Here is a 72,089-nt window from a genome sequence, read left to right on the forward strand (position 1 = left end):
ACAGAAAGGGTGGAGAGTGGTGGGGAAGGGGTGCATGAATTGTTCACAAAGAGGTGGCAGCAGCTGCGATTTTTCGAGTGGTGAATGGAGTCTTGGTGTGTACAAAATAGATTGGGGATTCAGAGGGAGGCGTGGATCCCAGTATGTGTAATTTCACAGTGAAAAAAAAAAAGTGGCATTGATAGGGGAAAATACATTTTGCTAGTGTGTGGAGGTATGTACGGAGCGGGTGTATAGTCAATCACAATGAAGAGCACTTTACTGGCATGAAAAGGCAGATGTGCAGTGCTAAAGTAAACACACTACCTAATATAAACTACAGTTCATACTATTAGTGTGTTTTTACTCGCTGTTTGTAGGCAGTATTGTTTTGATGCTGCCTTCATTTTGTCTCTTTTAATCTGGTGGTCCTCTGGTCTGTTTTGGTGCCTGTGGCTGATGTTGACTGTGAGCAGCACCCCCCTTACAAGTTGTTTCTTGGCATCTCCTATTTAGGTTGTAATTAAATAGCACAGGACAGAACTACTATACGGAGAAAACGAGTAGCTGGCGGGTGATCTTGACTCCTCTGGTCGCCGGACAAGCAGGAGAGCGTATGGGCAGGAACGGCTTAGCCCCGACCCCACCCAGCAGGATGAAGAGAGCAGCAGCCCGGCACAGATACTGCAAGAGTGGTAATCCAGGCGTGAAATCTTTGGTATCATTGCAGCCCCTGCACTTCATGAGGACCGCGCTGTTACACAACCGTTTTCTCCTCTATGAACATCCTCTGTCAATCCCGGCCCGCCAGCTTCTGTCATGTCCCATGGACTGAGTCATTCAGGTGGGTCACTGAATGCCCTTGGCATGGACATGAGATAAACAGACCTCTCAATGTACTCCACGGAAAGTGTCCTGGCAACCCCCAAGACCTTTGGATTGACTACTTTTGTTCCCAGTCTATTTCATTCTGAATCTGCTCTTCCGCTGCTCATTTAGGAGCGATGCACGATCCTGTCCGGACGGAACTGGGTGACCCATGGACTATTGTACCAGGCTGTTCCTCGCTGTGATCTGACCCCCCGAGGTTAGTCGGGACGAGTCCTCCACACATCCGGACCTTGGCTGGCGCGGCCCCTCCAGCAACTGCCGCCCCGATCTACTCTGGGCTGACTCTCTCTTCCAGTATTCCCTCTCTAATTTAGACATTCCTCGCCCTCTCAAGCGTTGTTGTTTTTATACTGATCTGCTCTTATTTTCTGATTCTTCATCTATCTGATCGCAATCTTTTCTGCTGATATATTGATCTGCTCCATTTGTGCCGATTATAATTCCTCGTCTGTCTACCCTATTCCTTGTCTGTCCCCCTTATTTCTACCTCCCACTCTCCCAGTGCCCCCCCCTGGTTTCCAATCCTCCTCTCCTGCTCTACCCTCTATTTCCTGAACTTCCCTCTCTCCACTCTCTCTCCCTCCCACATATACCCAACATGCCCCCTCACAGCCTTGACCACCACCCCCAGGACCCTACTCTCTCCAAACATGGCCCCAACTCATGGACAATTCTCTACCCCCCCCCCCAATCTCTCCAAACATGCTAAAAAAAAACTTCAAACATAAACTCCTTATCCGTAACCCTGAAACACTCATTGTTGATAACTTCCTCAGCCTCACCTCCCCCATTATAACCAACTACAACTTTTACTCCAAACGTCCTTCCAAATGGAAAAGCATCTTCCTACAACACCTCCCAATCTTTAAATCAACTAAAATCTCCATCTTCACAACAGGCAACATCCTCATACAAGCCACGGTATCCCACCTTTCTATCTTCGAACACCACTTCAGCATTATGCCTCTCCTCCTTGACCACTCTACGCCTAACACCCCTTCTCCCCAACAGAATAACGCCCCTCCAACCTCTCCCTCCCCCTTTCCCCTTGCTCCACCTCCACTCTCAACCATGCAGCTAACTGCATCCTCCAATCAAAGATTTCACCATCACCCTCTCTACAGCAAACGACATCCCCCAACCACTGTTACCTATTTCTCATCCCCCTCTAATTTCCCTCTCTCCTCCTTAATTCCGGAACTCACACTCCTCGAACTCCTCCACTAAAAATGGTAGCCTCCAATCCCTGCCATCTACTTATCACTCCCCTCCCATGACCCCCCCTCTTCCTGAACCCCCAACCTCTCTCCGGCCCTCCCAAACATTCATGTACGCCACCGTCCTTTCCCTTCAATCCCCTAACACAACTCCTTACCCCTCTTCCCTTCCCCATCCCGAACACCCTCTTCTCCTCCCCATCCCCCATCCTGCCCCATCAGGCCCTCCCAACTCCGCCTCCAAATCCTTTATCCCAACCCCGATAAATTCACAACCCCCACACCCCAATATATCCTCTCTCCACTCACTCTATGCCCTTCTATCCTCTCTGACCACATCTCTGAAGTTCTTAACCTCCTGTCCAACCTAGCCCAACCCCTCACACCTAACAGCCCCTTCACCCCTCACTCCACACCCACTACCCAATCTCCCCCCTCACACATCAGTCCACCCTCCGTAACTAACCCAGACCATTCCCTACCCCAGACCATTCCCTTCCCCTCGCCCACTCCCCTTCAGTACCTCCCTTTACCCTAATTGCCCCGAGCCTACACAATATTGAACTCGACCAATCTAATTTGATTTCTCAACCCCTCTAACCTAACAGACCCGTCTCCCCTCACTCCACTCCCAATACCTTATCTCCCCCTCACACATCAGTCCACCCTCTGCAACAATCCCAGACCATTCCCTACCCCTCTCCCATGCCCCTTCAGTACCTCCCATCACCCCTAGTGCCCGAAGCCTACACAACACTGAACCTGACCTATCCAATTTGATTACCAAACCCCTCACACCAAACAGCCCCGTCACCCCTCACCCCACACTCTCTACCCTTTCTCTCCCCTCACACATCAGTCCACCCTCTGCAACTAACCCAGACCACGCCCCCTCAGTACCTCCCTTCACCATAATGGCTCAGTGCCTACACAACATTGAACTTGACCTATCTAATTTGATTACTATACTTTCTCAATTCAGGAAAAATTTTTATATTCCTCAGCTCCAGAACCCCTCTCACCATAAAATCACCTCCCACCCCTCTAAAATCCCCTAACTCCAATCAAAATCCTTGGAGATTGACTCCTCTCCGCTGCCGTATACATAGACCTCGCCACACCTCGAACAATCTCTCCCCGTCCGACCTCTCTGACCTATGCAACTCTTACCTTCTCAGTTTACCAACCGCCAACCCTCCACTCCCCTACTCCCACATCATTGTTATCCTAGGGACTAATAGAATCCCCTCCTCCCCCGCCTCCCCCAGACCACGCCCCAACTCACATCGATCCACTCTTGCCCACTCTCCATATGCAACCCCACACCACTTACATGTATGCTTGTCAACTGTCGCTCCGCAGTCCAGCATGCATGGTTCTCTCGGAAACTATCCTGAGTGAATCCATTGACATTGCATTCGTCACATAAACCTGGCTCAATGACCACTCAACGAGCATACTAGACCTACTAATGAATTTCAGCTATCCCTTGTCTATAATTCTGGCTACTCCTCCTGCGAATACCTGGAAGCTGAACTGACAACTCAAAACTCCCACCCAATTCGTCTACACAACATCTATCGCCCCCCCTGAAGCCCCCCAGTCCTTCATCGAGGACTTATCTGAGCTCCTGACACAATCCTCATTATCCAACTCAAAAAACCTTTTTCTTGGAGATCTTAACCTCCATTGGAACGACTCCGATGATCCTTCCTCAATAATCTACTTGAGTTCAATGTACTCAAACAACTATGCCTATCTCCCTACCTCCAAAATTAACAGACCTAAGAAATTGACCAGGAATCTAAAATGTATCCCCCCTGGTGTCCTTGAGTCTAAACTCCAAGCTCAACTTCTTCTCATTCCCCCCTCACAAAATGCCAATGAGCTCACTGACCACTTTAACAATACTGTCACTGGTATCCTTGACCAATTGGCCCCGCCTAAACTCAAAAACCAAAGAAACACTCCCTCTAACTCTTGGTTTACTACCGAGCTTAATAACGAAAGACGGTCTCTCAGACTGTCGGAAAGAACCTGGAGACACCATCCCTCTGCCCCCCATCTTGCACTCCTCTGACGTGCTAGATCCACATACAAAAAACACATCTTCAAGGAAAAGGCATCCTTCTTCCGCAATCAACTTGATCGTGCCAAAAACAGACCTAGGGAACTCTTCAAAATCATTCGAAACCAAACTTACACCGCACCCCTAAATCTGATCGCCTCCTCCGCCGGATGTGAAGAAATTTCCCACTTCTTCTAGGAAAAAATAGCTAAAATTGATCAATCCTTCCTTCCTTCCCACACAGCTCCCATCCAACTCCCAATGCAAACCTGTCTTCACCGCTAATTCCTACGCCACATCCCCTCCACCTGTTGACCCCTTCTCTCTTCCACCCGCTACCCTACCTCTCCCCAGTGACTCTCCTCACCTTCCTACTTTCCCAACCCCCTAACCACTCCTCACACCTATCTCCTACCACATCTCCAGAATCCAACTCCCCTAACTCACAATTAAAGAATAATGCCTCATTGCTCAACTTCCTCCCCATGACTGAGCTAGAAGTCCTTAAAATAAGTGGTAATCTTAAATCGTCCTCCCACACAAAAGACCCCTTACCCTCTAACCTTATCCCTGCCCTTAAGCACATCATTACCCCATACTGGACCACAATCATCAACACCTCTCTCTCCACTGGCTGTGTCCCCAACTCCCTTCAACTTGGACATATTTCTTCCATAATCAAGAACCCCAATGCTGACCCTAATGACCTAAATAATCTCCGGCCCATCACTAACCTCCCAATTCTCTCAAAAGTCCTTGAAAAATGTGTACTACTACAACTAGACAAACACATCGAAAACGTCAACCTACTCAACCCCTTTCAATCAGGCTTCAGGAAAGGCTGCAGCACCGAAATGGCAATGCTCAATGTTATCGATGACATCCACCACTCATTCGGTAATGGCGAGACTTGCCTTCTTATACTCCTTGATCTGTCCGCAGCGTTCGATACAGTTAACCATTCAGCCCTCCTTAACGTGCTTAGGACCCGTTTCGGCCTTAATGGTACTGCCTACGAATGGTTCATCTCCTACCTACAACTCAGCAAATCAAAATTCAAAACTGTCTTGCTAACCCCACTCCTGTCTCTCTTGGAGTCCCCCAAGGATCCATTCTCTCTCCCTCCCTCTTTAACCTCTTCATGGAACCCCTCACCCTCATTCTTAATCAAGCAGGCATCAACTACCACCTCTACGCCGATGACACCCAAATCTATTACAAGATTAAAACTCATGATGACATCCTACACCTGAACAACAAACTCACCAAGATCCAAACCTGGTTCCATTCTAATCATTTCAAACATAACCCTAATAGAACAAAATAATTTTGTCTCCTCTAAAAATAACCCTCTTAAAAAGTTTTAAACATAAAAATAACCCTCTGCCCATTCAATCCTGGATCTCTGACCTTAACGCACTCAACTGCTCACTCACCTTGTCCAACTCCATCAAATCTCTTGGTATTTCTATCGACAACACCCTAACCCTCAACATCCACATCAAAAACTCCGCTAAAGGAGTCCTCTTCACTCTCTGTCACGTCAAGAAAATCAAGCCCTTTATACCTACCGATGATTTTAAACTTGTTGTTCAGTCACTTGTTCTTTCATGTATTGATTATGGTAACGTCATCCTCAACGGAATCCCAAAGGTCCACCTTGCTCCAATCAAACCTGTGCTCAACCTGGCAGCCAGGCTCATCACAGACTGCAAACATTTCAATCATATCTCCCCAGCTCTCAAATCTCTTAAATGGCTCCCTATTGAAGGCAGATCCGCCTACAAAACTGCCTTCATTACTCATAAAGTCATCCACCAAAACACTCCGCAGTACCTCTCCAAGAAACTCCTCATTGCAGGCACCACACGAACTCTGAAAAGCACCAATACCCTCCTCCTAATCCCACCACTTCATAAAAAGGAATCCACACAATCACGCTCCTTCCGTGGTAATGCCCCTATCATCTGGAATGCCCTGCCAAAAAACCTGCGCTGTAACCTCTCCTATTCCTGCTTCAAAAAAGAACTAAAAATCCACCTCCTCCTCAATTATTATTGGGGATCCTAACCTGTGATCTGCACTTGCTCTCCAATCACCATGTTATATTTGGCCAGTAAAACGTGTCCATTTCCTGAACATCATCTACCTAATTACCTGAAATGTATAGCTTTTGCCCCTGTTTATCTATTTGATTTGTATATCCCGCATATTGTCTTCATTATTCCTTATCTACTCGTATGCCATGTTGGCCCAATTATTATTGGGGGTCCTAACCTGTGACCTGCACTTGATCCCCAATCACCATGTTATATTTGTCCAATTACTTGTCCATTTCCTTAACATCACCTACCTAATTACTTGAAGTGTTTACCTCTTGCACCTATTTATCTATTTTGATTTGTATACTTCGCGTGTTGTTTCATGATCTTTTATCTACTTGTATGCCATGTTTATATTATCTTACTCATGTAAAGCGCTCTGATACCTCTGGGTCTAGCCAGCGCTATATAAAGCTTTTAAAATAAAATAAAAATAAATAAATAAAAATACTATATAATCTTGCAATTACTTTGCTCTGGAGTTCTGCTTGCGTTTGTGAGCTGTATCCTGGTTTTTGTGTTAGCGGGAATTCATGTTGTTTTTGAGCTTCAGGTGACTCTGATGTGAGTAGGGTGGGGAAGAAGGAGGGTGTGGATGATATGAACATGTTTGCCATAAGGAGACTTAAGGGTATTACCATTTCTGACATGGCCCAGGTGTATTTTTTGGAGTAACTGCGGTGGAGGGTGTGTGCATCTGAGAGACAGAGGTTACGTGTAAAAACAAGGGGGAGCTACGTGTGATTTCATCTTGTATATTTGTGAGAGGGCTGTTAGTGTGTTTGTTATGACACTTGGCAGGTGTGTTTGTGACAGTGCTGGTTTGAGTGAGTGAGGAAACCTCACCCTTAGTGTGCTTGTGATGAGGAAGAACATGTACCTGTGCTTCTTTTACATGTGTGGCTGTTTTGTGTTAATAGAGTGGAGGTCTAATTTCATTTGTAGGGATGCATCGTAATCACATGTAGATTGCACCCGCATATAATCCTTTACTGTATTAATGTGAAGTGTTAGAATCCTGAAGTGTATTAACATAAAAACGTGATGTATTTTAGGCTATTGAAAAGTAACATGGAGAATCAAAGTAGAGAATGAATGTAACACGCAGAAAACGCAAACACGAAGAACCTGTGTTGCGCAACTGACAATCATCCAAGTATTAAATGTGTTTATTAATCATACTATTTCATACGTAGGTCAATGTATTCGTTGAAATTGCATAATTGTTATTTGAATTCAAAAAGTTATATGATGCATTCTTATGTTAGCTGAAATTCATAAGCCTGACGTGCAAGTCCGTGAAAATTCTCACGTTACAATTAACAGTTTGAATTTCATGTGTACTGTGGAATCTGTTCTTTCTCACGTTTTGTGTTAAAGGTGACGAAACACTCTCGTAAGATAGAATAATGTTTTTTTTTTACTCGCTAGGAAAGTGGCTCGCGTTGATAAAGGAAGGTCGTTATGTTTCACACAGAAGGCCTGAGAACCAAGGACAAATTGTAGCGAGGAAGGTACACCGTCAACATCATGGAAAAATACCTTCAGGACTGCACTGAGAGCGAATGGCGTGATTCGAAGTGCACCATGGGAGTGCTACCTGTGGATAACTGGTTGTTGGAATTCGTGATAGTGCCCCTCTTCTTTCATGCCTTCAGAGAGAGAGCATCTTAGAACAAGCTCTGTCTTGGTAGCTCAATGCTACTTGACCCATTGAACGTGGAGAGACTTCTTAGGAAGACTCCACATGCTGACACCTTTTATTCTTTCTGCAAATGCTTAAGTAGAGATGTCACCTTAGTGTTAAAATGGGGATAGATTTAATGATTTTCATTCACCAACCGTCAATGCAGGGAAATTTAAACTCATGCTTCCTGATTTTCCTTATTCTACTTCTTAAATTAATCGTGTTGTTTATACTGCACCAACTAAATTGGATGCACAGATCTGACTTCATGCTAATTCCTTTATATTTCTACACTCTCTTGTTGACATGTCTCTATGTTCAGTTATTTTTGACTTTGTAATAAATCTAACTAACCTTAAGTAGTTGTCCGTGTGTTATTATGTATCCAAGAGAATTATTGGCTAATTGATTGGTTTCCTAACGACTTTTCTCCCCTTTACACTTTCATACTGCGATAAAGAACCATCAGATTGTGACTCTAGAACAGGTCTAGAACTTATGGGCCTGGCCCTTTCAGTGTCCTGTCTGTTTTTAATGTGTGCATAGGGAGGTTTTATGTTTAACAGGTCTGTGGTTAGTGTGCTTTAGGGAGTTTGTGTGCGGTTATGTTGATTTGTGTAATGTGTCCGTGTCCCCTAAGCTACAACCCCCTATCCCTGCCCTCCAGACTCACCACTTTGAAACTACTCCAGCCCGTACTACAATAAAGAGTAAACGGGCGGACACACATACACTTTGGAGGCAATAAGTTCATAGATGAGACAACTGGGTGTATAGAGAAAGCTCATTGATGATGAGGGGTTATTGCACCATGCAAGGCATGGTTTGCTGAAGCATAATGACTTATGTCAGGAGCATCCACAGTCTCTATCAATCTGACTGCTTGCAGACGCTATCTGTAAATCTTCAGATTAGTGAAGGCGCGATGCGTTTGAAAATATTCACGGATCGGTATTAAGCATTTGGCGCATCTGAATTATAATCGTGTCCCAAACGCTATCTGTAAATCTGTATAATGCGGAGAAATAAGGACACGCACCGTTTCTCGTCAATATGGAACTAAAAGTCTTTTAGTTCCATATTGACGAGAAACGGTGCGTGTGAAGATTTACAGATAGCGTCTAGGATATGCTTAAAATTTAGACGCGTCTAATGCAAAGTGCCGATTCGTGAATATTTCCTAACGCATCGCGCCTTCACTAAATCTGAAGACATTTTTTTAACTGAATGGTGCATCAATCCAATTGCTCTGGCTCCTTAAAAGAAATTACATAAGGAGATCGCTTGGTTCTATAATCAACCCTACGTCCTGAAGAAGGTCTGACAGTCTTACTGCCAACAGAGACCGAAACGTCGACTGCAACATCTATTTCTTGGTTCATTGATTGTTTTGAAGGAATCTTTTCTGTTGTTTCAGATTGTTTCCTATTCCAATTCACAGAATAGATGTATACATAGTTTTATTGTAGGCAAATTTACATTACCTCAAGAACTATGTTTGGTTGATTTCTTTTTTCAATTTCCCTGGTTTTCATGTGTTAATATATTAAATATATGTTGTTTTTGAAGTAAAGACTGCCCCGTGTGTTACATTGCATGATTTTGTGACAGATGTCTGCTCAGTTAAGTTATCCTTTCATTGTTTGATTTGTTATCATTGGTTCACCATTAATTAGGGCTGAACAACAACAAATTATTATTGAGACAAGATCTCTGAAATTTATTCACAAACAAAATCCCTTGCAGGCAACCCTTTACTTATTTTAAGCTTTATCGCCCAAGCCTCCAAGGGTATATTGGGTCTCCCACTATATTGGGTCTCCCACTCTCTCTTTTTTACAATAACTGTACACTGGCCATAATAATTATCTCTTTGTTTTTTAAAACATCTTTATTACGTTTTAATGCATTAATTTGTGTTTTCATACAACTCATGTTATCATCCCTTTACTGTGTCCTCTGCTTACATTCGAGTCAGTAAATAAATGTATTTGGTTAGGACATATATCCAAAATCATTCTCAATGTGTGTAGACTGTATAATCTACCCAACAGTTATAACTTGTGGTGTTCACGTATAGCTCTATACATTATCCATCACAGGGGGTGTAAGGGGTGGTGAACATTACTTTCAATGATGTGTCAATCATCAGTACATGAGTGCAGATCCATACCCAAACATCCAGATAAGTGTTTCCATATTCCCATACCATTACACAGTATCTAGTTTCCCCTTCCCAGGCCTTATTATAGCTTATTCCCCATTCTTATTCTGCTTTTATTAAACCTCCCCTTAATTTATTTTGAACTATCAAGATTTTTGGTAACCACAATAAGAGAGGGATTGTGCGACTTAAAGCTATAAAGAACAGAGACCTTTAGAGGTAGAACTCTGAAATAATTGAAATGTTATAGTTTTAAACTTTTGTACTAACTATTTTACGAGCTAGGCTACTCTGATGTTTATGTTGCTTTTCTGAGCAGAATTGTTTGAAATAAGCAATTTTCTGACTGACTGGACAAAGGAATAAGATCTGCTTTCCGCTGTCCCTATTTATATGCGCCACCATGCTAAGAAAATAGGGGCATATCAGCAACGAGGCGATATAAAATTATCGCCGCTTTTGCGTCCATTTTCGGGCGAAAAGCGGCGATAATTTTATCGCCTAATTAGCAAGGTCAAGCTATCGCATGAAACCTTGCATTAGCGCCCGTATTCTTAACGCCTAGCTTTGCATCTCTAATGAGATGCAAAGTGGGCATTCCTGACCTGACATGACAGGAGAAATGTCGCTAAGCGACATTTCTCCTATCATCAAGCCCCACGCTATGAAGCATAGCGGCAGGAAAAGTAGCGATAACCCCTGTTATCGCTACTTTCCTTAGACCTGCTTCAGGACTGACTTAGCCATGATATCCTATGGAAGGTGGATATCATGGCTAAGTATGTGAGGCCCTATCATCAAGCTAACGCCAAACTTTGTGAGATTATCGCTGGATTTCCAGTGATAATCTCACGTTTGGCAGTTAGCACTAGGATTTTTATCGCTTTTGAGAAAAGCATTGCTAATAGCACTCTATCTCAGCGATAAAAATCCATGTTAGCCGGCGATAATTATCCTAGCGCTAAGTGCGCTTAGCGATAATTATCGCCGGTTGATATGCCCCATAATTAGCTGCAGGAAAGAGTATCATGGTGAGACAAGGGATCTCATTGGTTGTAATCTATATTCCACCTGAACATATCATGTTCACCAAATATGGAAAATATCTCACGAGAATGACATAATCCCTGTGAAATGTGGGTTTTTATATTACTGTGTTTTGGGCAATGAAAACAACCAAGCATGTTATATATAAAATATACACTATACTGCTATCAAGGGTTTCTCGTGACATCATACACCACTTTGCATAAAAGTGTTTACTGTTTCAGAAATTTTAATGATATATAAAGGCATTGTATGGGATGAACTAACCCTTCGATATCTGGCAACGACAAAGTTAGATATTTCTCGGCTGGGTCCTTCAGCTTTTTAAAGATTGAACGTTTTATTATTTGTTTAAACACAAATACGGTACCTGGTAGAATTTTATGGCCGTATTATAAGCTCACAGTTTCAATACTAATATATAAATATTTGGGTGTGCAGGGTGTGCAAATGTTTGAGTAAATGGCAGTGCCAAACACAACAATTACCCTCCTAACTACTTTCTCTCGAGTATCCGGGTGATGCTATCCAACCACTTTCTTTGCTCCAGTCCCTTAAGGATGCGGCAGGTTCACAAAAGAGCTGCCAGGTTGCAAGCCTGACTAGCACACATTCGAGGGTGCTCCGTAAAACTGAAAGAAATCTGCAATAATTCCCAAATTATGTCAAACGCGTGTATTTTTCTCCTTTCTGCTACTGCAAATAGTTAATTCTGCAAATGCCTCATGCCATTCTTCTCTACGTCAAATCTCTATGTAAAGAGCTCCAACATCGCCCTGGATTAAATAAAAAGTCAATTTTATTTATTTATTTATTCATGGTATATATAAAGCAGTGAACTGTCACCAAAACTGGTATCCTGGTACTAGCATACAAGGAACTTATCTTGCTAAGAGTGTACATACTAATTTCCGAATGCTGAGTGGAATTTACTTTGGGAAGAGCCAGGTCTTCAAGGCCTTTCTGAAGTGCAACAGCTCCGAAGTACGTAAGCTCATTCCATAGTTGAGCTGCAATGGTAACTGCTCCATCTCGCGCCTCTTTTCACTCTTGCTTTGACCCCTCTGAGCCTCTTTTCACTTTTTTCACTCTTGCCTTTCGTTTGCTTTTTCGCCCTTCTACATCTCCGCTTTCACCAGTTGTTGTGCCGGTTTCTGTGCCTTCCTAGCTATCTGCACCTCTTTCCTCCATTCAGGACTTCTGTCGTGCTCCCTAAGGGTGGGTGGAATTTGCGAAACGGCGAAAAATCTCCGCGAACACGTGAAAGTTTGCGTGCTCGCAGGGATTTTGTGCTGATTAATGCATTACTCAATTTGACCTTCAACTCGGGCACCTGCTTTATTTATATCTGTAAGTGCTTCCTGTTGAGGTTTAATTTTTGTGACAGGAGCATCGTGCCAGAAGGAATCCTGCCCTGCATATTTATCCAAGAAGATGCCACCGTTTTGTGCAATACCTCTACTCAATTGGAGTACTTTCTACTGGCTAATCAGTAAGTGCTACCTCGGTGGGTAAATGTATAGTGCTTTTCCTACACTACATTTGCGTAAAGGGCCAGAAGAGTTGTCTCCAGCGACCATGTGTGTCTGTAACTTTTGCCACGGCGCCGGGGTCCCTCGAGTGAGCTGTCCATCATAGTGGGGACAGGGCGGGAAGATGTTGCACACCGCTGGTGTGTGGGCTGGGGCCAAACGGCGGGGCTTTTATGCAGTTCACATGCCTCTTGTTTATTAAGGGTCAGAGACCGACCAACGCAGCAGATGAGAAGACAGAACCTCCTGGTGTCAGGAACTACACAATGATTGAGCTCGAGAAACTCATGGATGCACAGACCTCCATCAAGGATTACAGCAAATTGTTGACGGTAGATATGGGGAGAAAGCACACCTGCCTAGCCTCCACCGTGCTCACGAATCTTTTGTGCTGATTAATGTGTTACTGAATTTGACCTTCAACTCAGGCACCTGCTTTATTTAAATCTGTAAGTGCTTCCTGTTGAGGTTTAAAATGACAGGAGCATCGTGCCAGAATGAATCCTGCCCTGCATATTTCTGTTTCGCCGCGGATCGCGGAAGTTTCGACATTTTCGCATTCCGCGCGGAACGCGTAAATGTCAAAATTTCACAATTTCCGCAAGCGGATCGGAAATTGTCGCCCACCCTTAGTGCGCCCCACATCTCCCAACACCTTTCCCCGCCTCCTTCCTTCTTGTGCTTAGTATTTTGAACTCTATTTGCATGTCGCTCGTATTTTTTCCTCAGTAGCCCAATTTTGGGTAGACTATTTTCTTTCAGACATTCCATCGTACTTTTAAACAGCCCCAACTGCAACTGCCTCCCATTCCCTTTCAATTTGTCCAAAGTCACAACAAAAAAAGCTGATACTTTTCATTAGGATCAAATGCGACCTAGCTTAAAATACTGTAAAAGTTTAGCAAACGAGAGACACGCTGCCTTTTTATGCGATACAAAGCGCGTGCGAATAGAAAAACAGCACCTCTTTCTCTCGTTTGCTAAACTGCTACAGTATTTTATTCTACATCGTGTTTGTGGTTTACTAAAAAGTATGTACGTAATTATTCAAAATTTGCCGTTTATCGCTGCATTTGTGCGAATTAAAAGGCTGTGTCTTTTCCAATTGTTTTTAGGGGCATCTGAAAAGTTGTGTCTTTTCTTTCAAATTTATGTTTTGAAATTGAAAATACTGTGTTTATAGGTATACTGTTCAAATAATGTGCTTGTCTATGTATCCAACGTTTGCAATTAAAAAACATAGATAAGAACTAAAACAAACGCTGTCTTTTTGATGCTCTAAACGCACATTTTCCACCAAAACACGACTATTTACTCTATAGAAACAAAAATATTTGTAAAACACACCAGACGTGGTTTTGTAGCTACATCAAACTTATTTGCAGCTGGTAAACTAGGGTCATATCTCGACGGGAAGCTTCCCATCCTGTAATTTTGGACAATTCCCTGAAGGGAGACATTCCCAAACAAGAGCCATATGCAACTCACGAGAGTGATAGCAACCTTTATAGCTATGCGTGTGGTTTCACAACACAACCAGAAACTATTTAGCTGTCATCCAGCCCCCCCCCTGCCCCCTCCCATTCCACTTGTCGCACCCTTCTCACTTCCAATACAATAAGATCTCACTCAGCCTTTCCAAACAGCGTGCATGCTGGCAGTGTCTCTCTTCCCCGATCAGAAACATTTTACGCAAACAATGTGCCTACACACTCGCTTTCCAACCTCAAAAAAGCCTTTATACTAAAAACAAATAGGACGCACAGTTCCATGTAGATATATCAAACCATCTCAACAGAATACAACATTATCAATATAAATCCATAGAAATAAACTCAAAACCATGTGTCTTTAAATGCCACACAAGCATACCACAAAAAAAAAATAACAGGGTGTTGTTTGATTGCACATAAAAGCACATAGCAAAGACAAACTTACAACAATAAACAGATATAGATACTGTTTCCTTAAGATCACTTTACACAAGTGCAGCATCCGGTCTATGCTGCTGACCTAGTTAACATTTTAGGGGCATATCAGCAACAACCGGCGATAATTATCGCTAAGCGCACCTAGCGCTAGGGTAAATATCGCCGGCTAGCGTGGATTTTTATCGCTGAGCTAGCGTGCTATTAGCAACGCTTATCTCAAAAGCGATAAAATCCTAGCGCTAACTGCCTAACGTGAGATTATCGCTGGAAACCCACCGATAATCTCACGCAATGTGGCGTTAGCTTGTTGATAGGGACTCACAAACTTAGCCATGATATCCACCTTCCATAGGATATCATGGCTAAGTCAGTCCTGAAGCAGGCGTAAGGAAAGTAGCGATAACAGGGGTTATCGCTACTTTTCTTGCCGCTATGCTTCATAGCGTGGGGCTTGATGATAGGAGAAATGTCGCTTAGCGACAATTCTCCTGTCATGTTAGGTCAGGAACGTCCACTTTGAATCTCATTAGAGATGCAAAGCTGGGCGTTAAGATTTTGTGCGCTACTGCAAGGTTTCACGTGACCTTGCTAATTAGGTGATAAAATTATCTCTGCTTTTCGGCTGAAAACGGCCGCAAAAGCGGAGATAATTTTCTATCGCCGTCTTGCTGATATGCCCCTTAGTTTCTCTCCTTGTCCTTACTTTAAAACACACCCGCACACCACACACCGTAATATCTTTGCTGCATGAGCTGTTATAATATTGGTAACTGTATAGCTCATACCGAATACAACTTTTACATAATTACTACGGTTACAGCTGGGATATTTCAAAGGATAAAATCACATTACTGTCCCAGAGTCACCCTAACATGTGGTGATTTGGGGGAATTTACACTGATTAAGGCCAATTTACTGTCCAGACTTCAGGGGACTGTCACAAGATCTCCTCCCAGGATAAAGGCAGCCAGCGTGTAACACTATTTTGGTAAGGCTTCAGTTTGATTACTTTGTTTTGTAAACCATATGCTTTAGACTCCCTCAAAAGACCCACCTGCTGCTTCCATTGACCCTCGATTGACAGGTGACCCACCGTCCTCTAGACATGTCCTGAGTCAGTGTACCACCCCTCCTTTCCCTCATGGTTACGTATCTGCCCCTCATCAGGAGTAACTCTCTGTTGCATGAGCCATTGGCTATTCAAATATCACACAGGAAAAGAGATATGCATGTTGTATAGACTGGTTTCTGGTGCCCCTTGGCATCTGACCTCACACACGCCTTCCAAGTGTTGGTTATCATAATGCCACCCAGGAAGAAGCGCGCGGCAGAGGCAAGCATATATTCCTGAATCAGACTGCATGACCCCATGTGTAGTAATTATATAACTATTCAATCCGTGGCAGCACAGCTCCCAGGATAATGTGCTGCATCGCTAAACACTTATTAGGTCCTAAAGGCGCGACCTATTGGCTATGCCAATGCTTGTTTTGTCTATATATTGTCGAATATTGTGCAGTAAATGTGATGCCCCCCTTTCTTTTCTTGAATGTTTTGGTGGCATAAGCCCCTCGTGGAGCCGGTCAGCCTGTCTGGCTGGGGCTGGTTTTAAACTATTTCCCAGGACTGCTTTTAGCCCCCAGACCTAGGTACAGAGTTTGATCTTCACTACGCATCCAACGATTTCTTCTCTGTGGAGATACCTCATAGTTGTTTCTCACTGTCACGTTTAAAGCCAACACTGCCCATAAACAAAGACATCATTCCGGCAATTTGCTGCTACACAATGAAGAAACTGTTGCTCAGTTGAAAATGTGCATACTTCCATCTGACAGGCCTCAAATCGTGAGTAAATAAAAAAGCTTTCTGCAGTGCTGCAGGCTCTTTATTTTGTATTGCACACTGCGATGGATGCGCCCTACCTCCCCAGCGCAGAAACAACACTTGTTTTACTCATCACTTCACAATATGTGTGTATTTGTGTGTGAAGGAGAGAAAGGAGACAGAGAAGGGTTTGTTAGTCTGAGACACTTCTTGGAACCTCCACCATGCAGCACCCAGAAGGGTACCATTATAGATAGTACCTTAAAACCATGGTCAGAATACCAGGTGAAATAAACATCATGTCCTAAATATTGTTTACAAACAGATCACCGCACTGACGTTTAAAAAGATCTGCACTCAATCGGACATTATTTTTGTACAAATCTTGCTGCATAGCTCGCACGTGACTCTCGTTTGCTGCTAAAGTTACTCTTTAGTCAGAAAAGGCCCAGGTTACGTTAAGAAGGCGGGGCCGGCATCGGACACGCCGCATGTATGGCGGTCATTCCGGCCCCTGATGACCACGCAGGAGCGGGCCTCTCGCGACAGTGACGCGACAGGCGTGCCTCGTCAACAAGTGTTCTCCAGGTTGTTGGTGCGTGCCCCGGAAGTGAATTTAATCACTTCCAGGGCACGCGTCGCATTAACGCTAGGCCAGTTAGAACCGGTCTGGCCTGGGCTAATTAGGATTGAAATAAAAGGCTGGGGAGCGGCGAAGTCTACCTCTTTGCTCGCCGCTTCCCAGATTGCCCTTAAGGACACCAGCCTCGCTAGGAGGCTGTGTTTTAACTTCCCCACCCACCGTCCCCTAAAAGCAGGGTTACAGGGTATTGTTTGGAATTGAGGTTGAGATGGTTATGTTTGTCATGTGTGATGATTTTCTTTCCCATTGTTTTAGGAGATTGTTCCCTTGAACAGGTTATGTTTAGTGTCGTATTTTGACATGGTTATGTTTGTCATGTGTGATGATTTTCTTTCCCATTGTTTTAGGAGATTGTTCCCTTGAACAGGTTATGTTTAGTGTCGTATTTTGACATGGTTATGTTTATCATATGTGTGATGAATTTTCTTTCCCATTGTTTTAGGAGATTGTTCACTTGAACTAGGTGATGTTTATTGTCGTATTTTAGTGCTATTCCTTGGTCAGGCGGTAAGGTCATGATTGGTAAGCAGTAAATTTAAGGTCCTCAGAGGGCGGCGCCATTCTTGAATGGGGTTGCCCCAAGGGGGAAGGGACAAGTGGTCTCTCATAGAACTCCAGGGGCAGTTAAAGCCGGTTGGCTGGATGGGTGCGGGGGAGGGGGAGTTACGCTTTCCAGTAGGCTGCTTGGCCACCCCGCACGTGCACAATGGCCCAAGTAAACGGCGCATTACTGCAAGGGCCCCTTATGGAGATAATTTACAGGGCGTATGGGGGTGACCTGGGGGGGAAGTACCCTCACGGGAAACGGGCCCTCTGCACATGCACACTCCGGTTGGAGGGCGGGCCTAAGGGCGTACGGGGGTGACCTGGGGGGAAGTACCCTCACAGTAAACGGGCCCCCTGCGCATGCGCACTCCGGTGGGAGTGCGGGTATAGTCTGATAAGGATCTGGCGCCAGTTAATGACCTTGCCGTAGACTCAAAATAGGGATACGCAGAAAATGAAATTTGGACCTATCCGAGTAATCAATGTGATGGTTTTCTGCGTATTTCAATGTATGTAACGAGTGGGCAAGTACTCTGTCAACAATAAATTATTGTAGTCCAAAGAAATTATTTTCTGAAGTCCAAGAAATTTCTTCCAAAAAGTTTCTTTTATTCTTTCAAATTATTTTCAAGTTGGTGCTCCAACACATTCTTAGAAGTCCAAACACAATCTTAGTTACATATAAACACAGCCAACGCGTTTCGTCCCCCTTGGGACCTCATCAGGGCTGCAAGAATAAAAAAGAAATTATCACTAATGAGTAAATCATACGTCTCTATAACCCAATTCCTGCTTACAGTCAAATTAATGTTATCAAGTACATCTATAACCTATACATCCTGCCTATATGACAATCTTAAATTTGAAGAATTTACCTCTACATCCTGCCTAAATGACAATCGTATTGTTTAAATATTATATTAAAATTGTTGATTTAATTTTATGTTAATAAATACGGCCGGGGGGGTTTACGACTAATCCAAAAAAGTTCCTTGTGATAAACCTGTTACTGTTTTAGTATTGATAAGGGAGGAGGGGGTCAAGGCAGTACCTGGCCATACTGAAACTCACACATATATTCTACCAGTCCAATTCAATAAAATGTAAAGTTCAAGTTGGACAGGCGTTTTGAGGTCAGAGGTCATTAGAAATGTGACGGGATGGGAGCTGGCGGCTGCTGTCAAGCCAGGGACCCCACTGGAACGAGAATGTCACTTTTTGATGATTGACCTAGGAGAGGGGGTCTTTGCGTTGCAGCCGTGACCCAGCCGTCCCGCTCCGTGACGCACATTGTTCCCTCGGAGCAGACATCTCACGATAGACTTCCAAAGAACAAAACATGGAGGGTGGAAGTGAGGCACCGTGACCTGACGTGGTGAGGCGGGGGAGGCTCTGCAGCAGGGGGCCGTGGAGGGCGGGGAAGCTTTGCAGCAGGCTGTGCCTGTCCTGTATGGGATGGAAGAACGCCTGCAATGAGACGAGGGAAGAAATCAAGCAGGAAAGGAGAGAGCTCGGACCCATCTGCTTCCCTGGCTGTTTTTCACCTTTTCTTCTCTGCTCTTTTTTTCTTCAAAATCTGTTGTCATGTCTTATCATACGTGGTTCGAATTCCCTTCTTTCTTTACTCTCTTTTTTGTCTTGCAGTTTTTTATAGCAAAGACCTGGCACAGGGCATTCCATGGTTTTATAACAGAACCACTTTAGGTTGCACATTTGTTTGGGCATAGTAAAATTAAGTGATTTGCCCAGAATCACGTGATGTTGAGCCAAAGCCAGGATTCGAATTCTCCATATTCCAAAGTCAGCAGCTTCAGCCACCAGACCCAGGGCCGCCTTTAGCGCTGGTGGCACCCGGTGCAACAGTCTTTTTTGGCGCCTCCACACCCATTGCCTCCTTGGATTCCCTCATTATCACCCGGCAAAAGTGCCCCTCATCTCTCCATAGCCCGTCTCTCACACACATTTCATTTGTTTGAAAGCGCTGGTAAAGGTTGGTTTTACTAATCCACTCAGCTATCCAAAAAAAATACAGATATGTTCTTTGCAGCAGGCATATTAACCCTCTGCGCTACTTTATGGCGAGTCAAAACTGCCACAAGACAAAACTCCCATCTCTCTCTTAACATTAATCACAGGAGTTATATTGACATTTTTATTGCTGCCTGAAAGCATGCACAAGGAACTCTGCAGCAGTTGTTTTTAAATTGTAAGTTATGGCTAAATGCAGACCCCCCCAGGTCAGTGCTGCCCCCCCTTCAGGTCAGCGCCTAGTGCAGCCACCCCGGTTGCACCGCCCTAAAGTCGTCCCTGACCAGACCATATCTCACCCCTCCTTCCAGTGTCTAGGGACGTAGCTTAGTCAGTAAGATTGGATTGGGGGCGGAGCTTCAAATGTTTCCAACAATCACGTCAGCATATCATGGTAAAATACTTTGGGGCAGATTTACAAGCCCCTTGCACCTCTTTGCACCGCCATTGCGTCACTTTTTTTGACTCAACGGCAGCGCAAACAATGCACCCTATTTACGATGTGACGCATCTAGGGAGATGCGTCACGTTGTAAATCACTGCGTCACATTATACCTGCGTCAGGTATAATGTATGCAGGGGGGCGTTCCTACGCAGGAAAGCCTCGTAAAAGTGACGCAGTGAAATCTACAAGATTTCACTGCGTCACTTTTAGGACGCCACTGCGTCAAAACCTTACGCCTGCTTCAAGCAGGCCTATGGAGTGATGCAGTGTAGTGGGAATAGGCCACAAAATGCATTGCTGGAGTTGCGTCGTGTTTGCGACACGACTCCAGCAATGCGTGACTTTTGCCCCAACAGATGTGTCAGAATTCCTGACGCATCTGTCAATCCTTCTGCCATGGTGCGCCGTATTGTAAATACAGCGCATCCATCGTGGCACAAGAAAGTCACTTTCTTGTAAATCTGCCCCATTATTTGAGAAGCAGTGTAGGAGGTGGCTTAAGTGACAGTGGGAAGGGACAGCAGTGTGGTTTATTAGGGTGCTTAAAAGACAATATTTTATTAAATGACCAACAGTTTTAAAAACTTCAAAACAGAGAGGAGTGTGTATATATATATGTTTTTGTCTGTGCTTGCATGTAAAAATCATAGGGGAAATCTGACATCCACATCACCATACACAACTGAAAGCAACTGTACCCAACTATATACTAGAGAATACATTTATTATGGGGGGTGTAACCCCCCAAACATCCCCCCTGAAGCTATGCCACTGCCTTTATGAGCGGAAGGAAAATATGAAAATGGTCCTGACGCGCAGGAAGCAAAATCCATCCGTGTCCGGGAAATGTTTCTCCTGCTTTTCAGCAACCAACCCATGTTTTGTGGTTATACTGCTCAAAAACAAAAGAGAATGACAAGCAGGTGTGAATAAACATGGCAAAATTATGAATGAGTCATCTATCTATCTATCTATCTATCTATCTATCTATCTATCTATCTATCTATCTATCTATCTATCTATCTATCTATCTATCTATCTATCTACCTGTCGATTAATGTGACTGACTGTCGATCTAAGGCGACTGTATACGGGAGCACTTACTTTCCTACCTACTTTCCTTCCTTTACCGGCAATGTGAGATCTGCCACAAGAACACTGTATGGGATCTGAGCTTCCATGTTTAAGAGTTATGTTGCATCATTAAGGAACCTTGGACAGTGCCCCTGTTTGGTAGTAAAAGACTCATAATAGAGGAGCAAAGATGCCCTCACACCACTGGAGAAGAACCCCTATTAGAAAGATAACCTCTCAAGACCTCTCACTATGACTACACTAGTGTACTAAGGAAGTCCTATGTATCGGTTTAAATATGACCGGACGTTTTATATTAATGGGCTAGTTTGATTGGGGAACACCATCAGCTTTAATTATTGACTAGGGCTTCCCAAGCTTATTGATTTTTCTTCTTCACAGTCTCTTGAGACACATTGTGGAACAGGAATTAGATTTGGGACATCAAGCCTCTTTATTCTGTACCAGAGTGTACACATATTTCGGGAAATTCTTCTCCTGCTCCCCATCCCTCGGTCAACTCGATCCTGAGACTCTTTTTGACGATTCAGGATTATATCGGACCTGAAGTCATTGAGACCTAACAAGTGTGTATTATGTCAATATAATTTACACTTATCTACATTCTTCTAGGGGGCGCACTTAGTCTTTTCACCAATGGTTTATGAGGTTTCATTTTTCCCATTTCCCTGCCTTCACCTCCTATTCTTATTTTTCTGTCATCTTATTTTTCTGTTATTGTTTGTTCGGTAGCTCTCCTTTTATCTAAGCACCTCTGAAGTCTTATGTCCTTATTGTATACTAGTTATCATGTATTTAATAATAAGACAACCTAGTTATCTCTTTTCCCACAGATAAGACTGACGAGGCATAAAAGTTAATTTATGTTAGTCATTTCTGATTTATTTGTCGGTTCACCGTATTATATTGTATTGAGTTTCACCGTTTTTGAAATGCCATCAACGCCCTGAGGAAGGAAGACTCCGAAACGCGCGTCGTCGCATTTGTGTGTTTTTTATGTTTTTGTATTGTATTGTTTACATATATGTATTTGACTACTATGTATGTTCTTATGGAACTGTTCACTTTTGTACACACTGCACTGATTGTTATTGTCTAAATGTTATTTTGTTTTTGTTTATGTATTATTTAATAATTTGTACTGCTTCGTCGATTCTAGCCTGATGAATAGCTGGCTATTTGCAAATACTTTTGAACAAAAAATGAAATGATTTATTCAAAAAAAGAAAAATTGTTCTACAACTTTATATTTTTATAATAAAAAACAAAAGTATGTTATAACTTACTGTTTCTTTTATGTGGTCTTGAGAGGTTATCTTTCTAATAGGGGTTCTTCTCTCGTATTTTGAATTGTGTATTCCCTGCTACTTTACCCCGCTATTCTTGAGTACAGGGACCCTCTGATGTTTTCATTGTCGTCTCACCACTGGACCCAGATGCAATTGCACAAGCAACACTATTACTAGATACATCTCTGAGGCTAGCATAACTAAGTACCACATTAAATGCTTGCAATCAGGTATGAACTTCTGTTCACTAAAATGCCACTGTTAGCATACATAAGGTCATGTACCCTTGCACTCCCAGTGACATCATTGGATTGTCCCCTTATTTTACCTATAATCCATCAATAGTTCACTATTTGCTACCTAGGAGAAGGGCCTGGGGTGTACACAGGGCTCGTAGCTCTCTATTTGTTTACTACAAGTTAACTAACAAGCATTGGCAAAGCAAACATGTCTGACCTTGCCAAGTACACATTTCTTTCACAAAGTTCAAAAATCAAAACGTTAGAGTGCTGCCACCTAAAGGGTGGTTTGTATAGGACTGCAAACAAAAAATGGTAGAATATGATCCATCACAAAATGCTTTAACAAAATGGAAGCAGAGATTTCTCCACCACTTTAGGCACTGAAATACACTTATTTGTAGGCACACGTGCACAAGAAAAATGCATTTCTCACAGTGAAGGAAGCCTGTGGTTGAACTGGGTGCCCCACTGCCCCAGGCTGCAAGCAGTGGTGAGTAGACGTAAAACGAAAAGGAGGTTGTGTTGACTAAAGGAAGACGAGGGTTGCATGCATTTTTATTATTCATTTTTGGAAAACTTCACCTAAACGCTCTCAGTAGGTTCAGAGCGAAAGGTCATAGCTTTCATTTTACTGCCTGTGGCCACGGAGATATTGAATGTATTGGTTGTGTCCAACATTGAGCGTGTTGTTTAATCCATCATCATTGTGGACAAAGGGCTTTGTTTTAGCCATCTGTCTCTGTAAATGTTCACTGTTGTACATGTGCATTCAGTACTAAACTTAGCATGTGTTTATAAATGAAAAATATGCTCTCTGATAGATGAATATATGAAATGCAATGGGGGTAAACAAGCACGAAATGCAAGGATCACGTCACTGCAAAGTGACACAAAGCGGCGCAGGCTCTTGCTATGGTATGTGCTTTCCATCGCAAAAATATTTTTAGGGGCTGGAATAGCGTTCTTTTTATAAAGCAAATAGCGCTTTGCTCTGCCTGGCGCTACTTTGCATCAAAGGGGTGTTCTGTGGGTGGTACTTAAGCATTCATGGTTTTTGTCCAAGAACATTTCCTTTGTGGCATCGTGTCTCCCCAACCACACTGCCTGCTTGGTGTCCCAATGGGCCACTTCATTGTTAAACTCTTTTGATGGTGTCATACACGTAATTAATGATCATTTTATACTGCTTGTGGTGATTATAATCATGTTTTTATTGCATTTTATCCAAATTCACAATGTGAGTTCCTATATTAATCTGTGCCCCATGTACTGAATGCATTTCGGACCCTTTGGTCCTTCTTCAGGGGGCACCCTCTCAAACATACCAATGGACGTCGTACCAGATACCTCTCCAGCTCCCATTAATTTTAATCTCTTGTATGCTGACACTGTTTTAATGTTTGAAACCTTTACCTTTTAGTTGGTTTGCACCCAGCACTTTGTGAGACTGACTTCAGGAGTCGCCCGCTCTCCGTTCCCCCGCGGAGACTTCCGTTTGCGTGGAGAGAGCGAGCGAACTTTGCATTTCCGGTTGTGCTTATGTGAGCCAGTAGTCTAGCTGCTCTCCCAGTCCTCTACTTAAGTCTCATGTCACGTGGACATTCTCCAGCTGAATGCTAGCAAGATGGAAATTATGCTTTTCAGTAAAGCTCAATTGCTCTGCTCCCCGGATTGGTGGCCTTCAGACTTACGCGCAGCACCTACTCCCGTTTATTGGTGAAAAATCTGGGTGTTCGCCTGGAGCAGACTCTTTCTATTAAAGTTCAGGTAGTGGATACCACTGGCACCTGCTATCATATGATGAGTGTGCTGCGTAGAGTCTTTCCACTTCTCACACTCTCGGTGTGGAAAAGTCTAGTACAGGCACTAGTGATCAGCCAGTCAGAAATAAACAATTTCCCTTTGGATATGTATAAACAAAAAACTGATTTAAAACCGCACAATCATTCATCCAAAATTAGACCAATATCACTGAGAAGTACTATTGTTTATTTTTGACTAGTTGTCAATTTGGCGCCCTGTCCCTTTGGTTAAGGGGGGCCCATCTCCTGTTGTTCTAATACTAGTGATCAGCCGCCTGGACTGTTGTAACACTCTTTTAGCCGCCCCTAGTGAGTTTCCACTTAACAAACTCCAAGTGGTCCAAAACACAGCGGCCCGCCTAGTTCAGAAAATGCTGGCCAGTACTGCTTCTCTCCCCCTCTCGCGCTCACTCCATTGGCTTCCTATATGTAAGAGAATTACATTCAAGATCTGTTGTATAGTTCACAAATCACTGAATGGCAAAGGACCTAGGGGCATATTATCAAGCATGGAGTTAAAATGATCGCCGCTTTAGCGGCAGAAAACTGCCGCTAAAGCAGCGATAATGGGCTCGATAATATGCACTTGAGAATTCCAAAAGAAGCCCATGTTGTCACCAAAACATGGGCTTCTATGGGAATTCTCAAGGGCATGTTATCAAGCCCATTATCGCCGTTTTAGCGGCAGTTTTCTGCCGCTAAAGCGGTGATAATTTTAACGCCATTTCTTGATAATACGCCCCCTAGTTATCTGACAGAAAAACTAATTCTGTTCCTGCCGAGCAGAGCTTTGCAATCCAGGGAGAAATCTCTTCTCACTATACCTCGCTTTAAGGAAAACATGCTCCGCGGGTAAAGCCTTCTCTTACCTGCCGCCCACCCCGTATTGGAATCATTTACCCTCCCACCGTCGAAAGTTCACGGACCACCTTCCCTTCAGAAAGCTTCTCAAAACTGAGCTTTTCAGAAACTAATGCTGCCTGCCTGCGATTTACAAAAGCGTGGAGATACCCCTTCCGGGGTGATTCATGCGCTTTATAAATTATATTAACATAAAATAACATAACAGAGCAATGTAACCCAGCAATTAATCACATATGTATATACAGTCTCTACTGTGTGTTTTATTAATACAATCCATTATTCCTTATTCTCTTTTGAGTAACTAAAGAAAAAATGTACTAATTAAAAAAAAATTAAATAAATTGCCTTTGTGGATATATATCTCAGAGTCTTTTACACAATGAACAGATAATTATGAAATCCTTCATGATAAGCATGAACTCTCAATGGTAATTTAAATACACTTTTTGAATATCTGGCCAAGTGGAGCCTGGCTCAAATATGTACTGAAATATCCATGACAGGTTTTAGTTAATTGAGAATCCTGAATGTCTAAAGTCTAACAGCACATGATTGTCCTGGTATCTAGTGTTCCTGAGAAACTCCTACGTACCCTGAAAGTTCGAAAATGTGCACCGCGCGTACTAGTCTCATTTCAACTAAGTGAGATGAAGAAACCATGGAAAGCAACTCACCATGCTCTGAAATACCGATATACGCATTCTGTTTTCTGTGCAGCAATAATGTCTGCAACTGCTGTTATTTGGACACCCTGTGAATAGTGATGAAAATTAGAATAATACATTTAAAAACCTTCTAAAATTATCTTAAAAACTAACCAAAACAAAATATTTTGCCATATATATGGTCTGGGGGGTCCACTCGAATATATGGTGCTACACGGCGTGAACCACCCTAATCTAAACCAACGCAAAATGGAAATTAAAATAGAGCTAAAGATTTGACAGTTGGCGCCATATTGAAATGATTAATCGAAAATAATGTGCAATGTTTAGAACTGTAAATTTAAACAAGCATTAAAATGCAATAGGCCTCGCCTTTTATTAAGTTAAAGCCATTTGCTTTGCTATATAATTCCATTAGCAAAGCAAGTGGCTTTAACGTAATAAAAGGCGAGACCTATTGCATTTTCAATATGAAAGTCGTCATTCCTTTTTTAGGAGATTTTGGTGAAATGTCTGGCATCTGTCAGATCACTGGATTACCAGAGAAGTTCCTGAAGATAGTACATGAACTGGGCGAGTAAATGTGCTTTTTGCAGATATATCTGCACACCTTGGAGGCCAAAGGCTACACTTCCAGCAAACTGCAAAGATTGTGGATGCGCCTTCTGCAGAAATCTGCACACGCAGCCTGAATCCTCAAGCGGCTATAACATTGAGGTGATGTGGCTTAACAGCTGCGCTGCTGACCTTGGAACTGGGGGACCAGGTCCGAGTCCGTTTAGTCTCTTAGGCTCAACATCCTATGATTCTTAGAAAATCACTTATTCTGCCCGGGCCTAAAAAAAAATTCTGACCTCGTGAAATGTAATCTGGGGCTGAGGCAAAGCGCTCTGGTGCCTTTAGGATACGTGAAAATGCGCCAGTCACAGGGATTCACATGCAATAAGTAATCCGACTGGTTTATTTTGCTAAGTACGGAAATACGTGTGCGGAGACCGCAGTTCACATATCGCAGTTCCAGTGTATACGAAATAAAATCTGTATTTTTTGTTCACCCACAGAACAAAATCCGGTTTATTTCGCTGGCGATAAATAAAACCCAAGGCATCCGGATTAGTGCCTGTCCTTCAAGTACACCACAGTTACCTCCCTGGTGACCGCCTATGGCCGCTTCTCTTCTAACTGCAGGGATGTTTGCTTTAATTACAGGACACCAGTGCTACTCCTAGTAAGACAGCTCTGTTGGTTAATGTGCGTGCTGCAGAGACCTCCCTGTTAACTGCAACCCATGGGTTGCCATATTTAGCAAGCTAGTTTATAAGGCTCCTCCCACCTGCTGTACAGTTCAGTTCTGTGTATAATCTGCGGTTTTCCCATTCGGATCCCGGCATGTCCGCCTTTTCATTTCCAAAGGTCAATAAAACGGAACCCCCACAGATGTTCCATTTAATAGTAATAGCACCTAATAACAGCCCAGTTTGTGGTTCGCGCTGTATAGACTGTGCTCAGTAGTATTATGGGGTACATTCCTGTAGACAAACATCACATTTTAGGGGCACTCACCATTTTTCCATGGCGACCTTGAGCTCTGTGCAGGGGGTCTCGGACGCTTCCGGTGCTTCCTGGGTGGCCTGCGGCGTGTGGGTCTCGCTGTCAGACATGCTGGAAAGTGCTTCAGTTTTATGCTAGGTCTTTTTTATGCTTTTCGATGTCACCTGTTTACTCTCCGCCATCTGTCTGTCCACTGCCGCCTCCCTCCGCTCGCCAGGGCCTGCCTCGCACGCTCCGGCTCTCCACTGGACTGAGAGGAATCGTTCTGGCACCGGGCTCGGCACAGATCCCGCCGACATGCTAGCATCGGTGAGGGCCTCAGAGAACTGGTGCTCGTGACCCTCTATAGCCACCCGGACGCCGAAGATGGGCCCTGACACCAGGGGAATGACACCCAACCACTCTTGGGCGCCTCGGTTAGATTCCTGGTTCCAGTGATCGGGTCAACGTTCAAGGCGGATCCATGAGACCACGAAGGAGCCACCCTGGAACTGATGAAGGGCCACTAGGGCGGACTGATACCCCCAAACTATGCAGACCCTTGGGTGGACTCATGGCCCCAGTGATGATAACTGGCGCCCTGAGAAAATAAGCACTGAATTTACTTCGCGTTTCTTTGTTGTCCGCTTTTGATGGCCATGACTGGTTCGTTTCGTAATCGAGTTAGTTACCTGGGGCTTCGGGCCGTTGGATGATGTCATTCGAAGGGGTGTGGCTTTATGAGTCAGTGGGAGGTAGAGGAGGAGGAAGACTAGAGGAGGAACGAGGAAAGCAGGGGCCAACGCTTTGGCCGGAAGTGGATAGCCAAAAGGGGAGCAGCCCTGACACACAGGGCACATACGGGTTGATGTTCTACCACGGCCAAAACCTCGAGACAGCCCCAACTAAGACGGCGACCCTAGAAATGAGCCAACTGGAAGGATCCTATAGATAGAAATTTTCCCAAGAAGAGCCAGCTGAGTGTTTTCTCTTATTCGTCCTCCGCAGAGGAAGACCCCCCACCCCCGACACAGGAACTCTGCACATTTAACAGCCCTAACTAGCAGTAGATGGGAAGTGTATACGCAGTGCTCGCCCCCCCCCCCAGTGGGGTATATATTCCATAGACAATCTCCTACCTAATAGCACACGTCTTACAGGGAGGAATAAACTACACTTTATACAAAGCAGTTACCTCTGCCGAAATAGGTACAGCATCTATTTAAAGGGGCACCCCTCCCTAGAAACAAAAATACATGAAATCCCCCCCCTTTTGACTTGGACCCATACCTGTAATGGCACCCAACACCAAGGCTCCCTCGGAGAGCACGTCAGGAGCCGCAAACGCGTGTGCGGGAATGGCATGGCAGAGGGGGTGGAGTCTCGCCACGCCTGGCTGAGCTAAGGCACGGTCGGCTTTCACTTTCGTCCTTGGCAAAGCTTTCTTGTCTTTATGGGGCCATATGTTTGAAACACATGGCCCCATAAAGATAAGAAAAGCTTTTACCACAGACGTAAAGGAACAGAGCCAGTCCAACCGAGACGGCTCTAAAAGAGAAAAGTGTATGTCACTAGACGCTCTTTTCTGATTACTGGCCATCGTTTAGCATAAACGGTGACGCCAGCCAATGGAAAAGAGGGGCGGGGCTTAAAGCCCACTAGAGAAATCTACTCTAACTCATTAAATCTCGCCAGCTGGACTGCGCATGTCTGCGCAGTCTACGCCAGGCGAGACCTAAAAAGGCTAAATGTAGACCAGCGTGAATCGGTCAGCACCTTTTATGGTTTGTGACACAAAGCCCTATCCACTAAAATTGTTGAACTCAGCTGCATCAAAAAAGAATGCCTCCTTAAGGCAGGCTCATAGTAGGAGAAATATTTTTATTTCTCCTTACATTTCATCCATTGCACTGTACAGCATGCATCCAATGTGTGAAATGTCTTTAAAAAATGTCTAAGCATCAGAGATGTTTTACGGCATGGGCAAATTGGGCAATTGCCTAGGGACATCACCTTCGAAGGGGCTCCTTTGTAAAATAATATTCTTCAGTTTCTCTCATTTTCATTTATTTCAGAACTTGTCTCCTCTCTCTTTCTGACTCTACTTCCGACTCAATCTCTCTCTATCCAATGTCATTTTAAAGATTTTTGGGCCAAGGCAAGACACATTTCTGGTGTTTTGAGTGACAGTTTATAAAAATTGAATATTGTTTAGCATCATGCAGTCTTGAATTTCTAAAAATCAGGTAAAGTAGTTGTCAACAGAAGGCCTCAAAATGTGTCTTGCCAGGACACCAAAAATCCTTAAGATGACACTACTAGGCATAGGGTTTGGTACTGGAAGTATACCCTGCCATTATAAAACTTATGCTAGACAGCACACAGTAGGATGTACATGTTTTTAACTTGTATATACGTGACTGCATAAATAAGTAAATCTTTTATCATTACTATTTACCTACAATTGCTTCACTATTGAATTACAATATATATATATATATATATATATAAATAAATAAATTAAAGTAATTTAAAGTAAAGCAACACTTGAAAGTCGGAATTTATTGAATGCATCTTTAATCTACATATACTACCTTCCTTTATTCATCTATATACCTTCCATGCACTTATGGATCTATATATTTATTAATTTTCTACTAAATCAGCATATCAATTTACTACCCCTATACCACTCTCAATATATCCTCTACCTCAACTCTCTGACTCATCTCAAACATCTTTCTGCTACTCTTTCCAATGCACTACCCTATTTCTCACCCTAAACCTCTCTCAATATATCCTCTACCTCCACTCTCTCATTCATCCCAAACCCCATACCACTACTATGATCCCCAAAATAACCCTTTCTAAACTCTTCCCTACTCTACCCCTTCTTGCATCATCTCATACCTTTTTACTATTCCGATCCCACAAAACAAGGCTGTCTAAACCCTTACCTCTGACTCTTCCTCCTCCACCTCCCTTTTACTCGCCCCAAGCCTCCTCCTACTGCTATGAGCTCCAAAACAAAAAGAAAAAAAGAGGATTTCTATATATTTCCCTTTTCTATCCTTCCACTATCCTTTTCAATCCAAATAACAGACTGACATGACAACCACTCAAATGAATTTCATATTTTACTATACTAATTCACCACTAATCTTTAATGGGTTCCGGAGTAGCGTGCTACTCGCTGAAAAAATGCTTCAACTCCTCATCAGGGGTAACAAGCGCTATATAAATGTAAACCTTTTTCCGCTCTTCTATCCCTCCGCTATCCTTCTCAGTCCAAATAACTGACTAACATATCCGCTATTCAAATTACTTTCATATTTCACTCTACTTATTCACCACTAATCCTTTATGGGTTCTGGAGTAGCATGCTACTTGCCGAAAGAGCGCTTTGATGCCTCATCAGGGGTAGTAAGTGCTATAAAACTGCAATTACAATACAATACACACACACACACACCTTTTCACTATTGTACAAAAATATGTTTGAGGTGCTAGGCATCTTACAAAGCGCCAATGCACAAGAAAATAGCAGCAATGGGCCATACTTAGTAAATATGGCTCTGCGCTGCTCTTTCCCTCCAGTGTAATGCAACACAGATACTTTGGTTTTCCCAAAAACTCATAATTCCTGAAATCCCTGCACAACTCACTATCTCCTCCAGCTTCTACTTCCCTGTTGCACAACGCGGTCAGACTCAGGTGCCAAATGCTACAGTCATTCCGCTGAATTGCACAATAAATTCAACTTTTTATGCTCTGAGAAAACAGACTCACCTATACAAACTGGTCATTTTCAAGTCTCAACATGCCCACCTTTTGCATCTGGTGATAAAACAGTCTCTGCTTTTTTATTTATCCTTTTTCAGGAATAAAATGGTGCTTGAAACACTCACCGAACCCTACCTCAAGTAAACTAAGCTCTGAATCTCAGTGAAGTACGTGCTTCACCAAGGAAAGATAGAAGTAGCAATTATATTGCTGCTCACTACCATCATAGACTTCCATGCTACACTCAAATACAGCCAATCGGAGTGCAGATCTTTTAAAAGTAAGTCTAACTTTAGGCTTTGAGGGTTTCAGTGTGTGGCATGCCTGTGACCACTGATAATGTATTAACATTATGCAGCTTTGAAGTGAAAGTAGGTCATATGGGTCAAACGACATCTGAAGTCACTGCCTATTATGACTTTGGGACCAAAGGGCGCCTGATGTCACTGTTGCTAGCCCAGAGATGAGAGCTTCAGAAAACCTGTTTGGAGAGGAAGTCATTGAACTCCATGCCTAAAATTTTGGGAATAATGGATGACTTTGAAAATAAATGGAAGCAAATTATTGGATGAGAAGCCAGGCAGAACCCAACTGATTTATCTTCTGTCAATTCTGAGACGAAAATGGAAAGCGGAGCAACCAGTGAGATGTGTAGGATGTCTTCTCCGAGCACAGGAAGTGTGGATGGAGGATGGGACTCGAACAGACTGTGAGCTAAAGAAAGCTGGATGTGTGCCAGTATAAGACTACCTCAGTGCTCAAAATCTGGAGAAGATAATCAAAACAAAACAAAACTACTCTGTGCTAGTCTCTGACTTCCTTTTTCATACTTTTGGAGGTTGAATAACTCTTTCTAGAAAAAAGGGCTTAATCCAAACTTTATGTGAGTCACCTCTCAAAGCCACCACTAAAGATTGGTACAAACAAACATTTGACTGGGAAGTAGAGCTAGAGATAAGGTGTGGCAAAATCCTATCTTTCCAAGAAACCATTTCATCTATCTCCATTTTAATGATTTATTTCCAGGATGTCTGTTTCTCAAATAGTATGTTAGCTAAGGTGAAGGTTTCTTCAAGACAAAAGTACAGCTGTTACCCATAGCCATCCCTCACTCCAAACACACAAACGATTACATTTAGAAAAGCAGCAAATGTAATTTACTCAGCAACAGTAAAAAGCACATTTTTAAATGTGTTAATCAGCATGACCTGCTGCTTCTTTTAAGATTTTTCCACTTTGATTCAGTTTCACACTCAATTATTCATTTGGGTGTGAAAGAGATACATGTGAATTACAGTGGATGAAAATAACACCTGCAATGTTCTTTCCATATTTATATGTGTGATACATCTATTATATTTCTGGCGTGCTGCGTTCATGCGGGAGGTGGCTTCACAGCACTAATACAAAAAATTACATGATTCCAAATCTCATATACCATGCCACATAGTTTTTTAAACATATCGAGGACATTAAGTTAATGAATTGGAAATATAAATTATAAAAATATTGTGAGGCCAATTCACAAACTACCCTTTATATTCCATTTAGTAGTACTACAATAGCGCTACTCACCTACTACAAAATGTTATTCACAAATGTTGGTGTGGAGACCTCCGTCTTTCATATCTTTTCAATGAAGAGTTTTTCACCGCAGTTTTAGTAAGAAATGTGGGTGGAACCTGAGGGAAGGACTGGAAAATGGGGAATAATTACTCCTAAATGGGAGGGGATTTGGAGGGATAAGGAGGAGATGAGTGAGGAGAAAGTAGGGGGTTAGAGATGGACATACAAATACAAGCACTCACCACAAAGGAGTAAACCCATTGCCAATCACAAACTATACATCTAAACCTATGACAGCTAAAGAGCACCCAAAACAGCAGTAAATGTACTATAGCCCAGCCATGTAGCACCACATATGACCACTCCCAGATACTGCAACACACTCCCATCTAAAATAATTGAGGCAGGGACATAATATAAAAACCAATAGGAAATTATGATAAATAAAATACATTATTTCAAATCTTAAATGTATGTATATACAAATGTACACACATACACACAAATACATTTTAAGTGGGAATATTTAAATTAAATTATTTTTCAGTTAAATAAATTATATATTCAAGGTTGTATTTAACTATGATTTAATATAACTTTAATTAAAAAATGTTAATGTATTAAATAAATACGTTTTCATAAACTTTACTAAATAATAACAAAATATATAAACATTAGTGATGGAGGGATGTTTTGTTAATTCTTTTAAAATAATAATAATTATATATGTAACATGTTTTTTAAAATTATGTTTCAGTTCTAGGGTAATAATTATTTTAAGGTAATTTCCATTTGTGTTTATGTTAAAATATATATTATTTTAACAATGTATCAACTTTACTATTTTTCTCAACTCTTTACTATAAGGTTATCTCCACTCTGGTGACAAAGACCTCCAAACGTGTGCACAGTTACTATTACTAAGTTTACACCAATAAATAACATTGTAGTCAGCTTCCCCCATTTTGAGGGGGTGGAGACATATAAGTGAGCAAAAAGTATAATGTTACTACGAGGTGCAGTAGTAAATTTACACATGACGAAATTACAATGTGTAAATTTACCATAGCGAATAGGGCACTAAGTGTGCATAGCTTCTTGATGAAATGTATTCTTTCATTAATGTGCATTTTTAATTGCCTGACAGCTATAGCCAAGGGCCTGGGAATGGTTGCAGAAGTATGGTTCCTTGTAGTAAGTAGAGAAATATGAAGTGTGCATGTCTTTTGTAAAATGTATTAGTGCTACCAGTCCTTTGAAAGATGCAATGTTTGTGTTAAAAATATATCTACCTGATTTTGTGTACGCATGTGCTTGGAAGATGTGACGTGCTGTAATTTTGCGTACAGCTCCTAAAACTCTTAGGTTGGCCCAGAGCATTGATTCCGCAAATTCATTTTTTTATTGGTTATAATGCCAGAGAACTCCCCACATTTCTAAATACAGCATAAAGAAGTCAAGCCTGTCCATACTTTGCAACGTCTTTAAATGTCATTTCCAGATGTGGAGCATTTACAGTATTTCTAAACATGCAGATTCACCAGTTCACTTTCTTTGAACGTCTCCCAGAATCTCAACTTCACTACTAGTGGCAAAACTGGGCATCCTGCAAATGTGATGAGGTGCTCTGCCTGGCAATTTGATATTAGACCGGATAATTAAAGGGAGGATTCCACCTTCCACCTTACCTTATTGGCCATAGAAGCCATTTTGTCACAACATTTTAAACATGTAAATATTCAGACTTCGAATGAAGGGTATGTTGTAGCGACTGGATGGCACTATCTGAATGAGCAGCAGCATGTACAGGAGTTTCCTGCTTGCTTTTCCTTCTGTGAGTGATGGGTTAGGTAAGAGGTGGGCCATCTCAATATGTCCTGGGTGCAAAGCATCTTGTGTAAATAAGTCCAGGGAGTTTGAAGAGGGTCACTCCCCTGATGTGTGGATGAATGTGGGAAAGTGTGCCTCCAGTGGGTGGTTGAAATACTGTAATGAGTGGGCAGAGAATTATGGTCTGAACACTCTTACTCTCAATGCTGGGACTGTTGGCCCACCATGATGGATGCCATCAACTATGTGAGGTCAAGGGTGACTAATGAGAGCAGTAAGCATGTTTTAATCCCCAGCAAGGAGCAGGAAAGATGATCTTGTATGGGGTGCACTCTGGAGTTTGATGGCCGGTGAAACATCTGTGTATAACCCCTTGTGGATTGACGGCAAGAATACTGGAAGCCAGGGATACATGCTTGACCCGGCGGGTTACTATAAATGTGATGTGCAATGACCTGTACAGCTCCAGATGGTGGTAGGGAGCCATGGTAAATTACTGAAAATGTGGTAATAGGCAATTGGAACTAGGTATCATTATCCTTCAAAAGTCACAGTTTTACCAAGTATGGCAGGGGAGGTATTCCCTAGAAAGCGGCCTCCTCTAACTTGATACATGCGGTTTCTTCTGAGCTCTCCCATGGGTAGAAGGAGAGAAAGGAAAGATTTTGCAGTCTTTCCTGTGGAAACAGCACCAGCATGCTGGGCATGCATGGAATCATGCAGTTGAGGCAAAAACAGGTTTATTGGTCAATATGTATTAGATGCAATGCAAAGTGTGCTAAAAAAGTAGGAACCTTAAATTCCAGCTTTACAGTCGAAAGAGTTAAGCATGAAAATCTACGAATCAGTGTCTCACCATTTTGGATCCCAAGATCAAATTGTTGACATGGAGCATTCCTCATCCCCAACCAGTGCTTAATTTGCAAAACATTAAGTGCCAGTGCTCTTCTTGGAAGGCCACTGCAGCCTGCAGCATGCATAGCCCCTGTCAACGCTGCCATTGACAGCACCAACATAATACCTACCCATCGCACTCCTACAAGTCTTACAATTCAGACTGTTTCAGGCCACACAAAGCTATAATAATGACATGAGAGGCTGGTAGTATTCATTTTCAATGCAATTTGACTAAAAAAACATGCTTGTTGTGCTCATCTCAAAATTAAACAGACAGCGCCACCATATGGTGGACTGTCACAATTAAGGGACTGATTACGATCTTGACAGATGGGATACTCCGTCACAAACATGCCGTACTACAAGTTCCATAGGATATAATGCGATTGTAATTTGGTGGACAGGATATCCATCATGTTTGTGAAGATCTTGGCAGATGGGATACTCCGTCACAAACGTGTCGTATTACAAGCTGCATAGGACATAATGGAATTTTAATTTGGTGGACGTCATATCCGTCATGTTTGTGACAGAGTAACCCTGTCCGCAAAGATCGTAATCAGGCCTTAAGTGCTGGTGCCGAGCACTGGAAACCACTGGCTCAAACTAAGAACTGTCCTCAACTGTATCTTCCCCACTGACACCCATGACCCATACCCCTTGACTCTCACTTAGGGCATCCTTTTGATGCCGGTAGGTTGGATCACCGGCCGCTGTCGGTCGCAAACTTGTCGGGGCACGCTGCAGCCATTGTAAAGGTCCGCAGCACATGCTGACGCCATGCAGAACCTGCTGCACGTCCGTGTACCGTTTGCCATGCACCATGTTAAGCATGGCACACGGTGCATGGAGATGAGTGAGGGCACTATATGTGCTGCCAGAGCCACTTTTCAAAGGCCTAAAATGGCAGGGGGCCCTGTTTGGGGCCCCCCATATCCCTTTCTGACAACCATTTCATGGTTGAATTCCCACCATGAAAAAGCTGTTTGAAAGGGATATTGTAATCCCGATGGGGTGCCTGCCTCAGCACTTCGGCCATTTAGGGACGCTGCTCTGACTGCCGCCCCGTCGGGATCTATGATCCTGGCGGTGCTGGTGGTCTTGTGTCGGACAGCTTAAGGTCCAACTGTGAGTATCAAAATACAGCAGTCAGACTGAAGGGCTGTTGGCGGTCGGGCTGCCACCAACGATTTGTCGGCAGCCCGACCGCCAACATTGTAATGAGGCCCCTAGTCTTTCCCCAGTGTTCCGCAGGCAGAGGGCAAAGGGTCTTGACAACTCGGGAGCTATTCTTTATGGCACCTACAGCACTCCTCCTGAATGACAGTAATAATGGGCCTCACACACTCATAGCAACATACAGTTAGGAATGTTCAAAAGCGAGGTAGGCACTTTACAGAACAGCAGCCAAAGATGCCTATCACTGAACCCAAAGTTAGAATATTACACAGGTATCAGGAGCAAGTGTACTGTCCAATGTCTTTCTTTGGTGGGGTGGCGTTAGTGTATTGCAACTGTGATTGTTTCAGGTGGCGGAACTACTCCAACTGGCCCTCAAAAGACATAGCAGGGAGAGTATCTGAGCTGTCCAAATGAAGCACCTCAGCAACTTCCAATGGGAGAGAGGCCCTAACCAAAATGCCCACTCCCCTAGAGCCAGAAGTGAAACCAGAGTGAGCGGCAAGGCGATAGCCCCTCCTATTTAGGGCATGGAAGGAGTTCCCAATCACGTGTGTCTCCTGCAGGAAAACAATGTCGGGCGAAATCCGCTTCAAAAACTGCAGCACCACCCCGCGCTTGATCCTGTCCCCAAGTCCATTCACATTCCACGAAAGGATTCTCAATCCCCTACCCCCCATCCCACTCCCGTGCATGATACCCACATCCCGGAAAGCACAACCCGGCAGAGAATTAGGACGGTGTTGTTTAAATACTTACACTTGATTCTTCATTATTCTGATATACCCTTCTTTAACCCTGTACTTTCGGTAGAAAAATACTTTATCCAAAAACATCAGCTGATTATGGATAGTCTTTCAGGACAAGGGATAGGTTGAGACACTCTTTATATGCACATCTCATCCCCATTAGTGGAGCAGCTATGAATTTGTTTACATTGCTAAAAGTAAAATAGAATGTATATGTGATTTCAACGTTGTCCCTGTTTCTGGAGGTGGCACCTCCTCAAAACTGTATGTAACAGGACACGGAATGGATTATCAATGTGACAATTGTTTCTTTTGTCTTCAGCTTCCATCGGAAGCCTTTATCGTGATCATTCAGATCAAAATCTATTTATCCACTGCAGTGATGTCACAACAGTGGGTAGGCAAAGTGATTAACCACCGTTGTGATGTCACCCAGTGGTATTTTCTTCTCCTTTGTTCAACTGCCTTGCCCAAGTCTCCAGAGACCCGACCATAACAGTGGAATGGTGGTTGACGGTCCCATCTGCGGAGTTCCACCTCTCCCGGGTCTCCACTCACCCAAGAAAGGTGGGTGGATGCGGGTGACGTTCTTTGTGACAATATAGACAACTCATGCTTCGCTCGTGTGGTCTATTTAATGTCACTCAAAACCCTTAGTGGAAAACATCCGTTATTCACAGGTAGCCATCTATAAGGTTTTATAATATTGTATCTCCTACTTACCTTCAATAACTGGCGTAGCAAGCCCGCCATTGGCCCTCAAGCCAACAAAGATGTGGGCCCATTGGCCAAGTTCAGGGCTTAATACAACCATAGCTGCGGCTCATGAAGCCCCTCACTCCTCTGCGATATGATGTCACTTTCCCTGCGGCACTATTGATAGCTACGGCCCTCCTTTCAATGTATCTCACCCTGAGGCCTAACGGCCCATCTCTGCGTTGAACCTTAGGGATGCCCACTCCGGTGGTGCCGGTTTTATACGGGCTCCACCAGTAAATTGAGGTCCGAAGCCAGATTAGTAATTAACCCTCACATTGACTAACCTAGATAGTGCCCTTCTCATAGCAGCCGGTTAACCGGAGAGCTAGTCTGGGGGGAAGGAATGGAATGCTGTTATAAAACCACCGTGGTGGTTCAAACATATTTGTAGCATTCACGCATCACGAGGGTCTCCCTGTGTAAATTAACGTATTTACAATAGCTTTTATTTCTGGAAAACGTTAGAGCTAGAGATAAATATTAGCAAGAGCCACGGCTAGGTCCCCATATGTATTGGTCTGCATAAATGTGCCTAGGATCACACAGTGTGGACAAAAAAATCTCTTTATAGTCTGTCTCTTAGCAGTTTCTGCCCACAAGTCTCTCTTTCATTTCAACCGCCTCATGGGATGTCGGTTTGTGGCTCTTTTCTCTATGGCAGTTATTTCTGATGACGGTGCCACTCCTCAGGTGGCAGAGAGTTAACATAGCTATCGGAGGTGTGCACCACCCGCTCACCTGCAGCCGGGGTAGTGAGTCTTTCAGCACAGCTTCCACGGTGTATAGGCAGGTGTTGAAAATTGTGTCGCTGGGATGGCCATTATTTTTTCCAGTAAATGTGGCACCCCTATTGGGACACCTTTGACCCCTGCACACACGTCACCCGGGGCACGCTGCCTACTTTCCTGCGCCTTTTGTACTATCACAATGAGACGATGGTGTCATGCGCCGCTTCTTCTCACTGAAGGCCTCGCACAAGCAGCCGCCTTCCCAGCCTATATAGCCTTCAAGGGTCTGCGCGCTCACTTCTGGCTGCCCGCGGCTCATTACATGTACCCCCCTCCACTCGTCTGTCTGCCCGTGAGGTCCTTTCATTTTATGTCTCTACCTCTCTCTATTCAGCGTCGTCATAAAAGACGCCATTTTCAGCTGATAGCGCGAGGCCTGGGTAACGTAATCACTCCTTTGGACCGCTGATAAAGGGGCAGCTTTGGGCTGTCAATCAGCAGCGGCTCGTCTCGCGCTGGCCTGCGACAGCTAGAGTCCCAGGGCGCGCGCTGACAGAAGCAGGCCTGGAGTCACATGAATTCCCTGGTGGGCGATAGCCGATAAGACGTGCTCGGCGGAAACGACTGTCAGCGCGTGGGCACCTCTGACGCCTGGCAAGGATTCATCTGATTGCCACCGCCAGGAACCTTCGAGTGTGGGAAATCATAACTTGGGCCAGCCCAGCTCTCAGAATTTACAGTGGTATAATAAGAGAACAACCCAGTTTAATTTGCAAAATATTGCTGCTTGTTTATACCAAACGAAAAAGAAACACTTTCGATTAGATTTATCAAAGTCATGCAAAGCGGCACAAAGTCTTTGCTAAAGTATTTACTTTCAGTGCAAAGCAATTTTTGTGCTGAAAAGTTGCCCTTAAAGTAAATTCAACTAGAGCTTTGCATTCCATGGGTGGTACCAGAGGCGCAACTAGAGGCAAATTTCGGGGGGGGGGCTAAGCAAAAATTTCGGGGGGGGGGGGCTGAATCTTTAAACAGTAGGCAGAGTGGCGCTGATTTCGGGGGTGGGGGGGCTGAATCTAGGCAGAGTGGAGCTGCAGGGGCTCTTAGAAGGGGTGAAACAACAGCGAGGCCTCATTAACATGCGAATGGTCTTTTAAAGACCTGTGAAGTGCTCGGGCGCGGCTTTGTGTCTGCCCGGGAAGCGGTCTCATCCCGGGCTGCCACACACGACGGGGGGGGGGGGGGGGGGGGGGGGGAGGGGGAGGGGAGAGGAGGTTTGCTGAAGCCCTTTGAGTCCAATGGGTGTTGCGCGCCTGGGTGGTACTTGGGTCTTTCAACACTACCACCCATGGGGGGATCGTAGCAAGGGCCTTATCGCCGCTTTTAGCGGCACTTTTTGCCGCTAATGCAGCGATACTTCCATCGCCCTATTAGCAAGCAGTTGTTAGCGACAGCTTTATGTTGAAAGCAACCGTTTTGGTGCCGCTTTGAATGTCAGCGATATATATCGCTAATGACATGCAAAGTAGGCGTTCCCGACTTAAAGCGACTCAAAACAGTCGCTAACACAGCTTTCCCCTATTAGCAATGCCCGCGAAGCGGTAACATTTTTTGCGCTAACCGCGAATATCACTGGAATCTAACACCTGCTAAAAATCTGACTTAACCATTCTAGTCAATGGGGGGGGGGGGTTTAAGTCCTCACCTACCTATTGGCAAGCTTTTCATTAGCGTGTATAAATTATCGCTGGTTTTCTCGCGCTATTGCTGGGTTTCGCCGTTATCGCTGGATTTTCTATCGCCTTGGAGATAAGCATTGATAATAACGCGTTATCTCCGCGATGAAATCCAGTGATAGCCGGCGATAAAAAAAACAGCGCTAAGCGTGCTTTGCGATAATTATCACACTTTCTTGGTAATATCCCCCATGGTTTTTTATGCAAAACCAGAACTTTGAAGATTGAGGAGCAGATTTACAAGCCCCTTGCCCTTGCGCCACTTTTGCATCATTTTTAACATGGGAAAAATGACGCAAAAGTGGCGCAAGGGGCTTGTAAATCTGCCCCTGAATGTCTAGCTTTGCGTCAAACTATATTGTCTCTTGATGGAGGTGTTGAGCAGAAGAAATGTATTTCATTCATGCCAACATTTTAGAAAAAGAAAGTGGGAAAGTTTAAAAAAAATAATCGGGAGAATGAATTTCTCCCATTGACTTCCATTGAGGCCTGAATCTGGTCTATTGTCATGTACTGGTACTAAATGAAAACACCTGTTTCTTTTCTTATTTGTCAGGAGCATGGAGAGGGCGCTATATCAGGCAAAGAGAATGTGACAAAAATGTTATGCATTGGCCTGCAGGAGCAGGTTACTGGCAGTGCATGCTCTAAGTCACACAAGAGCAGTCCCTGTCTGCTGAAGCCTGCTGAGGAATCGGTTTTCTGGCGACAGGAATCGGGAGGCAGGAGACTAGCCTTGCAATCGGTAGTCTCCCATCTGAATCAGGAGGGTTGGCATGTATGGTATTTATTTATCCAACTCAGGGGTCTCCAACCTTCCCGTCAATAAGAGCTACTTGTGTTCAATGAAAATAATCATGAGCTACTGATATTTGGCCTACTGTCCACATCAAACCAGATTACACTAGTGACAACTCTATGTAAGTTTACCAGCAGTAAACACCTCGTGCATCAGGCAGGGTTGCTAGCAGTAATGTAAACAAGCATTGGCAAAGCCAATAGGTCTCACTTATTGGCGAGCTATTGGCTTTGGCAACTGGATGGGGGCAGTGAACGGGAGGGGTCGTGGGGGTGGTGAATGACTATAGCTAGCACCAAGGCAATTGCTTAATTTACTCGGACAAAGGTCCGTCAGTCAGATGCTGGATACAGTTTGCAAACATAATCTTAGAGCGAATGTTCTGCTTAAATTACTGGCAGTGAGAACCAGCAGGAGCTAGGCAATTAAAGTCCTCATCTACAGCACACAGTTATAAAATTCCTCTGGTGCTTGTTAGAAAGGGTGTGAATGGCAGGGCGAGGATAGGGTGGCGATCAGGGGAAAGAGGAGAGAGTTAGCAGGGCGAGGAGACGCAGCAGAATGTAGCAGGAAGAAGAAAGGGTTTAAGAACAGCAGGGGAGCTAGGCGACTATAACAATTTCTTCTGCAGTCAGCGCAGTCTCGACAGGGTTGTTAAAATTAGCGTCTTGTTACAGTAACCTTGGGTAACCTTTCTGCGCCCTCGTCCAGCTTGCACTCTGCTCGTCTCCTTATTTTTAATAAATAACTGCTTGCTTTACTAACGGGTGCCTTGAGGAACTGGGTGAATTTAAAGCAAAGTAAAATCAAACAAAACATGGAAAACAAGCATTGGCATAGCCAATAGGTCTCGCCTTTGGGACCTTATAAGTGTTTAGCTATGCAACAGTTACACAACTAAATACTTATAAGGTCCCAAAAGCAAGACCTATTGGCTATGCAAAGCGGCCGTGCGGCCGCGAATGTTAAAGTGATCGCGATCAAACATCAAAGCGGCCGCGAAAGTGAAAGTAATCGCGGTAAAGCGCGGCGTGCGCGCCCGCGCACATGCACTGTAGGAAAGCAGAAATAGTGAGCAGTGCGTGGGTTCCAAAGCCATCTGCAAACCAGAAGCAGTGCAGACCACCAGCAACAAACACATTACAGATGGCGGAGGATGCTGCCACCAAAATGTGTTGGAATCTAATCCAGCGATCTGCAGGGAGATTGTAGTACCGAACTGAGGGGCATATCAGCAAGGCGGCGCTATGAAATTATCGCCGCTTTTGCGTTCGTTTTCGGGCGAAAAGCTGCGATAATTTCATCGCCTTATCAGCAAAGACACGCTATCGCGTGTTTTGCTGATTTATCGTCCCTTACAACAACGCCCAGCTTTGCATCTCTAATGAGATGCAAAGTGGGCGTTCCGTGCCAAAATAACTGGAGAAATGTCGCTAACCGACATTTCTCCAATTATCAAGCTGCACGCAAACAAGCAGAGCGATAAGAAAAGTAGCACGAACCACAGTTATCGCTACTTTCCTTACACCTGCTTGTAATCTGATTTAGTCATGTAATCCAATGGGAGGTAGATTACATGGCTAAAATCGCCCTCCCCTATCAGCAAGGTATCGCTGGTCGCAGTCCGATTATCGCTGGATTTCCAGTGATAATCACACAGTTTTCCAGCTAACGTATGGATTCCTATCGCTTGGGAGATAAGCGTTGCTGATAGCATGCTATCCTCGCGCTAAAAGCGCTGAGCGATAATTATCACCAGCGCTTGCTGATATGCCCCTGAATAGTTAAATGGTACCACAAAAACAGGTCCAACATCATGTATTACTCTGTTAAATACCAAGCCCAAACACACCAAATAAAACTAGAAAGCAGGCGCTTTCAGCAAAACAAACGAAATAATGAAACTTGGCCACTCCCAGCCAAACACACTGGGCTCCATTTTGATGTTGGGCGGAAAGCCATCCAACAGCTTGTTGAAGGCTTTCCGCCCGTTATTGAAGGCTTCCCTCGGACCACCGGATTACAATACTGGTAGTTGGAGGGAAACCCAGGAGATATCGGAATGACACATAATCCCATAATGACGGCGGAGCCAGCCTCGGCTCCGCAGTCAGAATTATGATGTCATTTTTCCATAGCCTTTCCATGGCGGCCTTTCCGACATGGAAAGGCTGTCAGAAAGTGACTTTGGGGGCCCCTAGCAGGGCCTCCTTGCCCCTGGCCCTCCACGGTGTGGCCTCTGTGGTGCCCCCCTAAACATCCCAGCACTGTGTGGTAGGCACCGTATGGTACCGGCCACACGGTGCAAGGATGTTCAAAAAATCAATTTTACAACTGTAGCTTGTGCTCAGGGCCGGACTGGTCGTTGCAGGCACCAGGCATTTTCCCGGTGGGCCGCCAAGGTGGGGGGCGGTTTTGGGCTCATGGGGGGACGTTTTTGTTACGGGGGCGGCAATATCGGCCCCCTGTAACAAAGTAGGCTGAAACCGGCCCTGGCAAACAGCTCGTCCGCACCCCCACCCTCCCCCCAGGGGGCCGGCCGAGCAGTTTGCCAGGCCCGATTTCAGTTAACAGTCCAGCCCTGCTTGTGCTGCTGGCCTTTTCCGCCCACCGCACAATCTACAATTGTAAAATAGATGTTTCCGACCGCATCCAAATTCTGAGGGCAGACCTGCCGACCTATGGTCGGGCGGTTCCACTCCACAGCAGTGTTGGTCGGACACAAGTCTGACCGACATCGTAATAGGGGCCACCAATATCTATGCCCAGTAATAGTTGGAGACAGGATGTGGCTTAACATCCAGAGCTGCCGACTTTGGAACTGGGGAATAGGTTACTGGGGAACTGGGTTTGAGTCTTGGTATCGGTTTTTCCTGTGCCTAATAAAAAAAACAATTTAAATACATGATGATAATTTTTTAACTAAATATAACAATTGCAAAATGGAAACAAAATGAAAAATGTTGAATGCCAATAGAAGTAAGTTTAATAGCACTACAGCAAACAAACTTCTGCCAGGTGAAAGGTACAGGAAGAAAAGCCAACATTTCTAAAAAATAAAAAACAGTGGGGGATATTCTCAAGAAAGTGTGATAACTATCGCAAAAGTAACTTAACGCAACCTTCAACATCGCAGTCTATCGCTGGAAATTTACGCCGTGTTAACCAAGTATTCACAAAATGGCAGTACCATGAGATAGTCACCAGATTATGCCCACGTTAAAATCAACGCCACGCCACAAAAATTATAAACACGAACGCAAAAAAAGCTGCGATGAGGCCAATTGCGATACAAAAAGCAGCGAAAACCAGCAGCAGGCCTGCAAATCCCACGCGTCTGGCGGGAAAATGCACTATAAAAGCAACAAAAACAACACACCAGAAACAATCCAAAGTGTGTAGCAACATGGATGCACCCTGACCGAGCGCAGAGGCCAACATGAACCCCACAAGCCCCACAGACCACCAGCAAGAACCAACGGGGTCGGGAAAGGCCAAGGAGAAGAGAGAGAGGAAGACGGTGTGCAATCCGCAGGAAAACAAGACCAGCGTCACAGAGGTGAAAGAACACTACCAGCAACTGACCTACAATCAGACTACCTTGAATGCAGCTGGAGTGTCAAGGAGGCCAATGGAGGAGGCCAAGAGGTGCTGTCATGACGTGAAAACCTAAACCAGGCCCAAAGCCGCTGCCAACAGGAAGGCAGCATCGGCAACAGGAGGTGGGAGTCCTACGCCACAGGAGGAGCTGGACGAAATGGAGGCCAGTCATCAGTGTGGAGACGGTGCAAGGAGGTGGGAGTACGGACACAGCTCGAGAGGACCTGACACAACAACAACAGGGTGAGTAACGAACAGAGAGTGGGGGGGACGGAGGGAGATGGGCACAATGGCAAACATGCACAACGATGTGTAGCACACTGCACACTCACAATTACCCAGGGCCATGTCCTCCATCCCTGTGGCACACTGCAGCACACACACATAGCAATCACAGCACATCCCATGACAATGTGGCACAAAGTGCAAGACCGACTCTGCAGAACAGGGGACACAACTGGGTCCGCCCATGCGCAGAAACAGGCCAATCACATTTGACAGAGCAGGGAACTGTGAGATGCCTATGTACGGAAACAACCTCACATCAGTCATGTATTCCAAATGTCCACTGTCCCCCCTCAAATTGCCAGCACCGCCCAGTCACAATGTACATTGTCACACAGTCTGCATGTCTACAAGAACAATGCGCCAACATAAATGTCAACATGCATCTCCCCTTCACATTGCCGAGGGACAAACAACACCTCCAGCAGGTCAGACCAGACAACCCATCAGGGATGCCGGAGACGACCAATACACCTTCGACACCGACGCCCTACAACAGCCCATGGACATCCCACGCAACCCACCACCAGGACCAGGGCAGACAAGCTACTTAGAGGAGAACCCAGCCCCTGCAACAGACCACACAGCATGAAGCACCAGCAAGCACAGCTGGCTCACAACACCTCACCGACCCACACATGGCACCCCAATGCCAGGTGTCAGAACGCCAAAAGGAGGTGGCCGAACAGGTGCGGGTGTGGTCCGAACCCATGGAAGGCGAACTAGATCAAATACGTGGGTGTCCATTACCCTTCAGGGACCACCTACACCCCACAAAGTAGACCCACACTGCCATAGAGACACATGCAGATGCACATTCCCAGTACAGAAGCACGCCCAGGGGCACGCACATATCAGTCACACACCCACGTTGGCTCTGCGTACGATGGCCCAGTCCACTCCCCTTATGAATTGAGCGGGTGACGACAAAGCTACATGTCCAAGCTCTAACCCACTGCCTGCGGTGACATGTCTGTGTCCGTTGTACACAGCACAATGTAATGTCGTAGGGTGCAGGGCCCTCATGCATACAACAAGACCACAGGGGCACACGTAGATATTATTGTGAACTGGCTACGGGCACGTGCGCCCAGCCCCTTTATTGGCAGGGCCACATGTACAGTGACGCCTGTGCTGGATGTGTGTGGGGTGAGTGTAAGCCAGCCCTCAGGGAGTTTTTGGTGCTGGCAACAAATACAACAGTGAACACTATAAATACGGAAATAGACATCACCAGCATTACAGGGACAACTGCGGAGCATCATGGAGGTAGCTGGAGCAAGTCGAGAGGTCACACAATGAGCAAACAGAAGTGTCCGTGAGTTGCAGTAGGCTGAGTTTGGGGCACTAGGGCTGAGCGCGCTCATGTGAACAAAATGTCCAGGATTGTGTCCCTTCGGGACATTTGTGATGCAGCTGCAGTGGGGGGTGGGGGGGCGGGGTGTCACACCTGCATCATCTTCCTCATCGTCGTCCCCGGTCTCCCACACTGCCTGAGGTGACATTGATGCGTGAACTCTCGACAGCACATAACAAAAACAGTAATGGACGATGATTGGTGCTGAACTGAGTAAGTGGCACCTGGAGTACTGAGCAGGGGACCAGGCAGAAGATGGCATCCATGACAGGTGTGAGCAACTCTGTCAGTCTGCCAGTATGACCATTTTGACACTGGCAGTTGGTGGTTGGAGTTGGTCCTGGCGGTGGTGGCGTGTGCCTCCTGCGGTGATGCGACGTCTGGGCCAGTCAGGACTCGATTTGATGTGTGAGCCCTGGTGTGCCGCAGTAGAGGCCGTAGGCAGCGGACAGCGCAGGGCCACAAACACATGGCATTGATGACCCCAAGGCCATCACCTCAGAGGCCATCCAATATCACAGAAGAAGGGGTCCCTGACTTGACCAGCACAGAGTTTGTGACCCCGGATGCACAGCGGCCGGCACAGAAACCCCGCCACGGGACGGTGACTTGCGGTCCACTGAGGTAGGGCCACGCAGACTGAGCGGGTCCTCGTTGATGTCGAAGGTGAATGTGGCAGAGGGTTGCGGGGGACAGTGGAAGGTGTCCTCCAGAGCATGAGCACATTGGCATTGCACATTGGTGGCATACGTGCGCTTTCTGTAGCGCTTATTGTGTGCAGTGTTGCCAGGGGCCACTAGTAGGACATGTGTGCAGTCAATTGCCCCCTGACACGTGCGGGAAGCCAGCTGTGGCGTACACACCTTGCTTGGTCTCCGGCTGTTCCTGCGCAGTGTGTGTGAAGTATAGATAGTGGGGTACCAAGCTGATGGTGTCATCCATGACCGTTGTTGGGACTTGAATTGACCTGGCTGTGTGACTCCTCAGTCTCAGGCGGATGTTGGTTGGAGGGTACCAGAGGCCAAAACGTGCAGCACAGCCAGCAGCTTTGTCTGAGGTTGGTTGTCCGCTGTGTTGGTACCGTCAGCCTGTGGGCAATGGTGGTCAGGTTGCGGAGGAGGGTTGTCCCTTTGAGCATATAGTGGGCAATGACATTCTCTGGTGACGGGTCTGTGAGGCATTGATGACCCCAAGGCCATCACCTCAGAGGCCATCCAATATCACAGAAGAAGGGGTCCCTGACTTGACCAGCACAGAGTTTGTGACCCCGGATGCACAGCGGCCGGCACAGAAACCCCGCCACGGGACGGTGACTTGCGGTCCACTGAGGTAGGGCCACGCAGACTGAGCGGGTCCTCGTTGATGTCGAAGGTGAATGTGGCAGAGGGTTGCGGGGGACAGTGGAAGGTGTCCTCCAGAGCATGATGCAGAGGGCAGAAGCTATCCAGAAGCAGCAAATGGAGGAGTGGACAGCGACTGCCTCGTTGCCACCACCAATTCGGTTTCAGCTGCATGAGGATGAAAACTACCCCCTAATCCATAGACTTAGATGCCACCAATGTACGACCAGAGAGTGTCCATGAATGTCGGGGAACAGACTTAGTGGCACCGGGGCTGAGAGGGGATGCAGTCTGCGATGATGCCAGTACACTGATATGAACTCCGGCATTGCCAAATCAAGACTCTGTGACCTACTGGATCGCAGTGTAGGTCGGAGGCAGCGGTCAGCAGTGGGCCACAGCCACATGTCATAGGCTCGCGATGCACAGAGTTAGTGACATCAGGGCAGTTGTCGGTAGTGTTCAATCACCTCCGTAACGATGATGCAACGCGTCATCCTCTTATGTCTCTCCTTGCGTACAATGATTAGTACTCTGCCTTTGAATAATCGATGTTCAGTTCCAATTCTGTGAGCTACTCGAGCGCAGCGTAGGCCGAGAGCAGTAGTCCGCGTGGGCCCACAGAATCTTGCGGCTGTGATGTAACACTAAGACCTGTTGGCACCACATCAAAGGGTGTATAGTCATGATTTTTTTTTATTTTTTTTTATTTTACAGAGTTTTATATATCGCAAACTTGACCCGAATTGAGTTTCAGACCGCTTCACATAGCACCAGTTGCGTTACATAAGGACACATTCATTTTTTTTTGTTAGGCACGGTTTATGTGCTCTGCCATGGTGTAATCAAGACTCAGTTCCAAATGTGTGACCTACTTGTCCATTGTGCATGCCAGTGGAGTACGTCAACGAGAAAGGAGTACTGCGGGCCTGTGTTGTGGAGGGAATGATGGTCTGAGGAGGCTGCCAAGGTCGCAGGCCTCAGGCTTGGACATTGCACCGGCATGTGGTGGGCCCTCTTCTAAACACGCCGGTGTCGGTTAGTGGGCATTGAGGCCTAGTTGCCCAGGGGCGGGCAGGACTGGTTCGGGGACCAGCGTCCCGGGGTGCAGCAGGAGCACAGGATCGCTGGCAACATCGCTCACAGCGTCGGCCTCGTAGTGCTGCCCTGGCAGAGACATTGGGCAATACGCCCAGAGTTATGTGCCTTTTACTCACACCCCTACGCTGGCCTGGCGTACGCCGGGCCAGCCCACTCCGCTCACGCTTACGGGGGGGACGTCACAAGCTACATTTCCGCACTCTTCCCCACTGGCTGGGGTGACATGGTTGTGTCCACTGTCCACTACACTCCAGACACCAGCGGTGTGTGTCGACATGGATATGTGTGTGGTCTGCATAATGCAGTCTGGCCAGCACATCCACGACACGCTTGGCATTGTGTACATTCTCATTCATCGGTCCCTTGCCTCTTTCGCACATGCCTGGTCCCCACCTCTTCCGTCATTCTGCTTTTGTGTGTCCGAGGTGCCATGCCGTTGATGGCTCATGTACATGGCTGGCCCAGGTTCCCACAGTGAGTTGTGCTGTCGTGTCTGGTGGGTGTGCATGTTGCATGTGAGCTTGTGACGTGTGCATCTCCTGTGTTGTGTGTTGCATGATTGTGGAGTTGAGGTGTGTAGTGTGTGCATTTGGTATTGGCCAACGAGCAGTGCATTTCCGTGGGTGCCATCCTGGTGGCGCAGGTTGATGATGGGCTGTCAGGAGGTGCAGGTATCATGCACACTGCCTGGGTGGTTGGCGGCGGCGTTGGCGGAGATTCCACGGTGGTCCACTATTGCCTGCACATTGGTGGCATACGTGCGCTTTCTGTAGCGCTTATTGTGTGCAGTGTTGCCAGGGGCCACTAGTAGGACATGTGTGCAGTCAATTGCCCCCTGACACGTGCGGGAAGCCAGCTGTGGCGTACACACCTTGCTTGGTCTCCGGCTGTTCCTGCGCAGTGTGTGTGAAGTATAGATAGTGGGGTACCAAGCTGATGGTGTCATCCATGACCGTTGTTGGGACTTGAATTGACCTGGCTGTGTGACTCCTCAGTCTCAGGCGGATGTTGGTTGGAGGGTACCAGAGGCCAAAACGTGCAGCACAGCCAGCAGCTTTGTCTGAGGTTGGTTGTCCGCTGTGTTGGTACCGTCAGCCTGTGGGCAATGGTGGTCAGGTTGCGGAGGAGGGTTGTCCCTTTGAGCATATAGTGGGCAATGACATTCTCTGGTGACGGGTCTGTGAGGTTGGTGCATTTTCGGAGGGTCGCTGTCTTTGTCTGCGCTGCCTCAGTGTTGGTCCGGGGGAGGGGGGTGGGTGTTCGGGGGTGTGGGGTGGTCCTGGGGGGGGGTGGTGGGTGTTGGGGCCCTCTTGTGTGTCCGGCCTGCATGTTTAGTGGCTCCATGGCACCTGTTGCCCTTCAGGTGTGGCTGTGGGCTGGGCTCCCTTTTGTGGTGCAGGCTGCCATCCGACTTTACACCAGGTAAGAGCAGGTGTTAGTTTCCTGCTGCTAACGTGCATTATCGCATGTTACGTGGTCTTTTCGCCGATCTGGCTGGTCGTTGAGAATGTTGCGGAGAGTTTGGGGTTTTTGCTGATTTTTGGAAGGGAACGCCTACTCTGCATCTCATTAGCGATAGTTGCCGGGGGCATCTGTGGCAATGTTTTTTGCGGCTGCTATCGCGGGTAAACTGGTGTTATGGGCTGTTCACACCGGCTTGTGAATGGGGTGATAAATTTATCGCAACTTTGGCTGCGATGAAGTGCTGTTAACTCGGCGATAGCTCCTTGAGAATATGCCCCAGTGTGTGTATACAAACCTACATGCACACAAGGGCAAGCCTACAAGCAATAGGGGCATGCTCCCTGCTAGGGGTTGACACACAAAAAGGAGGGACATATATAAGCAAGCCTTTACGAAGGACACAAAGCAACAAGTTAAAAGCGATAGGTGGGCGGTAAGCCCATAAAACATGTCCTCAAGAGACAGCGCATGCGCTGCATAGGCGAGACCTAAAAAAGGCTTTGCCAATTTGGAATGCCTTTAGCATGGGTAAAACATAATAGCCATTGCTGTAGTGCCCTGGCACCAAAGTAATAATGTTAGTAATAACACTCACCAATGACCCATTATTTATCAATCAATTGCAGAGTTATATATATTTTAAAAATTCAACCATTTTTCGCCTAGTATCAGATTATGAATTATGAAAATACACCCCTTTTTTTCCGAATACACTCTTTTAACATTTGGTAGATGTATATTAATTGATTAAAGCAAAAGCTTCTGATTTATTAGGCTGTGCTGCACACAGAAGCTGTAGAGCTACCAGTAACTCACGAGCTACTCGTTGGAAAAGCCTGCCCCAAATATTTCATTCATGGCATGTGTGCTTCATTGCACAGCACGCATTCAAAGTGTGAAATGTAAATACAAGTGGATTAGCATAGGATTTTGCACTGGAAGGATAGCTTTCGTACAATACCTATAACAGAAATCAGGCACACACCTTATAGGCATGGTGGTATTCAACGTATTTGTGCATCAGTGCAGGTGAAGAGATTAGCAGTAGGCCGTATTTTGTGCAGATGGCTCTGCCCTGTTTTCTCACCCTATAATTTAGTAAATGTGCCACCTTGTTTCAGTCCGCTGAAGATTAGTGGCACATGATCAAAATGGATTGAGAAACCACTTTATGGTATCAGCATTTGTACAGCAAATGTTTGCTTGAATGGGACCTTAGCCCTTTTTAGAGTATAGGTTCCCCTTTGCATTTGGTCATTTACTATATTTTGACACACAGCAGTGTAGTAAGCCTTCCTGCTGCGCTGCAGTGCGTCAAAACAAAAAGGCAGAAATGCGCAGTATCTACAAGATACAACACATTCCTTGGCGCACAAACAGCAGCCGTGCGCTAACGCAGACGCCCTTGCATCATGTTGCAAGGAGGGGATGATTGTGTTTGTGCAGAATGCTGCATGCATAGAAAGAGGAAAAAACAAGGAGAAATAAAAGTATTTTTCCTCGTTGCGCCACTCCTATGCCTCCCAAGGGGAGGTGTAGGATTCTGATGCATTCCCAGCTTGATGTTGTAAATCTGGGAATGTTCAGGTTCCATGGATGTTGCTGGGGAACACCCACAGCAACGACCATGGAATGCCCCTTTCACGCAGAGCCATGCGTGACAGGGGCCTATATTTACAACATGCAGGGTGACTTTAGGTGGGCTTTTAAATATGGGAAAGCCCATTTCGCTGCCGGTACGTCAAAAAAAGTGAAGCACTGACGGCACAATAGGCTTGTAAATAAGGCCCTAGAGATTGGTTAGTTGACTCTAGTAAATAATGGCTCTTATTGCTAATGTAAAAAATAAAAATTGTCCAATGCTGTAGAGCTTCTTTGTAGTTTACTAAGCCTTCAGATATGCGTGCAACACATGTAGTACTTATAAATCATTGATGTTAGCCATGAATAATAACTTGGGTTATTTACTTAGAAGAAATATATTTTTTATGATTGTGCTGGTATTTCCGAGCGGTACTCAGTTTATTAACTTTAGATAGTTGAGTCAGTCCAGCTAAAATGTTAAATTGTGAATAACAGATTTCACAGAGATGTGGCAATGGACCGCCACCCGCAGAGCTTTTTAGCTTCTCAGACCAGTCCTTATCAAATCGGGCACATGGCAAGTTAATATAGAGCAACAATGAAATTAGATGCCACCGGCCAAAACGTGGGTCCTGTCTCTTATACTTTGAGTGAGCCCCGCACTGGAGATTTACAAAGTGAAGGCGAGGGCATCGGCTCTCTATGGTGGGGTACACCTGTAGGCCCGAAATTCTTAACGTGGAGAACAAGTTTATGAGGCAGCTACTTGTACTCTCCCAAAGCACACCCCTCCTTCCGCTGAGACTGGACTTAGGACTGAGTTTTATTCAGGATGAGCTAGCTCTGAAACCGCTTAGGTTTTGGCGCAGGCTATGGATAACTCCAGAACTGTCCAATTATAGGCTTGAATTAAAGGATGTCTTGAACCATGGTAGTGCAGCGAAAATCCCCTGGCTTGAATTTGTGCAAAAGGAATTGGGGAAAATGGGACTATCGGACCTCTGGTATGAGCCAGAACAGGCATGCAGGGGGGTTTCATGCAAAACGCTTGCGAAGTCCTTTATGGACTACAAACAAAACATATGGTTGCATGACTCCAAAGCTGGCCCTCTGACAACAACCTTCTTAACATTTAAACACTCATATGCCTTTGAGGAGTTTTTGAATTTCATTTACCCAGTTGGAGCTAGGAAGTTATACATCCAATGGATATTCGCAACACTACCATTAAGGGCATTCACAAGCAAGTGGTCTACACCAACAAGCAACTCTTGCCCTGGATGCGGTGCGAATAAGGAGGATGAATTGCACATCCTCTTTTTTTGCCCTGCTTACAGAAAAGCCAGAAAGTACTGGTTGGTACCCTTGTGTAAGAACATGGGCTTTGATAAATGTTTTGTTGCAATGAGAGTCTTTAAAACTGACACTTCACCGCACATAGTTTTCGCACTCTCAAAGTTCCTGCTAGCTATGTGGTCCAAGAGATGTTCTCTCATCATAGCGGTACCCGGGGGTGATTGCATACTATGACTGCATACCCTGCTTGATAATCTGATTTTATGTAATGTTTATTTTATCTCCTGTGGTCCTATACATGTTTTAACCGTTTTAACTGTACTCTTTTGTGACTGAAAAAATGTCGAAATAAAGATCAAATGATGATGATATCAATGCCCTCTTAATATAGTGGATGTGAACATTCGCAATTTTTTGGCAGATGTTCCACATCTGCCCAACTCTAACTAGGCCCCATTGTTTAGATTAATAAGGATGATTAAAAAAAAAGTTAACAAGTATTGGCAAAGACAATAGGTCTCAGCTGTATCTTTGCCATTGGTTTTTGATGAGCCTGGGCATATGCATCATGACAGTGCTATTGACCCCGTCATTCAGTAGGTGTGCACTTTTGTTACAATGCCTGTGCGTGCCTAATATATGAAACAGGCGTAATTTTCTTCCTTTTTAATTTATCTATCCAACATGGCAGATGCCATTTGGAGTGGTAAATAAAAATAATACATTTCCAACTCAGCAAAAGTGCCTTTTGAAAGAGCAGCTAGGCGGCAGATGGCATCTGCTAGGCCCTTCCCAAAAGAATTTAAACATCTTTTTTAACACTGTAGGGGTGCAGGAGCAGGAAAGGAGCCGTGGGGGAAGCCACCAAGAGTGGTTGGGGGCAGGAGGGGGAGCACAGAGGGTTTGGGGCAAGCGCTGAACTAAAAGCAGCACACGAGGGTGAGAGCATGTATGGGAGGAGGGAGCAAAACAGAGTGCATGAGGTAGGTATTGGGGGTAGAGCAGCACACAAGAGAGAGAGCAAGAAAACACATGATTAAAGGAAAGGACAAAGGTAGTTCCCTCAATGCGTTCGGAGAAACGATACAAGTCAGCCATTTAAAATATTGGTAAAGGAGCTATGCTCTAGGATCAGGACAACTACAGGAAGGCAAACCATCAAATAACAAGAAAGCAAATGAGAATGACAACAAAGCCAACCAATGGTTTATTTATTTATTTATTTGAGAGTTTTATATAGCCCTGGCCAGATCCGAGGGTATCGGAGCGCTTTACAACAATAGTAGCGAAGAAATCACACAATATGACAGTTGTATACACATTGACTCATGACCAGACAGAAGTAGCAGAACGCTGTACAATGTTAATAGCAAAGAATCACACAATATAGCAGTAATAAACACAATGACTCGTGGCAATATCCGTTCAGGGAGGGGGGGGGCAAAGGAATGATTCGGGTGGAGGGTGAGGTAGAAGTCTTCGTGTCAAAGTGGTTATGTGCTGCAATGGGCAAGATTCTGCGATTGGGCTGCAGCTATCCATTCAGAAGAGATAGGTTGAGGAAGAGGTCTTTGAGCTGCCTTTTGAATTTAAAAAAAGAGGAGGTAGTCCTGATATGGACTGGGATGGAGTTCCAGATTTGGGCGTATTTCCTGAGAAGGATCAAAATAAGGTTTTTTGTTTGCAAGTTTTCGGAGGGATGAGAAGTACAGTGTTGGTACTCCTGAGGTTCCTTGTCTGATCAGCCTTCTTGAGTTTGGAGGCCAGGTAGGCGTGTTTCCCAGTGTGTAGAGCTTTGTGCGTGAGACAGGCAGTTCTGAAGTTGGCACGCAATTCGATTGGGAGCCATTTTAGTTCTCTGAGTGCGGGTGAGATGTGTTCATATTTCTTTACTCTGGTGACCATTCTGGCTGCTGCATTAAGAGTAGATCTAAGGGAGCTAAGTGAGATGTTGCTGTTCCTGTGAGGGTTGCATTCCCGTAGTCCAGTCTGAACAGCACCAGGGATTGAGTAGCTTGTTTGAGGTCGTTGGGAGGGATGAAGGGTTTTATTTTATTGAGTGGTTTTAGGTTGAAGAAGGCGCTCTTTGCGGTGTTGAGAGAAAAGAACCAACGACGGACTCCAATGGCCGCACCTCCTCGGTGTGTTCACCAGGTGATGAATTGGTAGTATGTTATGAATCAGTGTGCACAATCAGCTCCGGCACCCGCCGTTGTGGGATGCCAACTGCCAGGCAGATATACAATACTTTGAGACCACTGGAGCGGTGCACTACCAGGTGAATAAAATGTCAATAAAGAAGCTTGATCAGTGTCTTCGTTGCCACAATATCAGTCTTTATTTTAAACAGTCCATGCAAAGCATCAGCCAACGCGTTTCATTCAATTGTTGAACTTCATCAGGGCAAGTGTGAAGATATACGAATAGTGGCGAGCAGTGCTTCTTAACAGAGTGGTTCTTGTGGCCCAATGTGGTCCGGGCCCAGGTGTTAAGATGAAGGCCACATTTGTTGGTCTCTGGACTGGGTCAGTAGCATGGGCCTCCTTGATAAGAGCCCGTTTATTGTTCCTGCAGTCAGGCGCAGCTTCGTCTCAACTCACGGAAAGGTTCTTTGCGGTGTTCTTGATGTGTTCGGCCATGTCTAGTTTTGGGTCCAGAGTGATTCCCAGCGATTTTACGGAATCGGCCAGGGTGAGCATGCAGTTGAGAGCATCAATAGCTTTTAGCCATTCTGTGATTTGGGGGTTCTGCTCCTTGTTGGAGATTAGGAGGATTTCCGTCTTGTCTTGGTTGAGTTTCAGGTGGTTGAGGGATAGCCAGTGTTGGACTTCTCTTAGAGTGTCGTTTAGTCTCTGAATGTCATCAATGGAGGAGGTTTCAAGATAGATCTGGGTATCGTCAGCATAGAGATGGAAAGGGATGTTGTTTTTTTTTAGTATGTGGTGAGGGGTTCGATATAGATGTTGAATAGTTGTGGGGAGAGAACCGAACCTTGGGGGACACCCCTGCTGACAGGGAGTAGGTCAGACGAGAAGGTTTTGATTTTTATTCTTTGGGTGCGGTTCTGTAGAAAGGAGGTGGACCACTTTAAGACCACCTCTTCCGCTCCTACCTTTTCTTGAAGTACCTTAATGAGTACTTTGCGGTCAACCGTGTCGAAGGCTGCCAATAGGTCCAGGAATATGAGTAGACAGCATTGGTCCGAATCGAGGGATTTGTGGACATCATCTATGACATTCAGGATCGCTGTCTCTGTGCTGCAACCTTTTCTGAAACACGATTGGTGAGGGTCTAGAAGGTTGGTTATGTTCATGTGTTGAGTAAGTTGGAGGAGAACACATCTTTCCAGGATTTTAGCTAGGAGTGGGAAATTGGAGACAGGTCTGAAGGTATTAAAATTGTTTGTGTCAGAGCTCGTTTTTTTAGTAATGGTGTGATGTGGCCGTTTTTGAGACAATCAAGAATGACTCCGGTGCTCAGGGAGCTGTTTATTATCTTGGTCCAGAGCGAGGCTAGGGTGAATTTGAGCTTTTTGGCCACTTGGACCAGAATGGGGTCCGAGAAATGTGATGAAAGTTTGAAGCTGGAAATCATTTTTACGATCTCTGCTTCGGAGATGGGGTTGAAAGATTTCCAGTTGTTTGGGGGGTGCTTGGGTGTGAAATCTTCTCTCCCTGGGGGCGAGCTTCTGTAGGGGGGACTGCGGTGATCGTCCAGGTAGATCTGAATTTATGTGATTCTGTCATTAAAGAAATTGGAAAAGTTATCACAGAGGTCTTAGGAGGCCTGAACTGAGGATGAAAGGGGCTTGGAAGTTTGTTGTTTAATGAGATTGAAGATATCTCTGGGCCTATTTTTTGCGTTGTCTAGAGCATTACAGAAAAAGAAAGTTTTTTCATTCTATCTGTGTTATTTATATTTCCTGCGTGTTGTTTTGAGTTGATCAAGGAGGATTCTGGACGGGTTGTTCCGCCAGAGTCTTTCTGCAGCTCTTAGTTGTCTTCTTTCGGAGTTTATAATTGTGTTGAACCAAGATCTAGATGGGATGTTCCTGACTCTTTTTCGTTTGAAGGGGGCTATTTGGTTCAGAATGTAAGTCATCGTTGTATTGTAGTGTGAGGTGAGTTCGTTTGTGGAGAGGTCGCCTGTGGTGATGGGAAGGAGTGAGCTTACCCTTTCTTCCAGGTCAGCAATGGGAATCTGACTTAGGTTTCTTCCCCAGTGGGGGGGGGGGGGTTCTTGTATACAGGGCAGGCATTGGATTGTTTGGTTGATGTGGAATAGAATGATATGGTGGTCAGACCAGTCAACAGGCAGGATGTGGTCAATAGTGACTGTATTTACTTCAGCAAAAATGGCATCCAGGATTGAGTCTTTGTTATGGGTTTGCTCTGTGCAGTGTTGGGTAAGGTTGTTGTTGTGTAGAAGCTCGTTTAGGTTTGGATCAGCAAGTTGATTTCCTCATACCAGTGTAGGTTGAAGTCGCCTAGAATTATGTTGTCGGAATCCCGGAGTGAGCAGTGAGTTATCAAGTCGGAGAGGTGTTCTCCGAATGAGGTGGTGTTGCCTGGCGGGTGGTAGAGGAGATGGCAGAACAGTGTTTTGTTGTCCCTCGTCTTAATGGTGGCAGTTAAGCATTCAAATGTGTTGTATTTGAAGGAGTCAGTTTACGTTATGGCGATATTGTTCTTGTGTATGATAGCAATAACCCCTCCTCGCTAGTCTTTTCTGTCTTTATTGATGATTACGAAGCCCGGGGGCGCAAGCATGTCAAAGGTTGGGGAAGAGAACTCATTCAGCCATGTTTCAGTAATGAACGTGATGTCTATGTCGTGGGTGAGGATGGTCTCTGCCAGTTCTGTTGCATGTTTGGTGGCAGATCTGCAGTTAATGAGCATGCAGTTGGTGGCGGTCCCCTCGTTGTTGAGTTTATTCTTTAGGGGGGCCCTGGGAATATTGGTGAGGAAGGCTGGGGGTCTTGACGTTCTGGGTGGGGGGTGGTCTCTTCCACGTCCAGTGATAACCTGGATCTTGGAGCTTTGGGTGACAGTAGAGGATTTGTTATACGACGAGACAAGATCCATCGCCTCTCTCATGGACATTGCAGCTCTTGTTCTTTTGGATCTCAATGTCTAGTTCAAGAAGGGGGTTGTGTTCCAGTTGTGCCATTGCGCCTTGAGTGTTTATTGTAGGTAATTGTGGGTGTAAGGTGTGGGAGTTGGCTGGACTCTAGGGGAGTGGTGAGGTTCAGTAGGGTTTTGTTGAGGCCCAATATTATAATTTCTAGCTGGCTTTCCAGCCTAGCAAGTCGCTGAGTCGTCTCCATAGAGGAGGGGGTGGGGGCGTCTGGGTTTTGGCTGTCCTGGCTGAGGTCGACAAGGGAAGGAGAGAGCATGCCATTGCGAGATTGGCTTTTAGTGTTGGAGTTACCTGTGTTGTCCCTGTGGGTGGCCTTGGACATGAGGTGTGGAAAATCAAATAGTGATTCAAGCGGCCGCCTTCTGCATGCAGGGAGAGGGAGAAAGTTTGGTCATCAACTGAGGGTCAGGTTCGTTAGTTGTTTGTAGGGAATAGTATTTTGGGGAGGGGGTAGGTGTCGGTTGGCAGGGAGTTGGAGAGTCTCATATGAGACGTATCTCCAGTTTGATCTGGAAGGCAGGTATGTATTGTGTGCGTCAGGGGAGGGGTAATGGGAGGAGAGGTTGGTGTCCGGGGGGGGGGGAGAAACTTGGTGTTGTTGGCATGGGTCTTGAGATTAATTTGTGAGTTCTCCAGGAGGGTCAGTCTGTCGGGGGATAGGGAGTTGCTCAGGTGGAAGTGGCGTGAGCGAGTGAAGGCATTGAGTAGCAAGGGGAAGAGGGAGTCAAATGCGTCTAGGTTGTCGCTGTTGGCTTGGATCATGACTGTACCATTGGTGTAGATGGTCGCAGAGGTGTTGCCACTACACATAGGGTGGTTTGGGATTGAGATTGTCAGTTTGCAGCTGAAAGGAGTGCTGGTTGTTTTGGATATGTGAAGATGTATTCTGAGAATGGTGTTCCATTTTGTAGGGCTTTCGGTATGGAAAATGAGATCCATTTTCAACTGGCCTTTGGAGGAGCAGTGGTATATGTCAGCGAATAGTGTTTCTGGGTGTTGTCTGATCAGTCTGTGTTTGAAGTTTCTTTTCGCTTTAAGTAAGAGGTTGGGAGGGAAGATGATGGAGAAGGAGTTAGGGCCGTGTGGTTTCAGGCAATTTTGTTTAAAAGGAGCGAAGGGAGGTTGAAGTGGCAGGTGCCATTTTATCTCAGTTGGAAAGGTAGATAGCTACCCAGGGCTCTGGTCAGTCTATTGGTCTTAGACGGGTATTATTGGGAGGTGTTGGGTGTTAGTATCCCTCTCAGTGGCTTGGTGACAGTTAGCGATGAACCATTTCTCTTTCTGACAATATGTGCACAGCGGTGGAGCCCACGCCGTGAGTTACTGCATTCAGTGGTGTGGGGGCTACCTCTCTGACCCTCCGGATAAGTCGGTTAGGTAGGAGTATTGCCCCTCAGTTAGCTCAGAGTGTTACCCCTCAGAGGTCTTCCCAGACTGTAGGTATGAGACGAGTAAAAGTAGGTAAGTAGAGGAGTCAGGACTAGTTTTCACTGTTGGTGGCTTAGGTACATTTGTATGTGAGCCCCTCAGAGGTCTCCCCAGACTGTAGGTATTAGAGGAGTAGAGGTAGGTAAGTAGGAGTGTAAGTGCTTGTTTCCACTCTTGGTGGCTTAGGTACAGTTGTATGTGAGCCCCCTCCCTGTCAGAGAGGACGTACTCCGCATTGGGATCAGTAGCGTGCGATTTCTGGACTCAGTGGTGGACAGATTACTTTCCTTCCATGTTGAGGGGCTGATGTCACGAGGAGGTGAAGCGTGGCTATCCTGAACCTTCCGTTGTGGAGTCCGCCAGCCGATCTCTCATCGCCTAGGTGGAGGCCGCGAGGCGGGGATTGACGATCCCGGCAGAGGGTTCACAACGCAACTCCAGGTCACCCTCTTGGCGCTTATGGTCCGGACAGTCTCATTTGTCATGGGGGTTGTGGGGGGGGGCAGCGGAATTTGTATGTAGTAGCAATCCCGTACCCCAGGAGCTCGATCTCAGACCTCTGCCCCCGCGTTCATCTTGCCAATTCTCCTATAGAACCAATTGCCCATTCTCCGCTAGTACCTATAGAAACAGCGTGTGCGTGTTACTGACGGACAGGGCTTTCCAGTAAACATGGAGAACTATTCTGAAAACACAAAACACTGGTGGCACAGCGTGTGTGTCATTGACAAGATTCTGCCAATGTAACATACTGGATTTCCATGCAAAGCCTGATGGCAATTTGAATACATATTGTGTGTGTGTCACTGATGGCAGAGCGCTGCAGATGGACACGCTGATAACCAAATTGAGTGGCTTCTGGTTTTGAACACAGTGTGCATGTCACTGATGGCAGAACACAGCCAATGATCCACTAAGAACCAATACAAAAAGCTTCTGGCTTCAACAAGTCCCAAAGGATTCCAGCAACGTCAAGTTTATCACGTGACAGTACATCCCACAGAAAATCAGCCGTGTGAGATGAAGATGAAAGGTGCAGTGCATGCCAAGTGTGTCAGGAAGACAGTAAGTTTGGAATTCTCGGTCTACAGTGGGCTTCTCATGCCTGCATGAGGGCACGTGTGGGGGGATTGACAATGATGACAAGCCACCTTGCTCTTAGCGGCTGATGCACCTGGTGTCAACTGTTAGGCTGGCAAAGGAGGCCATAGAATAAAAAATTAAAAAACACAGCCCAAAGAGTTTCTAGTCAAATTGAAGTGCAATGGGTTTTTTTCCCATTAAGCACCAAAATGCACCACCACCACCAAAGCACCAAAATGAGGCAGTAAATGGAGTTAATGGAATTATCCGGTGGATAGATGTCATTGCGGGGCGGGAGCCACCATCTTAGGGTCAGGCATCGAGGTAACGTGACCCGCGTCTCCCGTTGCTGGGCCAGTGCTTCTGTAGTGCTTGTTCTCAGGTTGTAAGGTTCCAGTGAGTGGACCCCTTTCTTTTCATTTCTCGGGTACTCACCGGTGCTGAATTCCAGGTCTCGATGCGTGTGGGAAGCAGACGTCTCTGACGAGAGGGGCCCCTCGCTCTGTCAAATTTCTCCCGGTGCCTTCCTCCTTTCGATCTAAAGTTGCATCTCGTGTCAGCCTGGCATCAGCTGTTTCTGGGGACTTTTTGGGACTCTTGCGGGTCCAAGTGTGGTTATACTGGACCTTCCGTTGTGGAGTCTGCCGGCCGATCGTTCACCTCCGAGGCAGAGGCAACGAGGCGCAGATTGACGATTCCGGCAGAGGGTCCACAACGCGATTCCGGGTCACCCTCTTGGCGATTTTGGTCCGGTGAGTCTCGTTTGTAGTGCGGGCCACGGAGGGGGGGGAGGGCACAGGGATATGCACGTAGTAGTGATCCCATACCCCAGGAGCTCGCTCTAAGACCTCTGCCCCTGCGGCCATCTTTGGTAAATAATGGACAGGCTTTCCACAAGATGTCTTTCACAGGCAAGAGTGTAAAGATTACTCAGGAAGCGAAGTGAGAATCCAAGCTTCTTTATTCATGAACACCAACACAAGCTCCGTAACGACGGAGCGCCTCAGATGCTACCGTTCACCTGGTCATCAGCTGTCAACTGTCAACATTCCAATCTGACAGCTGATGACGCAGACGGAACGGTACGGAGCGCCAAGTGGACATAAGTCATACGTAACACATCTTCCCCCTTGAGGAGTGAGAAAACAAAGATGAGGAAGAGTGTGGAAGAGAGAGATAGAGAGAGAAAAAGAGAGAGAGAAAGAGAGAGAAAGAGAGATGACAATAAAACAATATAACGTGTCTAGTCATGCAAGAACAAATCAGTGTAAAGTGATGCAAGTGTTAACCAGAGGATACTTGCTCTGCTACAGAAGATAACAATAAATCATTCACGTACATAGTCCGACAGTTTAATGGGTGTTAATACCCTCCTACCTACCCTGCTGGTGACCAGAGTGTGACCTGAATCAGAAGTGGGTATGGAGGGTAACATTCTGCCAGCTCTTCCAGTGCTTGAAGCACACAGACCACCTTGGATGGGGAAAGAGGTAATCTGTCCGGGGTCGGTCTGCTCAAGAGAGTGGTGGGCGTGAGGTTCGCAAACTACTTCCTCATCAGAGGAATCAGCGAACGTGCTATCACGAGCACGATTGTGTGTCTTCCATTCAGCGTTATGCTCAACAGGAATGTTTGCACAACGTGAAAGAGCAGAGAAGTGCCAAACCTTACCATCACTGAGTAAAGCTGAATTACAATACACTTTACGTACAGATAGGGGCTGCGTGAACTTATCATCGCCTTTGCTAATGTGTCCACTTCTTTTAACTTTGAGTATGTCCCCAGCTTCTAGCCTGACAGGTTTGCACCCATGTTTAAGGTCATACCTTTCCTTGCAAGAATCTTGTGCTACTTTCATTTTTCCCATAATTTGTACATTAGACCAGTTGACTCTCTTTGCAGCTTTGGCCCATCCTACATTGTCCTTTGACAATGGTGTCCTACCACGCATCAGTTCAAAAGGGCTATGCCCTGTAGTGATGCATGGTGTGATGCGGTAAGCCCAAATGGTTTTAAGAATTTCTTTTTTCCATTCCAGCTTACTGCTGTTGGCCAGTTGTACAATCCCTTTGATAACTCTGTTAAATCTTTCAACCGCCCCATTTCCGGCGGGGTGATAAACAGAGGTGGTCTTTGACAAATTACATTTCTCTGGATGTATTTTTTTAAACTTTCAGACGTGATCTGAGGTCCATTATCGTTGATAATGGTTTTGGGTAACCCCTCACGTGTGAAGATCTCATCCATAAATTTTAATACACTCAAGGTATCTGGCTGAGTTATGAACTTAACCTCAGGCCATTTAGAAAAGTGGTCGATGAGGACAATTACATAAACTTGTTCACCATTGTCCAATATGGGTCCAGTAATGTCCACCCCAACCCTTTCCCAAGGCATGGAAGGGCAGGAAATAGGCTGTAACGGAGGTCTAAACGTTACCTGAGACTTATCTGAATTTATACATAAGGTGCAGTCCCTGACCGCTCTTTCAACAGCAATACACACACCTGGCCACCAGTAACTATTCTTCACTCTATTCTTAGTCTTGGCAATTCCAAGGTGTCCCTCGTGGCAGATTTGTATGATTTTCCACCTTAACGTGTTGGGAGGAACAACTTTCCCCCCCCTCTTAAAAGTAAATCATTTTCTTTAGAAAGTTCGTTCTTCACTTCCCAAAAATGTCTTAGACTATCAGGTAAGGATGATTTTTTTCCCCATCCATTTTCAACTCTCTCGATTACTTCACATAAGGTTTTATCATTCTTTAGCTCGGCAACCCATTCCTCTTGTGAAATTCCATCAAGGTCCTCCTTAACGCTAGCAATGCATGGTTCATCACTTTCATCACTTTCCTCACTATCAGGCAAGGGCATACGGCTCAAAAAGTCTGTGACAACATTCTTTACCCCGGGGACATACTCTACAGCACAATTGTACTCAAACAGTCGCAACGATAACCGTGCAAGTCTAGGTGATGCCGCATACAAACCCTTCGTGGTAAAGACTTTAGTCAAAGGCTTGTGATCACAACGTAGGGTAACCTTGTTGCCCCAGACAAATTGCCTGAAATGTTCAAGTCCCCAAACAAAGGCTAGTGCTTCGCGCTCAATAACAGAGAATTTTTCTTCACTGGGAGTCAAAGAGCGTGAGGCAAAAGCTATAGTAAACTCATTTCCTTTGATATCACTTTGGGTCAGCACCGCACCTAGACCTCTACAACTTGCGTCCGTTGTAATGATGTTGCTAAGAGTGGGGTCAAAACCGTGTAAAGGTACCGTAGAGCACATTTTCTTCTTTAAGGATGCAAAGGTATCCTGACACTCTTTATCCCATGTGAACTTGTTCTTTAATTTCAACAGTTGTCTTAAGGGATAGGTTTTCTGTGAGAAGTTCTTTATGAATTTCGCATAAAATTCTACTAAACCCAAGAAGGATCATAACTCCTCCTTGTTTTTGGGCACAGGAGCTTCGTCAATGGCTTCCAAAAGTTCTTTCTTTGGACAAATTCCTTCACCAGTAATTTCGTGTCCCAAGTAGTTAACCTTACGGCAGGCAAATTTACACTTCTTGTACTCAGCTGTCAAACCCTTTTCAGCAAGTATACTTAGAACCAGGTTGACCTTGTCGTCATGTTCTTGCCTGGATCTTCCAATGACAAGAATGTCATCTTGGAACATCAGTAGATCAGGAACGTCTGCAAAGATGTTTTCCTTTAACCTCTGAAACATTGCTGCCGCAGAAGCCAATCCAAAGGGAACTCTATTGAATTGATAACACCCGAAAGGCGTTATAAACGTGGTGAGTCTTTTGCTCTCACGATGTAATGGAACTTGGTGGTATGCAGATTTCAAATCTAAAGTCGAAAACCACTTTATTCCTTTAGTTTTTGCCAGCATTTCATTGATTCTTGGTAAGGGGTACTGCTCAACTACAATATTTTGGTTGAGGTCGCGTATATCAATACATAGTCGAAGACTGCCATTTGGTCGTTTAGCCACGACCAATGGAGCCACCCACTCTGAAGCTTCTACCCGCTCTATAATTCCTTCCTCAAGGAGTGTGTCTAATTGTGTCTTTACTTCTTCCCTTATTGAGAAAGGCAGATTGCGAACTTTGTGCACAATAGGAACTGCATTCTTCTTGACAATTATTCTGTGTTTATATCCCTTAAGTGCGCCAATTTCTCCCTTGAATACACTGGGATACTTAACCAACAAGGTCTTACTGAAGCTTTCACTGTCATGCACCACCAAGACAGGGACCGACCTGCTGGGATCCAGTTTAATTCCCAGGTCTCCCTGGTCCATCCATCCTAATACGGATGGTCCCACAGCAGATACGTAGAGTTTGCAGATTGACTCCCTACCTTTGAATGCAAATTTTAACTTTCTAAATCCACATACTTTAATTGGGTCCCCAGTGAATGTTTTGATGAAGATGTCAGCCTTATCCAGTTGTTCTCCCAAACGAGGTACACATTTCTCCTTCCATACTTCATTGTTCACTATGGTATACGGTGAACCTGAGTCAGCAACAATGTTCATTTCAATACCACCAATTGTCATATTGCAAACTGTTTTTTTTGTACGACACTTGGTTTTTCCATTAACACTTGCAATGCAGTTGTCATCAACATTCAACACGAATGCATCTGTATCATCATCCTCCGATGTGTTCGTGTTGCATGTTACGTCATTGTCTATTAATTTTATCAAACTGGCGTTCTTTCTGTAGCACACCTTCTGAAAGTGCCCTACCACACCGCAGCATGTACATTTTACATCACGCGCAGGACACTTCTTGTCATCAGCAAGATGATTTCTGCTACCACACCTGTAACAACGTCGTTTGCTGCTGAATTGTGACCTGTCTTACATTGGTTTGTAATACCTGTAATTCCTGTTATTTTTACTATATTTTTTTGAGTCAGAAATTTTATTTACAGTACTTCCCTCATTCTTTTCTTTGTTCTCAGCAATGACAGCTTTCGCACATCGACCAGTAAGTTCAGCTTTCTTTGCGATGTCTATAATGTTCTGTAAAGGGTACTCCCCTTTAGCCCACAGGTTGTCCTGGATATTGCTGTTGGATCCCTGCATGACAATTTGGTCTCTTATAAACTCGTCATGTAAGTCTCCAAAACGGCAGTTAAGGGCTAAATTTTTTAATGCAGTCACATAGGTGCCGATTACGATCCGGTAAAAACCGGGTACGAACCGTCGGTCGGAGCGTTTTCTCCGTCCGACTCGTACCCAGTTGTAAAACTGTACAAACATGGAATTACGATTCGCACGGAAACACCATTTCCGTACGAATCGTAAAAAACACCGACCGACGAAAATATACGTACGAATGTGATCCGGGAATGCTGCGACGTGACGTCGGGACGCTGTCAGGCAGCGTTTCACGACCCAGGAAGTACGATTCGAACCGACAGCAGTCCGGACGGCAATATTTTCACGGCACCCAAAAAGTGCCGGAAAAGCGAAGTACGGCGTGAAACAACCAGAGTAGGTGGCCCGGTACGCGCCGACCCCCCCCCCCAGCCCCCGTACGTTTGAGTCGAACCCCCCACCCAGCCCCGTACGTTCGAGTCGAACCCCCCAACCAGCCCCCGTACGTTCGAGTCGAACCCCCCACCCAGCCCCCGTATGTTTGAGTCGAACCCCCCACCCAGCCCCCGTACGTTCGAGTCGAACCCCCCACCCAGCCCCCGTATGTTCGAGTCGAACCCCCCACCCAGCCCCCGTACGTACGTGTCGAACCCCCCGTGTATGTACACCCGTGTACGTGTCGAACCCCCCGTGTATGTACACCTGTGTACGTGTCGAACCCCCCCGTGTATGTACACCCGTGTACGTGTCGAACCCCCCTGTGTATGTACACCTGTGTACGTTCGAGTCGTACCCCCACCCGTGTATGTACGGTGCGTACCCCCAGCGCTACGCCTAAAATTGCATAAGCTGGGATATGGGGCAGCTGCATGTTGAAATATTGGTCTATGTCAGTTTGAATGGTGTCCCAGTATCATGTGAGCTTGGGACAATCTCAGAGCAGGTGAAGCAGGCTTCCGGGGGATCCACAGCCTCCCCAACAGTCCACACTATGGGTGGGATTCCCTCTGTGAAGTGTATTCGATGTAAGGTACCAGTATGTGTCAATCTTAGTGGCAGTGTTGCGTGCTGTGAGGAGTGCTCTATGATCGATCTCCTTCCATTCCTTATGCAACAGAGTCTGCCCCAACTCATGCTCCCATCTGCTTTGCGTTGGGGTTTTAGCCCCTGGTCAGGGCTGCAACAACAGAGCATTACATTCGGAGACAAGGTGCTGAGCATCCTTTTTGGCTAAGAGCCATTTTTCAAAAGATGTAAGCAGTCTGTGCGCCTCTTTCTGGATGAACAGGTGAGTGACCCAGTGGTGCACCTGCAGGTAGTGCATCCGCTCATGTTTTGGTGGCCCAAAATCTGCTTTCACATATTTGGATAATGACGGTGATGACCGGAGTACTCTTCTTTGTCGATATATAAATATTCCCTACTATAGGACGTATTGTTTGGAATCATAATCCATTGAGATACTTATACATACGCGATTGTTAGTGTATGGAACCACACTCAGGTTTTACTTGAGGTGTGGTGAGATATATCTGTTGATATTTGCATTTTGCCCTGAGGAAGTCGTTGGGCCACTTACCCTAGACGAAACACGTGTTGGCTACTGATTACGTTTTGGCTGTTATATCCATGCCAATGTGTCACTGTGGATTAATATCAATTGAACACGTGGAGAAGATTTGAAAAAGGGAAAAAGAATAATAAAAGAAGAACATCTTTGATGATTTACTGGACTGAAACATTATTGGATTATGTTTGTTGATTGATATCTGAATGCTTATTTGCTCCTTTGCTCGGGAATATCTTTTTGTGTTGTGTCAAAATCTGCTTTGAACTGCTCAAAGGAAAGAGGGCCCATGGCGTCAAACATATGCCCAACCGATTGGCATGCAGCTGCCTCCGAGTCTACAAAGGCAGCCTGAGGTAAGTTCTGTGTTGTTCAAGATGGGTGTCAATGGCAACAGAAATGTCATTAAAGCTTTTCGGATAGCCACTCGGTCCCACAATCCAAGGGTAGCCCTAGTGATAGGGGATGAATACAGGCACCAGGCTCTCTGCGATCGCTTCAGGAAGGGAACCCTCCAGAACTGGTAGCCAACAATAGCCCTATCCATGAAACATCAATGTTTCTCTGACTCCTCACACGTTCATTCTACCAAGAAGCAGAGTTGCACCACTTGGTAATAAAGCAAAAGGTTAGGGACCTCCAAACCCCCGCTTGCGACAGTTGGTAAAGTAGGTCTCGGCTCATGCGGGGTCTCTCCCCCCAGCCAGACAAAGTGGTTTAGCTCCCTCTGTATGAACTGAAGCACACCTACTGTGGCCACCATGGGAAGGGCCTGAAACAAGAACAGAGCCCACCGGAGAATGGTCCTTTTTAGCACCGCTACTCTTCCAAGCCAAGAGAGGCGATAGTGTTTCCACTGAGCAGATCCACCCGCCATTGCCAGTGCTAGGCTTGGTAGTTAAGATGTGCAGTCTTGCCCACCATGGAGGCGCAACTGAAACGTTGAGAGACTACGATTTTTTAGTATTGACGCGGAATCCCACCATTTCCCTGAACCTCTCCAGCTCCTGCAAAAAGGATACCAGGGCACGCAGCGGGTCCTCGAGGGTAACCATCACATTGTCAGGGAACAGGCTAATTGTATGTTCCTCTCTGAAACACACTCCAGTAATGTGTGGGTCGTTCCTCTCTCACTGTGCCATGGGCTCCATGCAAAGAGCAAATAAGAGCAGGAACAGTGGGCACCCCTGCCTTGCCCCCCACTAATGGGAAATAGGGTTGATGACAGGCCATTCACCCTCACCGGAGCTTGGAGCATCCCATAATTGCTGAAAACCCAGGCGTGGAATCTCTGTCCAATTCCAAAATGGCAGAGTGTTGCTTTCAAACAGGGCCATTGCACCCGGTCAAATGCCTTCTTTGCATCTATGGGGAGGAGCATAATTTCCCTCTGCATGCATTCAGCTTCGTCCACAATGTGGAGATACCATTTGGTATTGTTGCCAGACTGGAGCTGGGGGATGAAGCCTGCTGGATCTGGGTCCACCAGGCCTGGCATATAGGGTCCCAGCCTCACCGCTAAGATACTAGTAAATAGTTTTACATCTAACTTTATATGTGAAATGGGTTGATAAGAATCACATTGTCGCTTATCCTTTCCAGGCTTTGGAATAACAGTGACTGAGGCCTCAAGCATGGAGGGTGGTGTTGTCCCTATGTCTGCAAATGAGTTAAAGAGGTGGGTAAAGATAGGGGCCATCGTTTGACAGAAGGTTTTACAGAAAAGGGCTGGAAAAACATCCAGGCCTGGCGATTTGAGGAGTGTCTGTTTGGCAATGGCCGCCACCACCTCCTCTATTATAATTGGTTGATCTAAGGAGTCAGCCAGATAAGGTGTCAATCAGAGTGTACGCGATCCTTGAAGATAGACACTGGGGCCATCAGGAGGCAAATCTTACCCTGTGTATAATGTCTCATAATAATCCAGTATGACCTCAGTAATAGGCCCGTCTCCCACAACTTCACCACCGTTTCAGTGGAGGATAGTATCCACCCTCTCTGCCTGTCGTTTAGCCTGAAGCTTATTTACCAACAGCATGCTGCAAGTGTCTCCTCCTACGTAAAAAGAGTGGTGTAAGCAGAGCATGGCATACTCAGCCCTGTCCAAACCTAGGCTTCCCAACTGTGCCTGTGCAGCTTCCAGCTGGCACTAGATCTTAGCGGCCCCAGTCCACTTATGGATAAGTTCAAGCTCCTTCACATTCCCCTCCAAGTCCTTCCGCTTCGCTCGGCGAATTTTATTGTTGGCCGCAGAGATAGCTATTAAGTCACCCCCATTGAATACTTTCAGTGTTTCCCAAAGTGTGGCTATGGGGGTGTCAGCCATATCATTCAAAGCCAAATAATCGGTAATGGCTTTTGTAACATGTTGGACTACCTCCAACTGATGGAGAAGGCTCTCTGGGAGCGTAAAGGGATGCCAATGTAAAAGTAATTCCCGTTATATGTATCTGGTGAGCTAAGAGTTGTCCTTTCATTTCAGCAATCTTGCACCCCACTGTGCCCCTAAAGGAGCAGGAGACCAGAATAGCGACTCTCACGGTCTTGGAGGCAGAGGAGAAATATTGGTGCAAAAAGTGTTGGGATTTCATTCTATGCTAGTCTCCAGGTGTCAAATGTGTCTCTTGCAGGAGACAGATATCACTCCTTGTTTGTTTAGATATGACGCGATTGCTTTGCACTTGACCGGTCTTTGAAGCCCTTTCACATTCAAGGCTATGATCTTCAGGTAGTCGTAGAGAGCATATAAAGATGGGTAAAGCTGCTCAACCAGATCTTAAATAGCCATCATCACATGACTCTGGGGCCCCATCCCTGGGGGTGTATGGCACCCGAGAAGTAGCAATGCGCAGATTCATGAGAAAGAAAGAAAAGAGTGAGAACCCACCCAACAGAACCTCCAATCATAAAGAAACAATAAACGGAACCACAGAACATTCAAATCCCCTGCTAGAGCCAGGTAAGTCCAAACAATGTCCTCAGGTGAGGGGTCCACACGTGTTGCCTCCATTATTGTGAGACGAGGCCATCCACCACCCGTAGCCCCCACCCAAGGGCCAGCCAGTGTACCCCATTCTAGTAGGTAGAGTAAGTAAAGTCCAAGATCAAGTGGGTTTCATGGCGACGGCTGTTTCTCTAAGTCACCAATCAGCAAGTCCAGAATGGCATGTCTCTCCAGGCCATAGTTGCTCGATCTGGGTGCAAACTTGAGGGGAAGCTGGGGCCTTGCGGCATAGAGTGCAGCGATGATCCTTATGCCTGACGTGGCTATGCTATGAGCCCTCACATGAGTCCCTATGTCTGTGCTTACCGCCTTGACTGGTGCCCTATAGATGCGGTTATTGTTCCTACGGGAACGATTTTCAAGGTCCTTCACATGGGCTTGTAGGGCAAACTGGTAGTTGCGAAGACGCAATACCTCCTGCTGAAGCTGTTCAAGCTCCTCATACCATCCATTGTCACGTTCTTCGAATGCCGACACTCTGACCACCACCACTGTCAGGTCCCGGGGCACATCTTTCAGGTCCTGCGAGAGCTCCTGCTTCACTGCTTGAATATCCCAGTGTAAAGACACGAATAGCGCCTCCATAAAGGACCTCGTTACCCGGCCCTCCTCACTCTCTCCCCCCTCAGCTGTCAGGCCGGGGCGATTGGGCAGTCTCTTCTGGTGGGACCCGGTGGATCAGGTGTGCATCTCTTTGAGCGACCTTTCCTTCTTTCCCTGCACCGCCACCATGACATGATTCAGATGATGTCTAATGATGACGGCTATCTGGGGCCTCCTCAGCGCTTCTTAGCCCACATTCCCGCCAGGTGCAGGTCTTCTCAGATGTGCAGCTTCACAAGTCATCAGTGTTACTAACCATAGGTCGCTCTCTACAGCCCCCAAAAATCAGCTGCCGATCCTAGCCTGCTCATCTGCTCCCCCAGCGCGGTCGCCGCCTCTGGAATCTGTAGTGCCAGTGGCCGCCTCTGTCAGTATGGCCTCTCTCCAGGTCCTGTGCTGCCAGGAGGACCGCATACAGGCAAGAGTCCAGGGCAGTCGTGTGCAGCCAGCCCGCATTACTTTACCATGTGGCCACCAACAACCCGGGAAGCAGAACCGTCGACAGCA

Source organism: Triturus cristatus, chromosome 4_2, assembly GCF_964204655.1.
Source record: "Triturus cristatus chromosome 4_2, aTriCri1.1, whole genome shotgun sequence".
NCBI classification, from domain to species: Eukaryota; Metazoa; Chordata; class Amphibia; order Caudata; family Salamandridae; genus Triturus; species Triturus cristatus.